Source organism: Pungitius pungitius, chromosome 13 (assembly GCF_949316345.1).
Source record: "Pungitius pungitius chromosome 13, fPunPun2.1, whole genome shotgun sequence".
In the NCBI taxonomy this organism is placed as follows: domain Eukaryota; kingdom Metazoa; phylum Chordata; class Actinopteri; order Perciformes; family Gasterosteidae; genus Pungitius; species Pungitius pungitius.
This window is the reverse complement of record NC_084912.1, coordinates 17349459-17421547: the sequence shown is the minus strand read 5'-3', so window position 1 is coordinate 17421547 and position 72089 is coordinate 17349459.

The following is a 72089-nucleotide window of genomic DNA, read 5'->3' as shown; positions in this document are numbered from 1 at the left end:
GGGCCAGTTCAGTAAACCGTTCATGACTGGAAAGAAACAAAGGTGAGTCTTAAAAAATGACACTGCAGAAATTTGCAAATGAGGCAGATTTGGAGTCTGTTTTGAAGTAAACTCACACATGATCCTGATCATGATTTCATTAAAAGTAATACATGTAGCAGCTAGGAATACACACAACGGACTTCACATTTCATTTTGAGGCTCTATATGAACAGGGCCATCTAGCGACAGTTATTTAGTGTGGAAATGGTTGCAGTGTCGGTTATTCAGAGGGAAAATCAAGTGTGGCCAGATGACTCAAACAGAGATGACCAAAAGCAAAGAGGTGACAAAGGACACAACACAATGTTACCTATATTTTAAAGATGCAAATAGTGTAAGTAAGTAAACAGAGGAAAGAAATATATATTGCAACTGGGTGGAAGTCAATTTGATGTGTCAATGATCGAATACCACAAAGACGGAACGAAGAGCGATGAACCCCAACATATGCAAAACAGTAACGTGTTTCCTCACTTTTTAAATGGTGTGAGCAACACTTTGAATGGAGGCTGCATCCACATTTCCAGCCGCAACTCGACCGGGAGAGTTGGAGAGACAAGAGGGCAAACACCAATCGTAACACTCACAGAGCTGTTCTGACACACCTTGAGCACAGAGGGGTTCATGCCCACAAACGCACATTCACACACACACACACACACACAGTAAGACCTTGACAAATAAAGAGCGTTTTTTCACGTGATCACAAATGGAGTAAGATCATTAGGTGTTGAAAATACAGATACATTAGACCTTCATTGTTAGTGTATACTTTGTTTTTACAGAGTGAGTTACTTGGTTTCTTTCAAACTTCTTTAAATCAGACCTCTTTTAGATATTGTAATGTATAATGTAATACCTAAATGAATTAAGTTAATTTAATAAAGGAATTATGAGAAATCAACAGGGTTCATTAAAAAAAAGAAATTTAGAAACTAACATATCCACATATATGAGGTATCACATACCTACTATACCACTTTTTTAAACAGTTTTTGTAGCTGTTTCACAGTTTTAAAATTATTATGATGATTATGGCTTCTATACTTGTCATCAATTCAACCTGACAAGCTGGTTTGGGGTTCTGTCTTTCTTTGGTGAGAAGATATATTTTAAGGGATTCTTTATTAATGTTGAGTTTAGTAGAAACAATGAATACTACATAGCCTGTCACCAACTTTTTTAAGCCCTTGAACCCTGACCTCTGCTTTGGTAACAGGCAAGATCTAATTATTGAGGGCAGACTGTTTGGACTGTACTTACAACATGAGGCTTTTTATTTGGCCTAATTGAAATAGAATGAGATCAAACACTTGGTCCAGCTTTCAAATTGAGAACAGTGTAAATGACTTAATTTCCGTGCAACATAAAGGGGAAATTATTTGTTAACCGTACACAATATAAAATACACATTTGCAATGAACAGGCTAGATGAACTACCGATATAATCTGTTGTATGTCTGCACCAGCGAGGTTAGGTCTCAGTTTACTCGACCGGGGTTTGCTTTCCGCCTTGAAAGGATTTTATTCAGTCTGAAGTTTTTTTTCCTGTCTCTTGCATGCCCTTATATGGAGCTGGCGGGGTCTTTCTGTATGCAAATCCAGGTGCATGAGAACGCAGGTTCAGGGAGTGCAGCTGACGGCTGTGTAAACCAATTTTCAGCCGTTCATAATTTTATGTTTACGTTCTCGTATGTTCGTATGTTTATCGGCTCTTTTAGAAAAGCAGGTTGTCTTTTAAATGGTGGTTTAATCCCAGAATGCTTTGGTCTGCTTGAATGCAGAATTGAAGTTAATAGGTTTAAAACTTGATTTTAATCATCACACACTGGTGAAATAGGTAGTAATTATAGTCAGTTTTATTACTTTTGAAAACATTACGAGGGACTGGATTTTAAGAAAATGGTTGAAAATTCTGAAACATTGGGGTAAATGGTTCATTTCAAGTCTGATCTGTCAGTATTGTAAGTTAAGTTGCTCCTTAATTTTCTTCTTTTCCATCTATATATTTCTATCTACTTGGTTAATTTCAGTATACTTGTGGAGTTTGCTTAGTTTATTATCACTATCAGATCTAAAAGTGAACTGGATGGCTAAAAAAGCAGGTGTGTTGAGCATGATTGTAGTTGGATCTAAACTAACAGAATGCAAATTACTTCTGGTCCTTGAATTATTTATATGTTTATTGTATAAATCTATTATACTGTATATATTGATATATAGAGCTCCCTTGCTCTCCGCGACACAACCATATCAGCACCTTAAATAGTCTCACCAATTGGCAATGTGCCTTTTCTCTGTAGTACTTTCTTTTAAAAAAGGCAGTATAACGCTGAATAGCAATATGTGAGAGAAAGTGACATGATTTGAGATTGAAATGAGACGAAGAAGATGTGCAAAAATCACTCGTTTCCTTCACTGGCAGATGAGCTTGAGGGGATCTTTGATGAGAGGGTCTATTTCAATTCTACAATGGGACAAATGCAGGCTTGTACCTATTGTGTGAAGCACGAGTAGCGCCATCAACCCCCAAACCTCACCGCCCCCCCCCCAAAAAAGAGAGGTTTTCTTTTTTGTATCTAGGTGTGACTGTCCCTCTTCTTATTTTGGAGAGGATGATGCTGCGGCCTTCCCTCTCGTCTCTTTCACGGGTCCCCAGACGGACTCATGTAAATCTATCAAGTCATCTGAGAGAAGCACAGGCTTTGGGTGTGATAATGACATACAGAAGACTACCGACGGGGAGAGGACGTGGCGGAAACACACACACACACACACACAAAATGCACATGAACACGCACAACAATGTCCCATCCACACCTTTCCTACTCTGAAGCTAGCTGAGCAATCTCCACACTCATCTCGTCCCCACATACTGTGCCAGCTGCAGATTGAGGTGGCAGCACCCGTCATAATGGTAAGGGGGGGGGGGGGGGGGCTGTCGGAGGGCATTGCCAGTCTTGCCGGAAACCCGGGTACCCAGCCTGAGCTCCAGGTCTCCGTGGGTAGCCACAGGGAATGGGCCAGCCGCAGTGGTAATAGAGTAAATAACTCAAATGAGGCAGAGTGTGAATTACTTCTCTGATGGACTGGACGGGTCCCCGCTGTGAATCCGACCGGGGGGTCCAGCTAGGAAGAACCTTTGAAAATGGGTCGGGATGTGATGAGGTAGCGAGGGGGGTGCGGGGGGTGGGGGTGGGTGTGAGAGTGTTTAATACAGGTGATGATGGAAGGAAAGACACTGAACAAACCGCAGCAGACAGAGGGATGGACAGAAAAAAAGGAGAGGGACCCACGCAGTGTCTCCTGTCCTAAATATCCACTTGTTGGAGTCAGCCTGGCTTGTTTCTGACTGGTCTTCTGTATGTCCAGGTATTGAAATTCCTTCAAATCTCAGTCTTCTGTGACATACATTGCAATTCAAAAAGGCAAAAAGCAGAATCTCCTGGGCCATGCGTTGTATGTAGATCGGATGAACAGGCCCTGTATACCTTGTGAAGTCCAGATTCCAAGCACAAAACACACTTCAATGCCAAGGGATGATTGAAAACCACATCAAAAATGAACCTGCAACCTTGGGCTTCAAAGGGAAGCATATTGCGCAAACTAATACAACCAGGGAAAAATATATGAATACATTTTCCTTCATTAGGTGACCTCGAAGTAGGCTCCATGGTCATTTCTATTCTGTGCCGACCCTCCAGTTCACAGGCGCCTCTGAGCCACCGATGGGCAAACAAAGACTTCAATGATGGTCCCTCCAGTGCAGGAAGATTCTGCTTATCATTTCAAAGGGACAGCCCCCTTCACCCTACCGACTCTTTACCGAGGGACAAGGTGCACTTGCAGAAAAAAGAAGTCAGTCAAAAACTTGTGTCTTGCAATGGAAGATATCCGCCGCCGTATGTAGAGGTCGGGGGCGGTGACACGGTTTATTTTGGGCACTGTTTTTTGTGCTTGTGATGTTGTCCCGACCTTCGGGATCATACATTATGTATCGCAGCAGGTTTGTAAAAAAGGTATGAAAGTGGCTGTTGGCTCGTCAGGCGCTGGCAGTGCACATTTGACAAGGCAAATCTTTAATCTGTGTTTAGGAGGAGGGGGCCCGATGTCAGTTTAGGGCCAACAACCAGACAGCGTTTCGGGGAAAATAAAACATCAGCTCTGATCTTTGCGTAAAGCCGGCAACTTGCCAGACATTGCAAGAGTTTGTGAGCATTCAACTGACCTTATTTCCCCCCTGCTCTTCTTCCAGAGCCTTCACCTTTCATCTTCCAGTTCCACTTGTTCACCTCACTAACTCTCCATAGAGGTTCTTAACATTTAACTTTGTAGCCGCACAGCATACTCCTCTACCTCACCGAAGAGCTGTCCTCTGGTGGCAAAGCACAGCTGGACAAGACGGCAAAGAATCCAGGGGGGGGAAACAAATAAAACTCAAAAAACAGAATCCACAGACAGCCGCCCAGGTAAACCACAACATAAAGTTCTACCAGCGACGGCTTCCTCTGCCTAAGGTTGTTAAATCCATTTTCTCTGGGTCACAAATTGAACGCAGGCTCCAACATTGGAAGTTTGCTTTAATGGAGCTCAGCTGGTTGCTTGCAAAGCCTCTAGTAAGAGGGAGTTCTACAGAGGGAATATATATCTTTGTTTGGATGGATTTCAGGTGGATAGGCAGTAAGCCAGGTGGTACGGAGGTATATCCAGAAGATATGAAATTCATAAACTCCCAGTTGCTGTAGGTTGCGGTCTGTAGGTATCCTATTTATTGGTGTGTGTGTGTGTGTGTGTGTGTGTGTGTGTGTGTGTGTAAAAATGCCCAATGGAGCGGGCAGGGAGAATAATGCTAATTTTCTCTCACACACAACAAGAAGATGGAGATGTTCAAGCAAGGTGTAAATTGTGGGTGTGTAGGGCTGAGGAGGAGAGAGGTGAAATGGAAATTGCTTTGTTGGAAAAAATGCATTTATTTCATCTTTTTGAAATTTTTTGAGCAGGAATGCATGTTCACGGGGGACCTGAAGGATAACAATGGTTCTTTGTAAAAACATTGAGGCATTGATCTTTGTCATGGAGGCTGCAGGAGAATTCAGGGTGAAAAAGGCATTACATTGATGTTGACAATGTCACCATTGAAATTTACAATTACCCATTTACAAAAGTTGAAGAAGCTGGAACCATCCAAAATGTTGCCTCTTTTTGTTGTTTTATATAAATATATTTTATGTATAAATCTAAATCTATGCGTATGTGTTGTGTGTTTAAATAACAAAAATGTATCCTGTTGAAGCGAATCACCGCTCACACTTATTTAATCTCTTCAGTTTAGTGATCCAACAGGGGAACCCGTGGAGGTCATTTCAAACGATATCTCAAGACAAGCGTTTACTGTTTATTGTGAACGAGCCATTTATTACATTTCCAAAAATGAAAAAATTGCCGTCTCCCTCTGATATGAAGATTATAATTCTGCTCATTCAGATAAAAAATTGTATTTTGGGTTTCTACATGAAATCTTTAATATGCTTTAATTTTAAAAACATATTTCTCATAGGGTCTGGCTGAATATTTCAATAGAAATCTTCTCCTTTAGTGCGAGTCCCTGGTGCCCCCCCTCTGGCCCCCGCCCATCACACACACTCTCACACTCTGATTTGCCAGCGCTGTCACTCGTCTCCACAGCGTCCCTGCGGCCGGGCACTCACTTGATTTGTCTGATACTTTAACAGTAATTATGTAACACTTGCACCTAAAAGACTCTGGGAATCTCGTTTTCGGCTATTCTGGATTTTATAATTATTGTGAGAAGTAACTAAATCAAATACTACTATATGTATAGGTTGGCATTTTTCATCTTTGGTCTTTGGAGGCTTCATGCTCTGATGAAGACCCTGTTAAGTATTAAATCAATTGATCAATGAACTGAAATGAATAAATATGTAGTGTTTGTAGTCGATATGTTCTGTTTTCCTGCAGTGGAGTTGGTGTCAAAGTAAAAAGTGTTGATGAAAGGGTTACGACTGTAAGGGTAGTCGACGAGGACACCTGCAAACAATCCGTTGTGCACAATCTTTACCTTTCCAAACCCATCTTTAATGTAACTACAGTTGTTCGTCCGCTGATGCATTTGTGAAGGTCTTGTTTGTTACTGCCGCTTCTTTTCAATGCAAACTAACGGCAAACACCCCCTACTAAATGGTGATTGAAATATGGTTGCCGGCTGTCTCGGAAACCACTTAATGTCAACATGTCAAAGGTATCAGGGGGGAACTAAGTCCAAAACTACTGGACTGTCAAATCATAAACGCCACGGGGGAAGAGATTTCTCAGGGATCTGCAGGCGATGAAAAGAATCAGCAGAGGTTTTGACAGGGATTTCATTTGGCATCGCTCATGTCTCCAAATTAATCCCACCGCAAAATTATGGTTTCCTTTCATCCCTAAAGTCCCATTTCCATGGTTATAGTGTATGGGAATGTCGGGTAGGGAGGATTGTTCGTAAAGAAAAAAAAACAGAGACACGTTGTTCTTTGATTTGATTTAACGTTTCAACTGAGACAAGAATAAAAAAGGTAGAGTCTAATCTCAACAAAGAGAAAATTCCAAAAATCCAGCCGAGGTTTTATTGTTTTATGCAAATGGGGGAAGCAAGAGAAAGGAGTTGCACTGACAAAGAGATTCAGCGCCTGCCTCGTAATTAAGCTGCAAGTTAAGACATTTTAATTACTCCTGTTTCTTTCTATCTCAGTTGAAGATGGCGCTGCAGGGAAACAGAAAACTATCTGCAAAGCACAGGGAGATTTAGTGGAGCACATTGTGACTCCTGAGCAGCGGACTTTGGCATGAATCCTTCCCGGGATAATGTCGAGGCACTTTTGAAAGCATCAAGTCTGATTTCTCGTCAATTTGTATGGCTCCTGATTCATGTAAACCTGCTTTGCATGTTTGAGTCAGAGCCTTTATGTAAGAAGTTGGCTTTACCCGTTGGTTTGTCAACTTCCGTTTTGGAGCCCCGAGTTCAACGATTTTGTATTACAGCCTTCAGCATGTTGTTTTTTCAAAGATGAATGTAAAAGAAGTTAGCATATTCTGTATGTAGAGCAGTGACATACACTCACCGGCCACTTTATTAGGTACACCTGTCCAACTGCTCGTTAACACTTAATTTCTAAGCAGCCAATCACATGGCGGCAACTCAGTGCATTTAGGCATGTAGACATTGTCAAGACAATCTCCTGCAGTTCAAACCGAGCATCAGTATGGGGAAGAAAGGTGATTTGAGTGACTTTGAACGTGGCATGATTGTTGGTGCCAGAAGGGCTGGTCTGAGTATTTCAGAAACTGCTAATCTACTGGGATTTTCACGCACAACCATCTCTAGGGTTTACAGAGAATGGTCCGAAAAAGAAAAAACATCCAGTGAGCGGCAGTTCTGTGGGCGGAAATGCCTTGTTGATGCCAGAGGTCAGAGGAGAATGGCCAGACTGGTTCGAGCTGATAGAAGGGCAACAGTGACTCAAATAACCACCCGTTACAACCAAGGTGGGCATAAGAGCATCTCTGAACGCACAGTACGTCGAACTTTGAGGCAGATGGGCTACAGCAGCAGAAGACCACACCGGGTGCCACTCCTTTCAGCTAAGAACAGGAAACTGAGGCTACAATTTGCACAAGCTCATCGAAATTGGACAATAGAAGATTGGAAAAACGTTGCCTGGTCTGATGAGTCTCGAATTCTGCTGCGACATTCGGATGGTAGGGTCAGAATTTGGCGTCTACAACATGAAAGCATGGATCCATCCTGCCTTGTATCAACGGTTCAGGCTGGTGGTGGTGGTGTCATGGTGTGGGGAATATTGGCACTCTTTGGGCCCCTTGGTACCAATTGAGCATCGTTGCAACGCCACAGCCTACCTGAGTATTGTTGCCGACCATGTCCATCCCTTTATGACCACAATGTACCCAACTTCTGATGGCTACTTTCAGCAGGATAAAGCGCCATGTCATAAAGCTGGAATCATCTCAGACTGGTTTCTTGAACATGACAATGAGTTCGCTGTACTTAAATGGCCTCCACAATCACCAGATCTCAATCCAATAGAGCATCTTTGGGATGTGGTGGAACGGGAGATTCGCATCATGGATGTGCAGCCGACAAATCTGCGGCAACTGTGTGATGCCATCATGTCAATATGGACCAAACTCCCTGAGGAATGCTTCCAGCACCTTGTTGAATCTATGCCACGAAGAATTGAGGCAGTTCTGAAGGCAAAAGGGGGTCCAACCCGTTACTAGCATGGGGTACCTAATAAAGTGGCCGGTGAGTGTACACTTTATATGACCTGTCAATCACATGGTAAACTTGCCCTTAAGCATCCCCTGCTTTATGGTCTGTTTGCCTCTAAATGGACCATCATTCACTAAAAGAACATCCTGCTGTATTGAAGAAGACTTGAAACTAGAGACTGAGACCATAAATGTTTACAATGTTTACTGAGGGAATAAATCAAGAGAGAAGACTTCTATACAGGAGGATGTCTTTTTGAACAAGAGGGTATCGACGAGCTGGTGTGGTTTGACCCGTGTAGGATTCCACTGGTTTTATCACACACTGAAGTAGTATTAAAGTATTTTAAAAACCTTTCAGTATTCAGATCCTCAAACTGAAACTTACTTGTCAATTTACTTGTCAATTTGTTCTCGTAAGTATCAAGTACTTCTTTCTAAAGGTACGATATTAAAAAGGATAATTTTTCGAATGGATACAAATGTATGACTAGACCAACCTTGAGGACAAGATGGGTTTCGCCTGGCTTTGGGGTGATCCCCACCGTTCCACAATGACCTGAAACATTGATTTTTTCCCCCTAATTTAGGATGTTTATGGAATTGTTGATTATTGATTGTTGAAAATAATTCTCTATACGTTAGTCAAAAAGCTTGTTACGCCATTCGAGCTGAATTTGATATTCATAGAGACACAATTCCAACTACTCATCAGGAATGAATACAGTTTTTAATCAAAGTTGTAATCAGAATCAGAAGAAGTTTGTAAAGTGTAAAATTACACATTTTTGTTGCAAAGTTTTGTTGCAAAGTTTTGTTATTTGTGCGTCCGGATCTCACCACGTCACTGACATGGGATTTGCTGAAATGCATTTGGTCCAAGTCCTGCTGTACTGCTCAGCCCATAACACACACATACACACACACACACACCAACACAAACTTCCTGCATGCAGTCTCCTTCTCTGAGAGACTACGAGAAAGGCAGGGAGGAAGTGGAGGGCAAGAAGATATCGAATGACAAATGGAAAAGGATAGAAAAAGGGAGGGACAAGTGTTTGTGTGTGTGTGAGACAAAGAGGCCGTGATGCATACCAATGATATCATTACACCCCCCCAAACCATGTTTACTGCCCTGCTAGTTTACCCTGGCCTCCGATGCCTCACCCCGACCTCTGCCATTCATCCATTTGCTTTGATCCCTTTGTTTCCACCATCTCTCCCTTTTATCCCTTTTTTCTCCTCTCCTCTGCTGAAATGCAAACAGCACAATGAGGCTAATTTTGGTGTATTTACCCAAAGTCCCAAGCTCTGCTGTGGGTAATTCTACTCTCGCCGTGCTAGCTGTACGGGAGAGTGTGTGTGGGTGAGTGGGTGGCGCTCCCCCCCCTCAGTGGAGCCGCTCTTTTTTTCCGTGGCATTGAACTTGACCCCCCGCGACCCCTCTATAATGAATGAATTGAAAACATCTCCCTTTGGAATGCTGTGTGTGTGTGTGGAGAGAAGAGGCCGCAGCCCACTATTGCCGCCTTAGCGTGTGTGTGTGTGTGTGTGTGTGTGTGTGTGTGTGCGTGTGCTCTCCCCGGAAAAATAAAGGCCCAGTGTCCCTCTTCTACTGTACAGCTTACCTGTAAATACACTCAACACACAAACACACACAGGAAAGGTGTACACACAATGGGTTTATAAACAAAGTTGTGGGTATAGTGTCAGAGGTGAAGAAACAGAATAGCAAATAAGACATTTTGACAAAAATAGTCGGCATGCTCCATTTAAAGTACACTAGTTCTTAAGGGATGTAGGATGTAGGATTTGATGCCGTCTGGTGCAAACCGATTAGTCTAAAGCATACTCTGCGCTCTGATTTTTTGAGTACAAGTGAACATCATGCTGCATTGAAGAAGACTTGAAACTAGAGATTGAGACTGAACTTATGTTTACAATGTTTACTGAGGGAATAAAAGAGAAAGAGAGTCATTTCCAGACTTTTTTGGAACCACAGGGTATTGTTTCTTCTTCTTAAAAAAAAGACAGCTTAAGGCCCTCTTACTGTGGTATATACTGTATATACATGTGTGTGTGTGTGTGTGTGTGTGTGTACCACGTGTGGCCAAATACGTCCAGTGAACCTGACACAGCGTGACGCTGAGCTGTGTTTGATCTTAATCCTGCTCTTCCATCCGTTGATGCTGTCACCATCCATCACACACACACACACACAGGGGGAGGGGCTAGTTACAGCGCTCTCGTGAATAATAAACAGGACTAGAAAGCAGTACAGGTATCTCACATCCCCCATATAACCTCGCCCCCATGCAGCCCTCGCCCTCCTCCTGCAAATACCCCCCCCACCCCCACATGTTTATGCATGGCACCCTGTTTCATATGTATTGGCCGCATCCTTCTCCCTGTTGTCACGGGAACTGATGACACAGGCTGCATTAAGAATGATGACCCACCTACAGATTACTGTGCTGTTTGTACTCACACACACACACATTCTCTCAGTGACTGATGTTGAAACATCTCCCTGTGGGACCTGATAACACCAGCAAGGGAAAAGAACTGAGAGACCACGGCTAGTCAAAACAAGCCAACTCCACTCTAAGCTTAGCTAGTAAACCTGAGCCACAGATGCTGCATGGCGCATTAAGGCACAACCACAAAAACATGGTATTACTGCAGAATGTGTAGATGTCCAAAGCAGTTAGGAGCAGGGATGTTTAAGCTCTCACCTCGTAGCATTTGTATCACCATTGTTATTATTATTCATAGTGGTAGTGGTTTTTGTAACAAGAAAATATTTAGACCCTTTTAGAGTATAAATAGGTGTATGTATAATAAAGTTCATTTCAGTGACAAAGGAAGCATTCAAATTCGTATTAGTAAAGTAGAAATTCTTTTAAAGTCAACATAATAACGTTGACACTTGTCAGCTTTATATGTGTACTTATAAGTATACTTTCTATACTGCCCGGAGACCCAGGAACCGCTGCCGGAGACCCAGAACCCGCTGCCAGAGACCCAGGACCCGCTGCCAGAGACCAAGGACTTGCTGCCGGGGGTTGAGGACCCGCTGCCAGAGACCGAGGACCCGCTTCCGGTGACCCAGGAACCGCTGCCAGAGACACAGGACCTGCTGCCGGAGACCGAGGACTCGCTGCCAGAGACTGAGGACCCTCTGCCAGAGACCCAGGACCCGCTGCCAGAGACATGGGACCCGCTGCCAGAGACCCAGGACCCGCTGCCAGAGACCAAGGACTTGCTGCCGGGGGTTGAGGACCCGCTGCCAGAGACCGAGGACCTGCTTCCGGTGACCCAGGAACCGCTGCCAGAGACACAGGACCTGCTGCCGGAGACCGAGGACTCGCTGCCAGAGACTGAGGACCCTCTGCCAGAGACCCAGGACCCGCTGCCAGAGACATGGGACCCGCTGCCAGAGACCCAGGACCCGCTTCCGGTGACCCAGGAACGGATGCCAGAGACACAGGACCTGCTGCCGGAGACCGATGACTCGCTGCCAGAGACTGAGGACCCGCTGCCAGAGACCGAGGACCCGCTTCCGGTGACCCAGGACCCGCTGCCAGAGACCTGGGACCTGCTGCCAGAGACACAGGACCCGTTGCCAGAGACCCAGGACCCTCTGCCAGAGACCCAGGACCCGTTGCCAGAGACCCAGGACCCTCTGCCAGAGACCCAGGACCCGCTGCCAGAGACCCAGGACCCGTTGCCAGAGACCCAGGACCCGCTTCCGGAGACCTAGGAGGCATTACATGATGGGAATCTGGTGACCAACACAAATAATAACTTGGGTTATTGTAAACAAAGTAATAAAGGTTGAAACATTGAGAGAGCGACTCAGACATTAACTTCCTGTTTTTTGCTTCCAGCAGTGGCAGCAGAATGATGGCGGTGGGCTACGCTGTGAGTAAGATGCTGAATAAAATTGACAGTTGATGGTTGGTAGCATTGTTTATGAGATCCGGGGGCGTGTGTGCGTGTGTGTCAGTGTCTGTGTGCTGTGGATAGAGCGGTCCACAGAGATGCCTTCTTTGTTTTTCAGCGACACAGACATGAAACAGAGGTGGGCAGAGAGGGAAAAAAAGCGCCCCTCGTTCCGTGTGTCTCTCTGTCGTCGTGCTCCACACTTTCTGTCACTCGCCGTATGATGAAGTTTTTCCTCCTTCACTCTTTTGTAGTCAAAGTGAGAGACACCACTGATCCATCCTTTTTTCCCGTTACCTCTTTCTTCTTCCCATTTCAAAGATGCGCCTGTCGGAATAAGAGAATACATAATGTATATCACAGACGAGTGAGGGGAAAAAACAAGACAATATGAATAATTAATAAGCCTCAATGCATATGTATAAACATTTCCATATCAAATAAATATCATATCTAGTTGTGTGACTGTTTTTTTATTTCATGCTTTGAATATTCAATTAGACATAGGTACGTGTGATCATTTGCTGAGGAGCAGTCTCTTATGGTGTCCTGATCAAATGACAGTGAGTTTAAATTCTAATCAGAATTTAACAAAGTTCAAAGCATATCTGATGTTTACTGGTTCAAGAGGAGGTCGTGGCATAGAACTCCCTGCTAAAAATATAAAAAATACCTTGAGTCAAGTGGCAACATCTTGAAACAAGTTTCACCTGGATTTCTTGAATCTAGAAAAACTGCAATGACACAAAATTTTCTAAAGTTAGAATCCATGTTGTAATTGCTTTCTAGCAAAGAAATCTCATGTAAAAGGTCCACAACAGCACAGTACACCACATACAGCCATGCGCTTTAAACCCAATATGTTGTATATTATTTGATTTAGGATTTTGGTTGTTTGGTTCCACCATCAGAATTTGAAAAGATTTAACAACGTATGTTGAAATTAACCCAAAGTTTTATTGGCAAAAGCACCTTTCATTCAATTCCATGATCTTCGTGTCAGCTACTGTAAGACAGATGAAAAGTGATTGTAACAGTGACAACGCGAGCCCATCCCGAATTAGCTCTTGTTTCCTTCACTCCCCCCACCACCTTCCATATCTCTTTCACTTTCACACTCTTCCTCTCACTTTACATCCCTCTCTCTCTTCTAACAGCGTCTCACTTTGACACAGCGTTCACTCTCTTCCTCTGTGTCTCATGCACACACGGATCCCCCTCCCCTCTGCTTACTTATCTCCCTCTTTGCTCTTTAACAGACTCCTTACGTTTCCTTCTCTCCTTTCTCGTCACTCCTGCTCACTTGTCTCTCAGACGCAGACTTTGGTCTTTCTCTTTGTCTTCACTTAATCTTACCCTTGATTGACCCTTTATTCCTATTTTTTCACAGAAATGTAAAGTCTGACTTTCTCGACAACCTTTTTGTACTCTTCCTCTTTCTGAAAGTTTTTCTTCCTCTTTGTTTACGTCTGTGACCTCCATACCTATCCCTCGTTGGCTCTCCATCAAGGCGCCCACAGAAACACACATTGGCCCGATGCCCGTACACACATTTGGACCAGGCTGCATGCTTCTTAGTGTCTGGGGCTGTTTAGCGTGTGTGTGTGTGTGTTGATTTGTGTGTGTGTGAGCGTGTGCCTCTGTTTCTGAGGCCAGATAGTGAGCATGATTTGGCAGGGTAGAAACTTCATGCTCCACTCTGCTCAACCCCCTATACTTGCACAAAGACAAGGTTATCATGTTCCCCCATCACTTACACACACACACACACACACACTTTCATTATGCCCCCCTTCCTTCCTCTTAAACTCATACTTTTAGGGGCCTTGCGGGTTGGAGGTATGTGTGTGTGTGTGTGTATGTGTGTGCGCGCGTGTGTGTGGCCGTTGGGTGTGGGTGTTAGTTACAAAGAGTGCTACAACCCTGCCTTCTGCTGGCCATTGAGAAGAACTAGAGGTCAAACACGCACACACCACACATTGGTGATAGCTATCCTCTAATTGGGATGGACAGATCATCCTGATAGAAAAACTGACATTATTATTACATCACAGTTTAGTCGGCAGCAACGTGCTGTGAAGCCAATGTGGATGGGTCTTAAAAGTTTGTCGAGTGAGAAAATACATGAAACAAGATATGATTTTTGGTATCGAAAACCTGCTATATTTGTATTAGACGATTCAGGTTTATAATCATAGGTCTACTGTATATCACAAGTGTCAAACTGAATCCGTCCGGCAGGGTCCAGCTCAGCCCCAAGGATGACCTCCTATTGTGAAAAAGCACACGCTTGAAGATGACTGCGCCTGCCCTGTTGACTGACCTTTTATAATGAAAAAGTAACTTTAAGAATATAATACTGTATTGGTTGGTTTAGTGTTTTTTTGTGCTTTGTGGCTCTGCAGAGCTAGCTAAAAGTGTACAGGAAGCAGGACATTTCTCAGCCTTTGGTCACAGTGTCCAGAGAGTGAAATATTAGCAGTGGAAACACTGCTTTGTGGGAGTTCCAGTTCCACACAATGGCTCTCTGCTTTCATTCAACCGTTACCTTGCATGCACAACGCATACCTGTTAAAAAGCAAAGTGGATGGATTCTCCAGGAGAACATTTTTCTAGTTTGCATTGAATAAAATAAAGCAGCTTGTTGGAGGGAGCTGAATGGAACCCAGTTCCTTAAGGGTTTTTCAATGGCCTGATTGTGTTCTGATCTTCAGGGTTATCCAACAACTCCATTGTCTAGCTGAGTATCCTTTTGTTATTTTCCTTATCAAATAGAGTCCTGCAAAATGTTTCAGGCATTTAATGCTAAACTTTGTTTTTTTTAAAAAAATCCTTTCTAGTGTTGTGACCATCGAGATTGTTAGGGTTAGGGTTATTATTTTTTAATGTGATGTGTAAAATATTCAAAATAGATTACAGAGTGTTCAGAATGAATACTGACACAACAAAATTCCAAAGTTTACATCTCATATAAGACAGCATGAAGTACCAGTGGACACCTTCATCGGTGCAATGTGAACGATATCCAACCCTGATACCTGGTACCAAAACGCAGCCATGACAAAAAGTTGTGTCTTGTTAGTATTCCTATAAAAGACTGGAATCCTGAGCTGTTTTTATAATGTGAATACTACTGTTTACAGAGCTTGGAGGATGTTAGACGTTTACACTACACAGTGTTTTTAATGCCATCAGACTAATATTCTGAACAATACAGCAACTGATAAATGACTGTTTCTGTCTGAAGCTGCCACTTGCTTAACTCTCATGTTTGAATCATTCTTGGCGTCGAGGAACTCTGCATGACTGTGATGATGCAATCTTCACACATTGTAAAATATTAGCAAAATGCTAATTAACCTGCAGCACTCACACATCAATCAAATACAGTTAAATGCATACATTTTGACTGTCAAATTAGTATTATAACATAATTTTCATAAAAGCTTTTTACAACCTGGTTAACCATCAATGTAATATTTCTTAATTTCCCTGAGGTGTAAAAGACTAGAAAAACTAGATTTATACTACAGCTATTGTGTGAAGCATCATCTGCATCTGTTGATCTATTATCCCTCATAGTATCTTTTCAGAGAAAAAGGGAAAAAGAAATAGTAGTGGTGCACAAGAAAGATGAGGACAATAAAGAAAGTGATTATTTGATGAAAGATGGAGAGGAGAGATAAATATAGCATATGAGGAGAGAAGAGCCCTGACGAGACCTGGCTCAGGAGATGTCATTGTTAATTATATACCCTCTCACCCACCTGCACCACATACACACCCACGCAAACACACACACACACACACACACACACACACACAGATGGTAGACAGTAGCACAGAGTGCACATCAATACTTACACTTTTGTAAGAGCGCACTCACATGGCCCAACACACATATATGGGACCAAAGTAATATGAGGATATGTATGTAAGTATGTAACTGTACCAGGGGAAAAATGGTCATGTTGGGAACTTATTTTTTACACCTAATGAATAGAAAGGCGACAGTATTGTCTGGAATGCATCTACATCGTACACACAACATACGTGCTTTGACCATGATCACTGAGTGAGAAGGGGTTGTATTCTCCTGATGTTGTAGAGCGTGTATCTACAGGATTGTGTTGTCGCTGTGATGTTGGCAGTCAGGGAGAGTTGAGAGTCAAGTGTCACACCGAGGTTCCTAGCAGTCAGAGTGGGCATTAACACGGAGTCGCCTAAGTTAACAGTCAGGTCCTGAGTGAGTGAGAGTTTTTTCCGGGGAAGAAAAGTAGTTCGGTCTTGTCGGGGTTGATCCTCAGGTGATGAGCGGACATCCACTGGGAGATGTTGGTCAGACATGCAGAGATCCGTGCCGCCACCTGAGTGTCCGAGTAGGGGAAGGAGAAATTTAGTTGGGTGTCGTCGGCATAGCTGTGATACGAAAAACCATGGGAGCGAATGACGGAGCCAAGAGAGTTGGTGTAGATTGAGAAGAGGAGGGGACCCAGGACGGAGCCCTGAAGAACTCCAGTAGTAAGAGGACATGGTTCCGACACTGATCCTCTCCAAGTCACCCGATAGGTGCGGCCGTCAAGGTAGGATGAGAGAAGAGAGAGCACGGAACCTGTGACACCTAGTTCCTGAAGAGCGGAGATAAGGATCTGGTGGTTTACTGTGTTGAATGCTGCAGAAAGGTCCGGAAGGATGAGGACGGAGGAGAGAGGCGGCTCTAGCAGTGTGGAGTTACTCCGAGACAGCGAGGAGAGCAGTTTCTGTGGAATGGCCCGCCTTGAAGCCTGACTGATGGGGGTCAAGGAGGTTGTTAAGGTAAAGATAGGAGGAGAGTTGGTTAAAGATGGCTCGTTCAATAGTTTTGGACAGAAAGGGAAGAAGAGATACCGGTCTGTAGTTGTTTTCTTCAGAAGGCTTAAGGGTGGGTTTCAGGAGTGGGTTAACTCCTGCCTCCTTCAGAGAGTTGGGGAAACAGCCAGATAACAGAGCATTGTTAATGAGACAGGTGAGGAACTGAAGAAGATCGGGTGCGATCGACTGTAGAATGTGGAATGGAATGGGGTCGAGGAGACAGGTGGTGGGACGGGCAGAGGTTACCAAGGTAAGAACTTTGTTAGGAGACAGGGGTGTGAAACAGGGAAGCGAGGGCGATAGAGGTGAAGTGTGTGGGATATAGTTGGAAGGAGGTGGGAATGTCAGGTATTTTTTTCGTAAAGTAGGTGACAAAGTCTTCTGGAAGAAGGGTGGACGGGGGAGGAGGACTGGGGGCTTCGAGGAGGTTAGTGAAGATAGAAAATAGTTTTTGGGGGTTGGAAAGATTTTATAAAGTGTTCATCATGTTTCCTCCATTAACCAACTATTACATAAAGGAAATATTTCAATAAAACAACCGAAAAATTACTTTTGGCAGTTTGGTTTTATGAGTTCCTGTCGTAAATGTTTTGTTTTGACGAACTGCTGGCTACTTAGTAACCTTATTTTCAATCATAGCCAAGTATGTTACCCAAGCTACAAAACATTTTTAAACTCTCCCACTTCGTAACTCGGTGACTACTGAAGTGACTGTAGGAAGATTTCTTGACCAATATGAGTCGCAGTCTTACACACCTCCCCAAACATAATAGGCCCTTCAGAGACTGTGTCTGCCCCACGGTCAATTATTTAGACCAGTGGTTCTCAACTGGTCTGGCTCCATGACCCACCACCACCCCTTGATGACAAGCCGTGACCCAAATCGATCTGTCAACGGGGGGGGGGGGGGGGGGGGGCAACTGAAAACATGAATGGACGACACCACCAGTTGAGAACCACTGATTTAGACCAAAGGTAAACAGTCGAGGACTTCAGCAAGATAACTTCAAAGGATTTTAAAACCAACATCGCAACATAAAAGCCATCAAATAGGAGGATTAAAGTTGGACTCTGATGTAAAGCTATTTTAGTAAATTAATTAATATAAGATAATCATAATGAGCTGGCTGTCGAATGGAGAATATGTCAGTTTAAATGAAGCGACTCCTCCAAGTCATGTTAATACTCATATTCCTTGAGGCAGAGGCCGAGGAGGTGGAGTAGCAGCTATTTCTGAATCTAGCCTTTCAATAAGACTTCAATAGAGAAAGCCTGGTTCTCAGTCTTTCTCACCACGCTAAAAGTCGACAGCCTTGGTGCTCATTGTTAGATTTGATTGTTTTTTGTCACAGTGTAGAGAAACCCACTCATTGTTTTAATCACATCGTCGACCTTCTAGTGGTACAATTTCTAAGTCTAACCCTTCCACTCATCTCTTGGATCCGATTCTCACTCGGCTGCTTAAATAAGGTTTACCTTTAGTTAGTACATCATAACTGTATAATATGAATCTGTCTTTGTTTACAGGACATGAACCACAGTCCTTCAAGGTAGCGGTAACTAAACCTCTTCTTAAGAAACCTACTCTTTCTCCAGAGTTTTCTATAACTATACACCCTTCTATAATCTTACATACCTCTTTAAGATCCATGAGAAAGTAGTTGCAAATCAGACTTAATAAAAATGGTTTGTATAAGATTTTGAGTGCATCATAGCACAAAAACAGCACTAGTGAAAACGATGAATGACCTACTTGCATCCGACTAAGGACCGACTAAGGTCTCCTTTCTTGTCTTGCTGGACCTCAGTGCTGTGTTCGACACCGTTGTTCATTGTATCCTGTTAGAGACACTAGAACATTTAACTGGTATGAAAGGAACCGCGCTCAGCTGGTTTAAGTCGTATTTATCGGAATCGATTTTCAGTTTGTTTGCAAACGGTGAAACCTCAAAAAATAGCAATGTTGGTCACAGAGTTCCACAAGGATCCGTGCTTGGAACAATTTTATTTAACCTATGAATGCTTCCTTCACGCAACGTTAACAGAAAACAGCGCATAAACGTTCTTTCTTATGCAGATGATACTCAATTGTGTCTGTCTATCAAGCCAGACGAGACCAGCCATCTCGTTACACTTCAAGCATGTCTTAAGGACATCAAGATCCGGATGATGTTGAACTCAGACAAAACATAGATTATTTGATTAGGCCCAGAGTGTCTTTGAAGTCAGTTGCATGGAGACTTTTCAACAATCTTGCCGTTATTTTTGACCGGGATGTGTTACAAGGTTTCCTCTTTTTTTTCTTTCTTCAAAGAAAGTTCTTATTTTTCTCCCCATTGAAAGGTTTTTCATTTTTGGAAAGTTTTTCCTTTGCCGTTGAAAAGGTTTCAGGGCAGAGGTTGTTGCACATGATAATGATAATGAATGAGCACACACTGCTGTGAGCATTATATGTTGCTGTGAAGAGTTTTGGCATTTGCTGAGTTTTGACATGGATTCATCATTTACTTGCTAGATTTTCAGTCGTGCCTTAAACAACAATTCTTTATTTGTGAGTGACTTTAGTTTCAATCAAAAAGGGCCCTTAAAACAGCCATCATTTTATCATCAGACAAGTTCAAACCATACGCCACATCAATGAATCCCCCTATTTGCTTTCCTTGAGCGCTCCTTTCCTTCCTGCACACAATTCAGAGCCTGTTAGCCACATTAGCTAAGCCCCTGCCCCGTCATTTAAACATCCCTGAAGAAACCCAGCCAAGTCGCAGCCCTTTCTCAAGCTGGGAATGAAATAGCTTTGCAATTTGTCCTGAGATAAAACAGCATTTTGATCTTAACAAAATACAAATGGCTACCATTAGAAGTGAGGGGGATTATTGGGAGGAGGTGGTTTGCGTGTGTGATTGGCATCTCAACAATGGTCTGCTCTAATTTGTTCATTTAAAGGCTCACTGCAGGACCCCTTCATCGGACCTCAAAGAGATGGTCCATGTTTACAGGTACTTTTATTAAATTTGTAGCAAACCAAAACACACAGGTGCCTCAATTATTGATATGACATCAGATGAACTGAATAGCAAACACTAGAAGCCCTCACGTGGGTGACCCCCATCCTTGGCCATGTGTGTGTGTATGTGTATGTGAGTGTATTTGTGTGTGTTTGAAGTTCTGTGTTTGCTGATGACCAGCTTGTAAAGGCAGAATGCAATCTCTTAATGTTCTTCTCGACCAATCACAGTGCAGTATTGAAATGTTCCTTAATTGCATTTAAGGGGGTTTGATGATTGGATGAAACAGAAAACAAAACAAATATATTCACTCACAGCTGGACAGCTAATGGACCTTGTGTATATGTGTGTTTGTGAACTCTTTGAGGCAAACCACGTATAGTTTTTAGCGCCTGTCCCTGTTGTTAGGAACCCGATCTGCATATCTGTTGTTTTTTGCCCTGTCTGTTTTTTTCCATATAGTTTCCACCTCTGGGCCCCACCTTCAGCCCTGCGCCTCTCTTGGGAGCTCAGCTGTGGCTCATTGCAGTGATCACCTGTGGCGGGTATAAGGCCTTCAGTGTTCCCAGGCGCGTCGTCAGTTCGTCCCAGTTCCCAGGTTGGTCTCAGGTGCGTCTACAGAGCTCTCGGAGTTTGTTCACTGTTTTGCATTTTTTGTTCTTTGGGTCCTGCAGAGCCACGTAGTACCACGGAGTACACGGCGGTACGAGACTCGTGATTGTGGTGTCGGACCGCGGGCTTCCACACCAGAACCCTGCCCCAGCTCGGACTACAAGAAGTCGGTGGAGTTGCCCTCCCGACCCCTGTTGAGCCTGAGGAGCATTTTGCTTTACCTTTTGAAAGATCTGCTTTGTTTTTGATTCACCTTCTTGGCACAGCGCAAAATAAAAGAATCGGCTGGACATAGTGCTGTTGTGTGCGTGCTTTTGGGTCCACCGACTACACACCCCTAACACCTGTGTCCTAAATGTTCTGTCCATGACATCATCTACTTCCACAATCACAGGATCGATGTTTCTTTTTCAATTTTTTCATGCAGTAAAATAAATATATTTAATTTTTATGTATTTTTATCAATATCACTACAGTTTTCAGAAGACAATTACTAGAATAATATGTAGAATTATTTGAATTTGCTTTTAATAGTTTAGAAGAATAAAAAATCTAATCTTACTTCCAATACGTAACTATCTGATAAGCTGCTGCATTTTAATAGAGGAAGTTTGTCGATATCTCAATATTGTTGTCGGGGGGACGCGGTCGAGGGCAAGGAGGGAGGACTCAGATGCGGAGTTGAAAAATAAAAGACTTTAATTGTCAAAAAACTCACTCAAAATCACTCCAACCAAAAAAGGGGAGGAAGGAGGCAAAAACAAAACAACATGGACCTGGACTTGAAAACATAGACTTGACTTACTTACACAAGAACGTCGACATGTAATGACGCCACACCAGACAAGGGACTCACAGGGCTTAAATACACAGGTGCAGGTGATTGAACACAGGTGGAAACGATCAGGCACGGCAGACAATTACAGGGGAAGACAGGACAAGGCAGGAAGTGAAGTTACCCAGGAACACCAGAGACATGAAAACTACAAAATAAGACAGAGCAGACCCAAACCGTGACAGAACCCCCCCCCCCCCCCCCCCTCAAGGACCGAATTCCAGACGGTCCTAAAGGGGGGCAGAACCATGAAAATCAGACACGGGGCGGGAGGGTGGGGACCCGACAGCTATGGTCCGGCGGCCTGCCGGGGCGGCGGCCGCGCGTGGGGTGCTCTGGGGGTCTGCCGGGTCGGCGGCCGGGCCTCAGGGTCTCGGGGGGTCTGCCGGGTCGGCGGCCGGGCCTCAGGGTCTCGGGGGGTCTGCCGGGTCGGCGGCCGGGCCTCAGGGTCTCGGGGGGTCTGCCGGGTCGGCGGCCGGGCCTCAGGGTCTCGGGGGGCGCCGGGCGGTGCGGCTCCGGCGTCGTCGTGGCGTGGGGCGCCGAGCTGTGCGGCTCCGGCGTTGTCGTGGCGTGGGGCGCCGAGCTGTGCGGCTCCGGCGTTGTCGTGGCGGGGGGCGCCGAGCTGTGCGGCGCCGAGCTGTGCGGCGCCGAGCTGTGCGGCGCCGAGCTGTGCGGCGCCGAGCTGTGCGGCTCCGGCGTCGTCGTGGCGGGGTGCGCCGAGCTGTGCGGCTCCGGCGTCGTCGTGGCGGGGGGCGCCGAGCTGTGCGGCTCCGGCGTTGTCGTGGCGTGGGGCGCCGAGCTGTGCGGCTCCGGCGTCGTCGTGGCGGGGGGCGCCGAGCTGTGCGGCGCCGAGCTGTGCGGCGCCGAGCTGTGCGGCGCCGAGCTGTGCGGCTCCGGCGTCGTAGTGGCGGGGTGCGCCGAGCTGTGCGGCTCCGGCGTCGTCGTGGCGTGGGGCGCCGAGCTGTGCGGCTCCGGCGTCGTCGTGGCGTGGGGCGCCGAGCTGTGCGGCTCCGGCGTCGTCGTGGCGGGGGGCGCCGAGCTGTGCGGCGCCGAGCTGTGCGGCGCCGAGCTGTGCGGCTCCGGCGTCGTCGTGGCGGGGTGCGCCGAGCTGTGCGGCTCCGGCGTCGTCGTGGCGTGGGGCGCCGAGCTGTGCGGCTCCGGCGTCGTCGTGGCGTGGGGCGCCGAGCTGTGCGGCTCCGGCGTCGTCGTGGCGGGGGGCGCCGAGCTGTGCGGCGCCGAGCTGTGCGGCGCCGAGCTGTGCGGCGCCGAGCTGTGCGGCTCCGGCGTCGTCGTGGCGGGGTGCGCCGAGCTGTGCGGCTCCGGCGTCGTCGTGGCGGGGGGCGCCGACCCAACCCCTGACCCCACCCCCCGACCCCACCCCCCCTTCAAGGACCGACTTCCAGGCGGTCCCAAGAGGGTGGGAGGGAGGGGTCATGGTCGGGGGCCGTGGGGACGGGCCTGGAGGGGTCATGGTCGGGGGGACGGGCCTGGATGGGTCATGGTCGGGGGCCGTGGGGACGGGCCTGGAGGGGTCATGGTCGGGGGCCGTGGGGACGGGCCTGGAGGGGTCATGGTCGGGGGCCGTGGGGACGGGCCTGGAGGGGTCATGGTCGGGGGCCGTGGGGACGGGGCTGGAGGGGTCATGGTCGGGGGCCGTGGGGACGGGGCTGGAGACTGGAGTCTTGGGGCCGGAACGGGCGGAGACTGGAGTCTGGGGGCCGGAACGGGCGGAGACTGGAGTCTGGGGGCCGGAACGGGCGGAGACTGGAGTCTGGGGGCCGGAACGGGCGGAGGAGAGACTCTGGGGGCCGGAACGGGCGGAGGAGAGACTCTGGGGGCCGGAACGGGCGGGAGTCTTGGAGGTGGGGGCGTGGGTCTTGGAGCTTGGGGCGTGGGTCTTGGAGCTGGGGGTGTGGATCTTGGAGCTGGGGGCGTGGGTCTTGGAGCTGGGGGCGTGGGTCTTGGAGCTGGGGGCGTGGGTCTTGGAGCTGGGGGCGTGGGTCTTGGAGCTGGGGGCGTGGGTCTTTTAGCCGGTTCGGGCGGAGACGGGCGTCGTTGGCGCCGCCGAATGCGGAGGTCCAGGGCGTGGGGGTCGTACCTGACCTGGAGGCGGGCGGCCAGCTCCAGCACCTGTTCCCAGCGTGCGCTGAGGACTGGGGGCTGGACGCTGGCCTCCATCGGCGAGGCCCAACCTGGGTCTGGAGAGCGGCAAGGGCGGTGACCGGGGCGCTGCCTGGAGCCTGCTTTCGAGCCGGGGTTGGCGTTGCGCCGGGCAGCCAGCTGCGTGGCGTGTGGGTCCCCAAACGCCAGGCGAGTTCCCAAAAACGGGTTTCTCAGGCCAAACCCTGCTGAGTCCTTAGGTGGTGGCGTCATTCTGTCAGGGGGGGACGCGGTCGAGGGCAAGGAGGGAGGACTCAGATGCGGAGTTGAAAAATAAAAGACTTTTATTGTCAAAAAACTCAAACTCACTCCAACCAAAAAAGGGGAGGAAGGAGGCAAAAACAAAACAGACAAAAAAAACAGGGACCTGGACTTGAAAACATAGACTTGACTTACTTGACGGGACACAAGAACGTCGACATGTAATGACGCCACACCAGACAAGGGACTCACAGGGCTTAAATACACAAGGGAGGTGCAGGTGATTGAACACAGGTGGAAACGATCAGGCACGGCAGACAATTACAGGGGAAGACAGGACAAGGCAGGAAGTGAAGTTACCCAGGAACACCAGAGACATGAAAACTACAAAATAAGACAGAGCAGACCCAAACCGTGACAATTGTGGTCAGAACTCTCAGAAATGGTTGCACAGTTTGTACATACGCAATACCCTCTTTAGGAGTGTCAGTTTCAGTAATGCTTCGGAATCGTATTTTATGTGGTCAAGACTCTCAAAGAAAACACTTGAATGATGCATTCTTCCCATTTACCAACTTATTGTAACGAAGGGAAAATGAACTATCAAAGGCACAACCAACCCCACCACGGGGATGGTTGTCACACAATGAGGGGTTGATTATCACAATGGGAAAGTCTTAAAAAGAAGCCAAGGAAGGAGAAATATATTTGAAAGTTAAATTGCAAATGCATAACTTAATGCATCTTAACACAAAATGAGAAGGGAACTTGAACAGGAAACACATAAATAGCAGCCAGCATAAATAGAAACATTAATGTTTTTTTTCAGTGTAAAATGAGCGTTGATAAAAGGCGGCCATTTTGTTACATTAGAGTGTGTTGTCCTTTTCAGAAACTCAGTCATGGCTGGAAGCAGCATTCATTTGTTATTTCTCAACCCTTTGTCTTTGCTCTCTCTCCTTGTCATCTTCCACAAAATGGACTGACTGTTATTTCTGTTGTGCAGAGAAGAATAAGAGTCTACTAACGTTCACCAGTGGAGAATAAAATAGGGGCATCTATGTTAATTACAATCGTAACAAAAAACAGCCACGTGTACATATATAATAATATGAATAATATATTCCATTCATATATAATAATATGACACACAGAGGGAAAAGTGCTGACTCGAGTTTCCAGTGTCACTGTCCACCCATTCCCTCGTTGATCTCACGGCAGAAATGTTCAACCTGAGGAACAAGACATTAGTCTTGTATGTTAGTATTAATCTTCATCATTAAAAAAAAGTATTGGAACATACAATAAATACATTACAATGACCACAAACTTGAAATAGAGTATTGTAGAGCACCCTAAGCCTTCTTGACAATGTGAGTATTTGCCAGTATATGACAGTTTGCCATGGAAGGGAAGTCTTCTTATTCACCAAGACATTGACACTGGCACTCAAAAGCCGGGGATGGAACCACCAACCCACATGTGAAGGGACAATCTCGCATTTTCCTCCAAAACCTCAAAGTTAGGAAAAACTAAAAAGTGGTTCATGGTTCATTAAATGTATTCTCCACTTTTTGTCTAAAATCTAAAATGCAGAGATGTTTACGTTCACAAACGAAAAGTGAACACATGAGAATAAAAGGAGTAATCACCTTTTTGGGCTGGATTGCAAAACCGAACGACACAACGTTTTTCTGAAACCCCAAAATGCAAAAACGAATCCTTATTAAAAAAGGAATTGCAATTTGGTGCCATCTGCTGTTTGAAAGACAGACAGAACTAATGGAAGAATCAACTTTCTAATATTTAGATCAGACATGCGTACCACGGGGATCGATGCAAGACAAAGACCAGAATGACCTCACACACGATTTGCCAGCTACATAAAATGACAGCGATTGCTGATGTCTAGAGCTGCTGGTTTAGGGCGGTCTCATGTTGTAACTCATGTTATAACTCATGTTTTGCTCCGTGGAAACAGAACAATGTCTGATTGGTAGTGGGCAGCGATCCCCTCTTCACAAGGACAGGGGACAGAGGCAGTGGTGTTTGCGGGGCGGGGGGTGGTGTGGTTGGGGGAGACATCCTGGGCTCCGGCCGGGAGATCCAAGGGGAAATTAGCCGGCACTTAGCTGCACACATGCACACCAGGCCCAGCTGGGAGACGGAGCCTCACATCCAAGCATGGTGGACATGAAAGAGACACAAGCGCTGCTGCCGAAGGGAGGAGAGGCTCTCTCTCGCTCTCTCTCTCTCTCGTATTCATTCCAGCTCTCGTTCTTTCTCTCTCTCCCTCCTAATCTCGTATTTGCTCTTCGTCCTCATCTTTCATTCTCTCTTCCTCCCCTGCCTTCCCCCAGCTATCTTCCTTTCGCTCCTCTCTGAGGAGCTTTTTCAAGAATGCATGTGTGTGTCCACAAAAAGGCTCGTCCTATTTCTCTGTTTTTCAAAAGCGTCTGTGTACTGTTGTCTTTATATTTATTAATATATATTTTTTAACAAAATGTCCAAGGAACATCAAACAAGGGGTGAAGCGGGAGATGTTTGGAAGAAGAAAAGTACACTGCATGGTGAACACACTCTTCAAAGGGGCCACATCGTAGCCCTTGGACTAACGTCCTGGGGACATAGCTTCACTCTGACACAAACACACATACACACTCATGGGTCCCCTATGAGTCAGGGGTCACAGCATTTACAAGGCACTCTGGGTACAGTAGCATCACAACACTCCCCCAGCAAAGAAAAAGCAAAGTGCAGGGAGAGCTGAGAGAGGCATGTGATTAGAAAGAGTTTGATTTCCACACCAATAATAGGGTGGATTTATTCATTTTGATTAAAGCTTCTAATATTTTGTACTGTCTATGTCTACTTTAGATATGTAAAGACACTATTTCGAAAGGAGATAAAAATACATTTTCCCCCCAGAAATGAGTGTTTTGTCATGGATAAAAGATAAGCCATTTGAAGCATGGTATATACCTAATAAATAACAAACTGAGCCCTATCAAAGCATGCATAAACCTTTGTGAGGAATCGAGCAGAAAACGCTTAAGAAGCAGGACTATTCATTTCCAAAAGCCACATTAGACTTCATACTGGTATTCAGGGTTTCTGCTAAAATATGCTTACATGCTTTTATGTTCAAAAATCCTGATGTTGTTTGAAAGGCTTGGTTGATTCGCGGGTCGCTTTAAGCTCTGATTCCTAAAAAACCCAGTCTGCACCTGCTCAGCTCGAGGCCCACCTCTGCCAAAGGTAGCTCTCAAGCTGTGTGTGGAGATACTCAGATGGGGGCTGTATATCCTCATGAGCCTGCATGTGCTGTACGAAAGGGAGCAAAATCTGCTGGACATTGCTGAATCATGTGTGATCTGATCAAGACAGCACAAAAACTGACTCATTGGTTCTATAATTTAATTGCGCCTATTACTGATAGCATTACTAAATTGTAATCAGGCCAACCGCTCCACTCTGTATTGGAGTAGGACCACAGGCTATTTTTATATAAAAGCCGATATTGCCAAACAATGACAAATGAATGTGAGCAGCAAACCTGGTACCAACAGTTCTGCTGCTCAGTCTGGGGGCTTTGAGTCATGAGCCCTGCATGGCATGTTTTGATTATGGTAATAATTGCAAAATAATCTTTTAAAATAGCAACTTTAAAATAAATTCAGTTGCATTTTGGACATCGCCATGGGTTAAGAGCGGGTTGTCTTTCAATTAAGGACATGTGATGTTTTGATCCATGTTACATGTTGATGTATCTTTGGGCAACCATCTTAACCCAATGTGAAGTGAGTGTAACCTTGCATGATAATCTCCGCCATCACTGAATGGGTAAATGATGACTTGAAGTTATAAAGGGCTTCGACAAGGACAGAAGACAAGAAAAGTGATTCAAATTCTACCTTCAGGAGTCATTGAGGAGGGTTTGGGTTAGAATATTATCCTCCTTTCCAATTCATTTCCAAATGGTCTTAATCATTCATTTGGAGGCGTTTCTGGGGCGGCTGTGGGTGAGTGGGGAGCAGGTCGTCTTCCAATCAGAGGGTTGTTGGTTTGATCCCAGGCTAACCTGCATGTGTCCTTGGGAAAGACACTTAACCCCAGCATTGCTCTTCTAGCTGTAACTACAGTGTGTAAATGTTAGTTACTGATGGGCAGGTGCCACTGTGTATGGTAGGTCCTGTCATCAGTGTATGAATGGGTGAATGATGTTATGTAGTGTTAAGGCGCTTTGAGAGGTTGAGAGCGCTGTACAAGTCCATTTACCATTTAAATAAGTAAACTGGTTACTATCAACACATTACCTATAACACCACATTCGAAGCCGCTTCCTTTATATTCTTTCGATCGGCCTATTAGGTGTGTACGTGTGTGTGTGTGTGGTTTTCTTTACTCCCCTCCCCTCTCTCTCCCTGCGTGCCGACGGCCCAGCAGTAATTCTGTGTTTATCAACTCTTTATTATGGCCCCTCGCATCATCATTTACAATGGTAGCATCTGCTCATTGCCTAGCCCGAGCATGGGGCAAATTGCTTTTATAGGGAAACAGCCAGCATGGACACACACACAGATACAAACACACACACACACACACACACACACACAGCAGCCACTGTGCACAAATCAAGACGCTGAGCCCCAGCCCATTTACAGCGGTTGTTAACTTTCCTGGATGATTCGCACAAAAACACGCAAACAATTCACTTCTTCAGGATCAAATGATTAGCATGGCCACCGTTGGCAAATCAGAAGAACTAGTCCCAAATCCAGAGAGGGAGACATTTTTGATTTTCCTTTTTCATTTCCTCATAACATCTCCTTGATACCGCAGTGTGAAAAACAAAGATCACATGTGGCCTCTCGTGTCTGATTTCTGTCATCTGTCGTCGGCCTAATTTAGCCGCGGCTGCAAAGTGGGAGAAGCAGTGGGAAAGCAGAAAGATGGCAAGACGTCCTCTCTTTGTTGTTTGCATTTAACACGTTAGCGCTCCCTAAGTGACGGCAACGAAGAGATGGAGAAGGGGAACATGTGGGGAGGAAGAAGAAATGAACGGAGCGCTTGTTATGTGCCATCCGTCCAATTATGAAAAGCTCCTCATCCCTGTCCTGTTGTGATGTGGAATTGGAGGGCAGATGTTTTTGTGTAATCGGCGCCACAACAGAAAGTAGAACTGGATTGGAAGAAATCAGGTATCAGTTAATGAAAAGCTATTTCAATAAAAAAGGTCCTCTGCTGTTTGAAGGAATCCTGTTGTAAGCGTAAGGTGCCAGATGCACTTTGGTAATTATTATTATTTCTTGGAATGTTTGCCATTCTTAAATGAGATACCATTCAAGACAATTGGCCGCCACTATCAAATACCAGCAGCATTACTAGTTCTGGTGTTACTTATAGTTAAAACCATATTGCACCCTCCCCTCGATGTCCGTTTATTGGACAGTATTTTTCATTCCTCCATCGTCTGCGTTGCCAATCATTTTCTCCACAAGGCACAAGAATCAGCTTTACGTTGGCTTTGATTGCACACGGAAAAAATACATACCCATATCTGTTTAAATTGTAACTTACTGACCATTTGGCTCATCAAGTCAAGTGTTGGAGGGTGAGGGTGTAGTGTGTTGGAGACTTCAGCCACCAGCAGTAATCTAGTTAACTGTTGATTTTAAATAAAATTTGAATTGTGAAGAGGTAGAGACCCGCAGCCTCGTTGCTCATTTTGAAAAATAAAACGTCTGTTTGAGTTTATAGTTGAAGATATTAAGTATCAAGCGTGACCTTTCAGTATTGAAGACTGCTCTGTTGTAGGCCATACAGAAATCACTTTTAACACAGGAGGCAATGACGTCTTTTAGAAATGATGGACTTTCTCTAAGAGAAACACATTTCCCCTGTTGATCCCCTAAAATGACACCAAAACATACAACATAGTTTCACTGTGCTAGTTGGGAAAACTCCCCATTAATCCTCATTAAGTGCATGCAATGTAAAGCTTTATATGCGTGTGTTGGTCTCCTGTAGTGATGTAAGCTCGAGCTGCCTAAACGGATTGTGTGCTCCTCGCTGTCACTTAGTGTGACACCTTGACATTCTTCCTTTGCTGGTGTTTAAGTGAGTGCACGTGTGTGTAGTGTCAGCTGTTGGAGGGAGGGGGAGCGAGGGGTCGGGTGAAAGATCTTTGACATTCATGGTTGCACACGTGCGCGCACACATGCCTGCCGGCTACGCTGCGATTGTGAATGGTGCCGTCATGACCCATCAGTCTTTAGTGTACACACAATCACGCACACACACACACACACACACACAGAGTGGTCACCACTAAGAGTTCTGTATATGATGATAACATACAGCATGTTAAAGGCTGCATGGGCCCAAATTCACAAAGTGGCATTCCAGCGGTCCCCTTCTCCCCTGTATGACATGTTATCAGCGCCCCACATCTGAGCTGTGGTAGTTTACACTGTAACAATAACGTGCTGTCCATATCCTTAGGATATAGAGCTTGTTTAACTAATGGTGACTGTGTCATATTCATAAAAGTCATGATTGAAGAGTGTGTATTTTCACATATGGGATCTGGTAGTCCCCCCCTGTTGTAAGAACCCGGCTTGATCTCTCTACTGGAACCAGGCTCATTCTACACAGGTCACTATAAAGTGAGAGATAAAAACAAGCAACAATGATGAACAGTAGTCACAGGAAAAATAATGAATTATCTGAAGTCATAATATCAAGACTTCAATTTTATGATCAGACATCGTGAACTCGCTTGATGTTCATCTGTAGCTCATTTTGGACAGCAGTGAGGCGCAATTAAAGTTCTTAATGATTGTACAGGAGCGAGCCATGAAAACTGCTCAGTGATTACTTGGTTCTTTTTATTTTAGCACATGGACAGATTGTGACAACAACAAGTGAAATGTGCAAGAGAGTCCATTGTGCCAACAAGCTCAAAATAGCATAGTACAATATGGCCAATTCATGGGAGGTGGGGACAATTTACAATTTCAACTTTTCTGGAAATCTTTATCACAACTGAAACATATAAATAGGACTTTATGCATGAAACAGGTAAACAAGGATTTAATACAATTATTTATACCAGTTGCAATGCTTTACATAAGTTAACATTGCAAGTATAGATTATTGTCCCCTGTTTGCCTACGATGTAATAAATGTAGATACCAGGTTTAATTTTGTTTTCAGAATTTACCAAATTAACATGTATTGAAGAAGACTTGAAACTACAGATTGAGACCATAATCTTATGTTTATGATGTTTTTTTAAGTATTAAATTAATTAATCTTCTGACAGACATCTATAGAATCGTCTAACTTCTCTTACTGTACTGCAAGTGGTAAAGAGACCAAGGTCACAGATGACAAATAGCACAGATATTTTGATGATCATAAAATTATCTTAAATCTTAGATACAACTAGAGAAGTAGAACAAAGACTCCCTTTGAATGGCTGCTCTCTCTCTCTCTTTCTTTCTCCTACTGCATGTGTGTGTGTTTGTCCTATCAGTCATGTGGTGCCAGTCAGTATCACGTCCGGGTTTGTATCTGTCTCAGCTCAGAATGTCCTCCAGGTCCCATCACGCTTTTCTCTGAGACAACCTACACACACACATACATACACACTAAAAGGTGGGAATGTCCACACGTCATCACACGCCCAGACACAGACCTTCTTTGAAAATGTGTGTGTGTGTGTGTGTGTGTGTGTGTGTGTGTGTGTGATTGTAAAGCTGTCATCTTTTGTCTTGTGGGGTGCAGACAACAAACAAGGTCCCTGGGGGAGAGTACAACACACACACACAACTCTTAGATGTCGTAGCTGCATCATGCCAGCCACGGCCATCTGCTTTATGTAACCAACTCTGACGTTATATGTTTGACCTGTCTGCATACGTGGGTGTGAGTGTGTGTGTGTGTGTGTTTGTGCGTGCAATGCAGGGGATCTTTGTGTTCATTTGACCTCCAGATCCCTTGTGTCGACACCAAGGCCATGCTGCCCTCTTCCAGGGAGTCCTCGCTCGTCTTCACCCCCGACAGACCGCGAGAAGAAGAGAGTTCCACAGAAAATCACAACGGCTGTGTACTTGAAACTACCAAAAGAAGTCTACATTTTAGCAGAGAAAATGAATAACCAGAGAGGACCCCTCTGAGCTCAGTGTTTTAATTGACATAGCGTCCTCCAATTAAATCACCCATCCAAAAACTTTCCACCAGTCACAAGTGTGTGTGTGTGTGAGAGGGAGGGTTGTCTTGCACATGGAAATTCTGATAGCACTGAAAGAGCTATGGGTGTTGTGACAAAGACTCAATCACCAATCCATCACAGTGGTTTGAGTGCGATGAGCTTGGAGAGTTATTTCTCTTCCTGGGTACCTTTTACATTTTGCTCCAGCGAAAAACGTTCCCCTCGCGAGATTAGGTCAAAATTTATCCATTTTTTCTTCTGTATTGAAAGGACTTTGATTATGAGTGGCTTTACTCTTGTATGCGTGCACACAGAGAATATTGGCCTCGTCTTTGGTTCATTTCAAATTCACCAATAGCACACTTTAAGTATGGATACTCAATCTTCTTTGATGAAAATCAGTCCCTTTAGTGTAAAGTTCTTCTTAATAAAATATTTGTATATTTGGACAATCCATCTCTCGTACTCTGTCCCCGGTTGGGGGTCAATTCTTGATTCTTCACACATGTAGAAACAGGCCTGACCTGTACTGTAATGTGACCAACTCTTTTTCCCACTTCATATCATCTGGGTAAACAAAGCTTGACATTTCCCTGTTCCTTGTGAAGCAGCTTTTGACGTAGATGCTACCGAAGTTTGTCTCAGGGATTAATCACAAAATGTGGCCTCCTTACGTGGCAGTAGAAAAAGGGATATATCCATCCAGGCATTAGCATTAAAAAGGGAGAAAGGGTGGAAATGAGAAGAGAGGAGAGATTGTTTGAATGCCATCTTAACTGAGTGTGCCTAGCCAAGCCCGGCCTGGAGAAAATATAAACCCCCCCCGAGAATAAGGCTTATTTTGACTAGTGGCCAGTTAAGGGATAAGAAGCTGCAGGGGTGTTTGTGCGTGAATCATCGAGCATGCAGGCCATAAAAGTAGCCAGCCGGTTTACGTCTGCCAGTCTCAGGTGTATATGCAGGTCCAAATCTCCATCTAAAGCCTTCTCCTCCTCCTCCATTTCCATACGGATAAATGTCATTAGCCAGGCAGCTAGTGGCAAGACGCTACTTATAGTCAGCGCGAGTGTGAGGGGTGACTTTGTCCCTGAGAGGGAGAGTGAGAGAGAGAGGTCTGATACATGGACCAGACACAAATCCTCTTAGGCAAAAGAAGAAAAAAAACTGGCTTTTGGGTGGCGGCTTAAATCGGCCATTGTGGCTCCAATTTAAGACTTCCTCTGATGCCTCTCGGGCCGGCGCTAATGTAAATAAATGAGCCCCAGTATGAAACTGGGGAGGAAGTGAGAGCGGGAGGTAAAAGCACGAGGGGGGGGTCATTGTTCTGACATTGCAGCACACACACAGCTGGCCTGACTGGCCATATGCACCTTTGATTGTGGGCGGGTACCCGCGGGATGAGGGACATTTCGTGGATATGAAAAGCTGTCTGTCTGTCTGTGTCATATGGAAAAGGAATACTCGATAGACTCCCTACAGTGTGCTGGTCACCCAGTGCTTTCGATATCCATTAAACAAACGCTCATACACTAGTAACCTCTTTGTCTTAATCATGGGCTCGTTAGAGGGCAGACACCTACAGAATAGCAATGTCCAGAGTCTTACTTTTACAGACACAGCTCTGAGATTCTTTGACTCACTCTCTTTCTGAAAAAACCTTTGATGGAGCGTGCTGGAGGCGCTGCAGCCGGGTAGCCGGTTTGTTGTTTCGTCATTAAACACCGTCTCTTATGTATTTCATGAATTGGTTTGTGGATTGCGGCAAAACTCCACTGTTTCTCCGGTTAGACTATTTCATTGACACCATCTTATTAATTACATGTTTTCCTTTTGTTTTCTTGAGTGTTTTGCACCAGCTGGATGAAAATGTCCTCAACATGCCCAATCGCTGCTGGTAAATTATCTGGACAATGAGCCAATTACCACATGGGCTCCATCGAGCATGGCACTGACTTTGCATTTCGGGAGCTGGCAGTATCAGATCTGCTAAAGATAAGATAGTCCTTTAGTAGTCTTGCAGCGTTCAGCTTGTTCAAGTAATGTCTCGGTAAGTTCAGGCTTATCATACATGTGTGAAGAAGGTTCATGACTACCACAAACATTGGATTATTAAGATTTATTAGACATCAAAAAGACAAAGTTTTATTAAGATTTCAGCCTTATATTTTTAGTAGAAACGTACTGTATAGCATGGAGGGTTACTTAAGTTCTTGTGAAAAGCTCAAACATCAGACGTCATGTCACATATATACACTATGCAAAGACATTGGTTTGATGGATATAACACGGTATGCTTGCATCAACGAAATACATGTGGAAGGCTGTCCTTTGCGGTGATTCAATTTAATTCATTTTATTTAGTATAGCCCAAAATCGCAAATTAAAATTTTGCCTCAAGAGGGCTTAACAGTCTGTACAAAAAAGGGAAGAAACCTTAATGAGAATGTCAGAGGAGGGATCCCTCTAGGATGGACAGACTGCAATGGATGTCATGATCCGACGACATCATATAATTTCCTAAATGAGACTACTCAGCTCTTCCTTTATTGCAACCTACGTAAACACCATAATCAATGGCGCAGTCAGCCAAAGCGTAGCTTGAGGGCGTGAATTGGCAAACATGCGTGTGGACACCACCATGTGCTGTAATCATACTATTGTTACGTGTTTATATTACAGGCACATACACTGATCAACCATGCGGACCGGAAAGGAGGATCAATGAGCTTAATACGAAGTGACATGAAGCAATACCAGATGGCCAATCAGCACTCAGAGGTTGGATGTTACCGTAACAGTGCTGTCTTCATCACCCCTTTATTGTACAGTAGTTCACATTGTATTGTATTTTGCCTTTGTACTATGTGCCCCATTTAACAGGCAAAGACGTGTTAGTGGACAAATTTTCATTTGATTAATGCCATCCTTTTTTTGTCCCACTCAGATGCATCTCTCCCGTGGTGACAGGAGGCCAGTGCCCCTCTAAAGATCAGACACTAAAAGGTGTCAAGATTAGATGCCCAATGCTACTGACCAAAACCAACTCAAGGTATGTGATTAGTCGGGCACGGGAACAGCCAGTTAAAGGTGACCATTGGACGGTTGAAAACTCTTCACAGCTTTTGAGAATGGTCATACTAAAGGTAGAGCAGAAGGCTGGCTGCCATCGCCTCTATGGGCTGCAATCCCACCGCCTCCATGGGTTCTCTTTGAGAACTCTGTGGATTCTTGGTTTCTTGAAGGCATTAAATGTTGTTCTGCAGTTGAAAGGTAGGTATTTCTATTAACACGGAACAAAAAGAAGTTCCAGCATTTATTTGTGCACCAACCCATTTTACTACCATGAGTGTGTGGAAAAAAAGCTGTTTCAGTTGTGTTTGATGATTCAACAAGAAAAAGTCTTTTAATCTTTAAGGAATCTTTAACAAGCTCAAGTTAAAATTGTAATGCACTGTTGCATCTAACCATCTTTGCATCTACAAAAGGAGCTTATATTAGCTGCTGTTGATATTACTTGGCAGAAAATACTGTACATGTTTCATGCATATTGAATTGTTACTGTTAAAAAATGTAGGAATTTTTGAACCCTTGAATTGTTTTTGCTCAAAGTTTAGTAAAGCAATCGCCCCGCAGCTTCTCTGCTTAACAAAGCCCCTTCACTCTTGTAAAGTCACTGCAGGAGACGCCATGTGATAAGGGCTGTAAGACATGTTTGAGCTAGCAGCATTGATGTTTACTCCCCTCCCCCCTCCTTGGCCCAAAATTTGGGGTAAAGATGTTTTCTAAATGCTCGCTGGAAGATCCCTGCTTCCAACTGTCGGCCTTGTCAGCGTTGTCAGCGTTGCTTTTGTTCTCTGCAAATGTTCTTTTGTTCCCTTCATGCACTGGCAGCACACCACTGGAAATGAGCAGGGATTCATTGCCCTTGTAGAAATTCTGACAAACAACTACTCAACCTTACAAGGGCGGCCGGCTATATGGGCTGTTGAGTAGAGCAACTTCATTGCTACTGTAATGTGCGGTGCCATTGGTTTCAGAGTTAGTTTCTCTCTGTCAGTCGCTCTTTGCGCCTCCCTCGCTAGCCCCCTCAAGTCAGCGAGGTTCACATCATCCTCGTTAAGCGTTTGTCTCCAGTCTAACCCACAGATGATTATTCATTTAGCTGCTTTAGACAGCTCCCGTCAGCCACAAGGACTCTGCTCATCCACCAAGGGACAAATCAACACAGGCTTTTCCTCCTCCTCTTACTCCACAGTTCTTCCTCCACTTCCTGTCTCTCTCCTGGGCTATTACGCTGAGTGTTATGTTTACTATAACCTGCATGCTTGTTAATTATAAATCATCGGGTCCTCTTATGTTCTATTAATCGGTACCTCCTCCTCTTTGCCTATGCAGAAGCGCAGTGTAAATAAACTCAATTATGCCTTCATTAACTGACACATGCTACAAAAACAATAAAACAAGGGACCTGTTGGGAAAAGAGTCATAGATTCATAAATCTGTTGACCATACCAACGGTTTTGATTTGGTCAATTGATATCTGGTATCAGTCAATTCATCATCTATGGTAGTAGCTTATGAAGTTGATGTTATATATCAGTTACATATGGTAGAACATAAGATTCATATAGAAATATGAGGAGAGACAGGTACAGAGCAGAGCACAAAGGGAAAGAAAGAAATGATCCAGCTGCTGAGGGCCTGCTCATGGACTTGAAATGACTGGTTACGGCATCACACCACAGCGCTGCATTAGAGATAATTGGATGGATTTCACATTAATTTATGCTCTGTCATTTAGCATTGCACACAGGCTTAACCCCTGCGCGGGATGTCATCCCCTGTCAACTTTAGCAACGATACACTTCACCCTCATCACAATCATTGGAATACTTTAGAGCGGGTGAAAAAAGACGAGAAAAACTCTGTGCTTCTTCCTTGTTTAATTTTATTAGTTTCTAATATGCATCGCATTTATGACTGAAAGTGATAACAGTACGTAACAGTTGTTTTGTTAGTTGCCTATTACTGTCATCATGAACCAACCCCACAGAACTTTCTGTGGACAGTGGTTCTATCTGATTGGTTTTATCTGGTGGTGGTTCTACCTGATGGAGGTTCTCACTTCGGGTTTTCATTTTTTGGGGAGTTTTTCCTGTGCCGGTTTCGGGTCAGAGGATGTTCCATGTGTACAGACTGTAACGCCCTGAGGCTGATTTGTAATTTGCGATTTTTGGCTATACAAAATGAAATGAATTGAATTTAATTGAATTCAGGAGTGCCTCAATGTTCCCTAAATCCTATGTTCCCTCGATTGGATGTCACTCCTAACAGAACTAAATAAATGCCCATGATGTGAAAGTTGCTTTGTATCATTTAAATCGACCATGCTGACATTTGATGATGATATTTGATACACACATGTATTTATTGGGGGCGCTTTCTCAGAGTTAATGGTTCAAAGAACCCTCCTTTAATCAAGACATGAGTGTCAAGATGGTGCAGGATGGACTAACAGTCACCAGACTGCTGGCCCTTTTGACTCGTCGTCTCACCAAATGCTACTTGACCTGCCATTTCAACCCGGTCCCACACCACAGAATGTCAACACAGGGAAGTCAGCAGCAAGTCTCCGTAAATTGGCGGGAGCACGAGAGGGCACAAGAGTAATGGGAAGACCCACTTCAAAAATACCCCCCTCACCTCCTCACTTTTTCCATCTGCCTTCCTCCTCCTCCTCCTCTCGGTTTGCTCATGAGAGAGAAATCTCTTTCAACTAGCTGAGGAGGTTTAGGACAACCGTGGAGTCTGACATAATTATCAGTGGCTTGGCTTTAATCACACTCTCCTCGGACTCCTCAGTGCACATTATCTGACATGCAACACAAGGCGCTCCCTCGCTTGAAAACAGGCCAATTTAGTCTCCCGAAGCTGCTCAGAGAGGCAGCCGTCGCACACGAGTGGAGATGGACGGCAGAAAGGCGGCAGAATGTGAGAGCGAACGAGAGGGTAGTCATAATTATGCACCGTATTTTGGCTTTGTTGTTTGCTTTTTTTCACTCACCTTATCCTTTTTACTTTGTGCACTTTTTAATACGTCGGAGAATGTGTCAGTTTGATTCAAGTCCAACAAAGCCATGGATGATTTATGTCAAATGGTTTGGGCGAGAAAAGAGAGATTTGAGAGACGGTTTCAAGGTAGCGATGCTTTAATTAACCTATGTTACCTGTATAGGATATCATTTGAATGACGGCTGAGTTAATAAGCGCTTTTTGGAAAATCTCTTGAAATTTGTTCTGGCGATACATCAAACGCAATCAAAGGAAATTCAATTATTATACCTGACTTTGAATTTTTCAGGTCGAAATTGTAACTTATCAAACCCAAGACACAAACGTGTGCTGAGGGATATATTGTGATGGATTTTGAACTTGTTTTTCCAATCTAATGTCTTTTTGACAACACCTCATTAATTGACTGAATGTAATTATACTTTATACTTGTCTCCTCAAGTATAAATTAGCAGAAACAATTCATCCCATCACTTTAACACTTTCAACACAAATTCCCAATAAAACTGGGCTTTGCAACGATTAGAGACAAAGCACAGATTATAATAGTTCTGCATCTGCAGGCTAAAATGGGTCAGGGAATAGAAGGAGTGGGTTGCGGTCGGTGGAGTGAAAGGAGAAAACTTCAAAGTGATGAAAACAGAGAAAGACCGTGAACAGTAGCACTCGCTAATGTGTTCCCTGGATGCTGCCATTCCAACCAGACCCTGGACCTTTGATGCCGTCTCTGACACACCATCGTGAAGGAAAAAACTGAGGAGCCATCACTGTCTATTAGCAGGAGGGTGCAATCTGTGTGGGGTAATAAGGGATGAGCCCGGACAGGGTCGCACACTCTGTTTCAACCTCTGAGAGACTCTTTGGAGGCTTGTGCTTGGCTGGCAGTTCTTAGCAAACTGCATGTTGATGAAAGACAATGGGGTTGTCCTCAAAAAGACACAGAGCTGAATAAAAGGGTGCTCCTCAATGCATTGATGAGCAGTGCTGTACGGTCCTCGGTTAATAACTGGGAGAAAATAATCCACCCCAGAATCAGTTGGTTTGTGAAATGCAACCTTTTGAGTTCTCTTTCAATTTCGATATTGTTTATGATCAAAATGGTGTCAATGCAAAGTCAATTAGGAGCCTTATTTGTGGTGGACACACAAATTAAACACAGGGGACAAGTGTGAGCAAGGAGTGTACTTCATGATATCAAAAATTAAAAGAATTGGTGGTAAAGGTAAAGGTTTTTTCCCTAAACGTATTCACCAGGTTTTGTTGCCTAAACCCTAACTTGTTTTTATGAAGTGTTTTAACCCCTGGGAAGAAGTCGTTTTTTTACGTACCATGAGGAGGTAGAAAGATTCCACAAGCTGCACATAAGTAGCTCAGGAATGCGAGTAAGTACCATGTTGAATGTAAAAATGCTGGGATGTGCAGCTCCTGGGTACAAGGTAAGCGGCACCACTAGAAGACAAGAAATGGTCCTGGTTGCAGTCATATTTTGAACCGGCCCTGGTAAGAAATAAGTCAGCGAGCAAGTGAGAAATACCCAGAAACCTTTTTTTTCCCTCCAAAAGTCTGTGGCAGCCGTGCGGGTGACCGCTCTGCCAGCTTGTGCCACATCAGTTTGAGGAGGTCGAGTCAGCGCATGGTAGGCTGTGTCTGGCACCATCTCGCTACAGTAGCGGCACCGGTCCTGGGGCCAAACCTCCAGGCCGGCAGCCCCGCTCCCCCAGAAGAGCAACCCGCACTTCACTGGCTCCTCGCCAGGGGCAAGTCAGAGAGCCACTGGGGCGTGGGGCTTCCAGCTCCAGAGCTGCACAGTTCAAACCCCTGGGAAAGCGAGGGAGCCGACCCCGACTGGCTCCGACTGTCAACTAGCCGGGGAGAGGAGAGGAAAAAGAGGTGACAGAGGCCAGGAGGAGAGAGGGGAGGAGAGGGGAGGAGAGGGGAGGCATGACAAGGGGTTAGGTGTGAGCTATCCAGGGAGACGTTTGTCCGGCAGCTTTGTGGTGTGAAGCAGCACTGCTGAAAGGGAAGCTAGTTGTTGTCACGTCACAGCCATCTGCACTGCTTAGCTAAGAGCTATTTCAGCTGTTTTACACCTTCAATCCATCATTGTGGATATTCATAAAAATGTCCCTAAAAGCAATCTACACATTATAAAGAAAAGTAGAAAAGTACACATACATGGCCAAAGGTTGGTCTGGGATCGCTTTGATTCATCATTTTGTACCAGGCTCCACACATGGTTATTTCTGCTCTAATGTTAGACATTTTAACATTGGGGTTTTTGGGGATCAACTCAAGTGGCCTTTTGAGCAACTGCACGACTCCCACGAATAATGAGTTTGACGATTATTTGTGTCACACTTGTGCTTGAATAACAGCCGGTCTTACTACTCATAACAGAGCACTGTTAATGTTAATGTTGTGACAATCAGTTGGTGAGATTATTGTTTCATGTGACATTGCGTGCATCATTATCAACTGAAAGTTTTTTCTTTTCCCTGTTAAAGTTTTTCCATATATAGGTTTCACATTTTGTAAACATTGTAAAGCCAGTTGAGGCAGATTTGTCAATACGTTTTTAATAAAATGACTTGACCTGAATGCTAGTAAAGCAACTCAAGATTTCTTTAGGTGTTACTTTTCATTTTTACTTCAACGTCCTTATTTTCAAAATGTGCAACGTTGTGTATCTGCAAATAGTTGAGATGTGTTTCTTCTGCCAGACCTTTGAGAATGTGAATACAAAGATTCCCAATAAAACAGTGGAGAGTATTTTGAATGGATTTCCCACAGTGAGGTAGATACCAGTGTTTCGATAACTGCTGCAGCTATAAAAGCAACACGTTATTAATGTGACTGACTGTTTAACACCAGTGGGAAATGAGAATGAGACAATAGTAAAAAAGTGGGGACTTTTTCTGCTTGAATAAACAAAAAAGCAGCGTTTGGTTTTGAAAAATTAGAAAAACAGATGTGCAACAAATCAAGTACCTCCTTTTTTGCCAAAACTCTCAGCCAACTGTTTCTACACAAAGCAGCCCAAAAGGTGCAGGCGTACTTCACTCGCTGCAAGTTTCATCTTTGTCCCCGTACGACCTAAGACCTGTTTTTATTATGCTGTGCATTAATACAAATGATCCCACCTCATCCCTCACATTGGCTGGGAGCTTTGCAAGTTTGCAAATCAAAGTTTCAGCCAGATTGAAGGAAATGTGTCTCATCCCATCTTTTGAGTCTAAATAAAGCTATTTTTTTTTTTTAAACAACTGGTAACACATGAGGAATAGATGCACGTTATCACATACTGGAATGGGTAGTTCTTTTTTTATAAATGTCTGTAACACTGAGGGACACCTTCCTTTTGCTCCCCTTTAGGTCATGCTTTCTATCGGCCCCTTAAGATGACAGCCATTACTTTCCCATATACAATAATTTGTCGATATTTTTAACAAAAAGCAAAGGGAGAAAGAAGATTGAATCTGAATGAATTAAACGACTTCACACACCTGATTCCCCGTGGTCCTGACCCCACATTACTGTAATGCACCTGCACAGCGGCGTTCCTGTGTGTTTGAATGCACTTTAACAGAAGAGGAAATGATTGTTATTTATTCCGAGAGGAATTATTGTAAAAGGACAATCAGTGTTGTTTCAAGATTTTAATGGATGTAAACGTATTTCATTGATTACTCATAACATGAAGTGAGGTGTATATTATTCATATTTTGAGTTTGAGCACACTCTCCAAATAAATATGTTACAAATTAAAATAGTGGCTTAAATTATGAAACTCAAAAATCAGTCACACACGTTTTACATCAGGTCATTTGGGAGAGTGTGTGTGTGTGTACGCAAGAAAGAACGTGTGAATGTCTGCATGCTGAATTTACAATATGAATGAGTGTGTTTGTTTGTACGCCGCCTGCACAGATGTCCGTGAGACTGACTTGTCTGTGTGTGTGTGTGTGTGTGTGTGTGTATGTGTGAGAGAGAGAGAGACAGCATGCACCCGGCGGTGGTGGCCCGTTATTGAGCCTGTGAGAGGCAAAGCGGCTAATAAATTCAAACTCTTTGTGTAATTGTCTTTTGCATCTGAATACAAATCCCCACTGTTTATGATTCATCATATTTATTTTTTTATTTCCTCCGGCGGCGTCTTTTATTAGTTGTGCACTCAGCGGCAAGATTTAATTTCTGCAGGAGGGGACAACAGAGTCGGCCTGATTATTATTATTAAGAATGCGATGCTACATAGGCTGAAATAAAATCTATAGTGCATTAAAGTGACAGATTAGGAGGGGCGGAGGGTTCATTTCCAAGTGTTAAGACATCAGCCACTAATGCCCTGCAACGCCAAACAGCAATCCACCCAGTGCCTGTTCTGTGGGAAGTGTGTGCAGAGTGGGACTGTGTCCGTGTGGCCGTGTGCATGTATGTGTGTTTGTTACTCAACACGGAGCCTTGTCCATATCCGTGGTTATCAAAACCTGGTCCTTGCATTGCATCAGAGGAAATTTGCATTAAGTTGAGCCATTCTCCATCTTCCCCGGTAGTCCCTCCTGGAGGCCTTTTTAAATCTCTGTAGCACAGTGGGTGGCTGCAAGGACCCCCTCCATAAGTATGTGTGTGTGCGGCGAAAAAAATCCCAAAGACATTAATAGACACCTTAATGTCCACGTACAAGTCACAACAGAGAATATTCACGGCGGGTTACGCGTCAATGATTAGGTTTTATAAAGAACATCTTTCTCTATAGTGGTGAGGCGTGGCTTGATCTAATTTGATTGACAGCGACCATGAGACTTTAGCAGACAAACCCATACCTTTTGTCACATTGAACTGATGCATGGAAATAAGAGACATCACCTTTTCTCTCTGAGCCCCACAAAAAAACATTCAGAAAATTAAATTTCAACAATCTTTGAACAATGAGGTCCAAAACAGAAAAAATATGTTTCTGGACTTTTTAAGCTCAATCAACAATGGTTAGCTCCTCTCTCTGAGTTCTTTGTGCTGAGAGACTTCTCAGCCATCTGTCAGAGTTATTCATCAAACCGCAATTTCCTTTTCACACCCCCACTTTGACTGAGAGTTCATGAAGTGTGTATTAAAGAATCATATAGTGTAGAAGTTTTCAACTAACGGGCACCAAACCCCATCAGGTCTTTTTCACTCAGGCGACTTTTAGCACCATGCAGGGGCACGACTTTTGGTTAGTCCCACCGCGACGCTAATTGTACTTTCAAGTTTATAATAGTAAGTAACTGTGGGAGGTTTGAATTTTACCTTCACTTATAAGTGGAAATTATAACCAATTTACACACACACAAAATCCCTTTCGGCATTGAAAGCTTCCGACGTTGGCGTGTGAGGATTGTTAAAAAATGATGACAATGGACAGTCATGAGTCATCTACATGTTCATTCTCACTTAATGACTGACACAAGTAAGGGAAGATAAAACCAGTTGTAATGATATAATGGCTGGCCTCTAAAGAACTGGCACGTTGAGTCGCACTGCGACCGCTGGAGTCGCATCAATTTTCATCAGGATGTAGAAACCAGATCCACGCTTGCTCCTCTTTAACCAACTCGTCTCACTCTCTCGCTCTCAGGCGCCTCCAGATATTTATGTCTTCTGTCTGATTCTGCCGAGCGAGGACGGTGGGGGGGGCTCTTAATCAAATCCCGAGTGAGCTCCATCAGTATTCCAGCCAAACAGGGACTGGGACACAATGCACCCGATCCCGAACATGCTAGCACCAACCAGCGGTCTACGTGATACGCAGGTATACGCCATATTTAGTTCCCTCTTTCATTCTGTCCCAGCAGCATTACAACAGCTGTACGAGAGGACATTTTTCTTCCCTTCTCTCTGTCCAGAAACAAAGATCAGAATCCGGAAAAAAAGGTGCACACTTAAGCTCCAATAAAGATCCGTGCCAACAATTCCTCCACAATATGATATCTGTCCTCGCAAAGAGAATGAATCACTTTTAACATGTTGCATGATCTTTTCTCTATGCCCCCCCCAGCCCCTCCTCTCCTTCTCCGTGACTGCAGTCGACCAAAGGGTAACTATGCGATCTGATCGTGATTTCTGTACCATCTTCCTCCCCGCTCTGCTCTCCTGATGAAGCCTCGCTGATCCGAATCAAGGTCAGCGGTCCGTTTGGCACTGAATCGCTATGCTTCACAAATGTGCTCAATGTCCGTGTTCAGTTGATTCAGTGCACACAGCATATGATCACAGGTTTGGAAAGGGACCAGGCGATGAGAAACATTACTAAATAGCTCCAACTTCCATCAGCGCATATTGGGACTGTAAATATTAACATGCTGCATGTCTAATTTCACACCTTTCTTTTTCTTTTCTCCAGTTGCCACTGCATTCATGGTCCCTGCAGAGCAGAGTAGGAGTATTGACAGTGGGATGCCGCTATTATGCAGAGCCCGCGGTGCATTAACAACAGCAGCGGGTGTCTGCTCTCACATCTGATCACACTAAATCAGACAAATGTGGACGAGGGGTGAAAGGAGAGTGTGGGGGGGGGGGGGGGGGGGGGTGGTCTAAAGGGAGCCGGGAGGGATGAGCTGACTGCCAATGCCCAGGCGTGACAGGTGCACGAGTTGTCTCAGGAACTAAAAAGAAAGTACCATACGTTTGCAAAATACATACATGCAATTACGCTTCATACAAGTCCTTTGTGTTCACCAGACATCGACGCCAAGGTCACATGTTGCTCACCGGGGTCATCTGTTTTGCATATTGCAGTCCACACCTCTTCTCCTTTGCTTCAAGCACAGGGTAAATATATAAATAAAGAGAGCGCCAACATAATCAGGAATCAGTATGTGAGCCCCCGACGTCCCTGAACAAGCCCGAGCTCTCAGATCTTCTTTGTCATTTTCTTGGGGCCGTGGAAGCCACAGGGCCCCATGGAGGTCACAGAGCTCAGGCCTCATCAGCAGGGCTAATTTGATCATGACGGAACAATGGTTGGTGTAGCCAAGCCTGGCGCTGGCCTGATGACGGGCTGCATGTTAATGGCTGGCGGCCACTGTAAAACTGGCTTTGCCCTGCAGAAGGAAGAGCACGCCGAGGGTAGTGAACGCTCACAACCTTCTTTTGCCATTTTTCAGAAATAATCTTTTGTGTCTCTCTGTTGGTGGGAAAATCAGTTGAACATGTATTTTGACGGGATGAAATGATTTGAATCACAACTTGTTTCTCAGCATTTATGGGTTGGTAGACATGGCAGACAGCCACATTGGTGGGTAGTAGACCTCGTGGAATATGTCCTCTTAAAGCCTGAGTTATTACATTCCAATATTACATGCTGATGCTTTTATCCAAAGCGACTTACAATAAGCCATAAGGAAACTAACCCAAAAAGAAGAACAAGAAACAACAAGTGCAATTTCATCAAATAAGCCGATTTACAACTTGTAATACATTAGAGCCTTTATAAGTACAATTTAAGTGCTACAATTTGTTAGTGTCTTTAGTCGAGGTATAGTCTGAAGAGGTGTGTCTTTAGTGTGAAGATGTAAAGGCTATCTGGATGAACTGCAGAGGTGGAATGGAGCAAGGAGACCTGCCAGGAGAGAGTTACAATAGTCGAGGAGATGACAAGAGCTTGAATCAGTACCTGCGCCGCCTTCTGAGTGAGAAGGGGTCGTATTCTCCTGATGTTGTAGAGCGTGGACCTACAGGATCGTGTTGTCGCTGTGATGTCAGGGAGAGTTGGCTGTCAAGTGTCCTAGGTCCTACAGCAGGTCCTAGGTTCCTAGCACGAGCCATGGTTCTGCCCAACAATCATGATTAATGTCATTCAGAAATTAGTCTCCATTAAATACCGGCACAAATAAGTTGTCTAAATGCTAAAAGCTCCAATCTATACATGAGCTAGTTGCTTAATGTGTCATTTTGCAGTTTTGTGGGGGTTTATAAGTACAGTGGGGTTTACAGGAGTTTTTCACTTATAACAACATTCTGCTGTTGCTTGAAAACATGGTTAAAAAAAGAGAGACTACACCAAAAACATGCAGGTCATAACAGCAACACAATGACCTGACAGGCAATATATTTCTCCATAAAACTGTGGTGAACTGAAGAGTCACATGACATTGCTTTGTCATCATGACTTTAGTGTGGCACCATTCTCATTTTTTTTCGCCTCTAACAAGCAGACGTTGAGCGCTTAAAAGCCTAAATGATGCAATCCGAAATTCCTTTTCTCCAGTTGAATGCTGGTGATTGTGCTAAGCACGCAAAACATGCTCCAAGCTAACTCTTCCCTCATTTAACTCAACTAAACCAATAACTGCTGAGTTTATGGTCTCACATTTCTAGTTTCTAATCTTCTTCAAAACAGCATGATGTCCAGCATGGTGACTTCTGTTGAATGCCGTCGGCTGTAATCCAAGATGGTCCAAGCAGGGCGTTGACTTACATTTTCAATGCAGCATAGATTTCATACCTTACTTTGGCTTTATTTAATAATAGTTTCAAGTGACAAACCTTTTTATTTCTGCCAAATATTTTACCTTAGCTTAACTGATCACTGATGTTCTCAGCATCGTAGTTAGAAGCAAAGTGTTGGGGCTGCAAATGTATTGGAACAAGCGAACCCCCCAAAAAAGGTCGAAACGGCTCTGACTCTGTTATGGTATTATTGAGGGTGTTTGGCTTTTTTCACTGTCCGCAGCCGATCGGGGCAAGCTAATGCACAAAGTCCATAGCACTGCATCTTCTACTGAGAAGTGAGCATACTAATGGCTAGTGCAGCTCAGTCCCACGGCGAAGCTTACTAATGTGGATGAAGCCGAATGCGGCCCGCTGCACCGAAGAGCATACTAATTACCACGGCCGCCCTTTTCTGTGACCTTGGCAGGTCACTTAGCAGTGTGATCAGTCCCTGACTCCTAATAAAGACACTTAAACAGGGTGAGCCACAAGGGCAGAGAGCTTCCCTCTCTTTGAAGGTTTCTCATGATGCGTTTTTCAGTAAAAAAAAGTAGTGCAGCATGTGCTTGTGGAAAAGGTACCGCTTCCAACTGTCAAAGACAAATTCATGTAGCAAAGAAACCAATGTGAATGATATGTATTTATTCATACAGAAAATGTAATGAATTAATTCCGTAGAGAGTCTGATTCTAAGAGAGATGGTCAAGAAATGATACAGACTTCATTAAATTGTTGTTCATCAGCACAAGATATTTGATGCAAGCCGCTTCAGTAAAAAACTTGTATGCAGAAGGAAAGATACATAGTCCCACCCTCAGGCCATGTCTCATTCTCCAGCTGAGGGCCTTCTAGGTGAGAAATGAACATCACTAACAAAAAAGGAAACTCTTCCAATGCAACATTGCACATTCAAAATATTTATACCAACAGCATTGCTGCAACTTCTGCAGCTAAGTTATTGCAGTGCTGCAGTAATGTCAAGTCATGTTCAGAAGGGGGTTTAGACACCGTTTGTACAATAAGTTGTGTGTGACATGTCAGCTGAGATAAGATGATCCGATGTATGTCTCAGGGTAAAGAAGAGTTTGAAGAGTTATGGAGGTTAAGGAGGTCGAGGTCGCAGCCAATCCATGAGCTCAATGTATTAATGACGTATGGACGCACGGACGGCTGACATGTTTGGTGACAGTTTAACAAATAAACATAGCATGACTTATTTAACTGATGGACCTCCTTCCAGATGGGAAATTTCACATGCGACAAAAGACACCTTTAATTTTTTTAATGCATCACAATGTCTTTGTTTTGTCATGAATATCTGCATGTACATTTTGTATTCCCACATGTGCTGTTGTGATGTTACGTTGTTTTTAAATATTTAGTTTCCCCTCCTTCCTCTGCTTAAACCAATAAGTTTCCTTCTCTCGACCCCCCATCCCCCCTCCTCTATTCCTTCCATCTATCTCCCTCCAATGATGCCGGGCACAGCGCTAGTGAAGCAGCAGGCAGTACGCTGGTGGATAATTACTTAGTGTTTGGAGCTCCCTGGGAGTCCATGTTACGTGTTATAATGCACTCCTGCTAATGTTATACTTTATTATTATTTCCAGAGAAAACGCAGACCCAATTAATGAGGACAGACGCATTTTTCATCCAGATTTCCTTTCCTTCTTTCTCTGCCTCTCTTTACCTGCAATTTTCTGCAGACAGTTTTTTGTGAGAGGAGTTTACACAAAAAAACACAGTCTGGAGGCAGCTGTATGGGGTCAAATCGGTGTTAATTTTTGCAGCTATTTACGATTTAGTCTTAGTCTTTTAGACAAAAATGCATGTTAGTTTTAGTCACATTTTGTCATTTTAATCCTTCTTAGTTTTAGTCTAGTTATCGTTGACAAAAACATTTCATTCTAGTTTTAGTGGACGACAACTAACTACATTTTAGTCTAGTTTTAGTCACATTTAATAGCCATATTAAACTCCTTTTCTTTCCTTCTCAGGCCTAGGGACCCCCTATGTTGTATCTACAACTGCATAATAGTCTAACTTACAGTACTTAAGTTGTTCATTAGATATCCCTCCTAAGATAGGTCTATAGCAGGGGTGGGCAAACTTGTTGACGCGCAGGCCACAATGGGTTCTTAAATTTGACAGAGGGGCCAGGAACAAATGGATGAAGCATTTGCGTGAGCTAATATAAATTACATGTGAAAATCATTACATGAAAGGATTTGGCTTTTAACAAGTAGCAAAGCATTTATTTGCAAGGATATTTAACACATTTTGTCTCGTTAACGAAAGTTAGAATAGATTTAGTCTTAGTCGTGGAAAAAAGGTTGTTAACGAATATTTTTCGTCAACGAAATGAACACTGGGTCAGATCAGTCTCAGTGATTGCGAACGCACACAGAACGACTCACAAACGCTAACCGGAAGATTCAGCGCGTCATCACTACCAGACGCCATTGTTCGCTGTCTCATCCCTACGCAAGTTGCGTTGCTGTAACGCTGGAAGGCCCGTGGGGAGGGTAGAGGGGAGATGCGCTCATTTGATTGGTTGAAAGGTTGGGAGGGTGACATCTGATTGGCTACGGATAGGTCAACAACATTTGTGTATCTGTGACGTGAGACAAATCTCAAAACACCCACAAACTAATATGAAGCGATCCGCAAATAAATGCAAAAATAAATTGTAATTTATTGATTTGTGCATTGAAATGTATCTGTAAATAATTCTGTGTGCATTTGTAAATCAAATACATTCGTGAATTGTTCTGTGCATTTGCAATAATTGAGACTGGGATCAAGTTTGTCTGTGAGTCAGAGTGAGTGAGTCTGTTCTCCATAGCAAAGCAGATGAGGTGATGAACACGACACACACACACACACACACGCACACACAGTGAGAATACCTTGCAACCTGACTTTAAGCTTTAAGCCCTCCTCTCCACAATATGAATGGAGGCCTGGATGAGGACGTCCTCCTTTGTTTACCACCGAGTGTTTGTTGCCGATTTACATGTGTATTTTCAATTATTTTCTATTTTGTCGCAATCTATATCTATTATTGGTATTATGATGTAATTCAGATCGTTGACAAATAATATTTGACTAAGTAGTTTTGTACATGACATGGTTAGTAAATAAATGTTAAGCTATTCATGTATTTTACAGACCATGTTTAAGTTACTTTAATGCGCAAATATTGAATGCATGACTGAATGGCTGACTTTAGATGATGAAATCTCTGTTTTCTTTGTGCAGATCCAAAGCAATCATCAGCAATCAACTTAGAATAACTTCCTGGCAAAACAAGAAATCAAATGGAAATTCATTAACAGTGATAATGGAGAGACAAATCCCCCCGAAAAGGTATTTTGTTAGGTGATAACCAGGCAAATGAACATTGGTCCCTTTAACAAAACTCCCTGAAGCCCCTCTGCTCCTGACCCGGCTGAAGGGGAGTGGAGTGGGCCAGCAGGAGCATCCGGTTGGCCCATTCGCCGTGGCTCCATTAGTCTAGGAGAGCCATCAGTGGGGGATTAGGCAGCAGTCCCTTTCAATCCTCATCCAGTGCAACATCCCAGCTCCCCTCCTCCTCCTCCTTACCTCCATCCCTCGCCAGCTCTCTGAGCCCGAGCCAGGCTCTCCTGGCTGGGACCGCTAGCTCGTCCAGAGCCCTTGTGTCTCTGGAGCCTCTGCCGCTCTTCGTTTTAGCCTCAGCTGCTGGAAATGTTGTCCCTAATTAACAAGGGATTAAGCCATCATCTCGTCTTGTAATACAGCCTAGATGGGAATTCTAATATGGATGTTGGGGGGAGAAAAAAAGAAAAAGTGCGAGAGCAGGAGGAGGTGGAGGCTGAGGGGATTGGACTGAGTAGAAAGAGAGAAACTAGTGGCGTTTAGCAGCTCACTAAATTACTCTTGACCCGTAGGACTGAGCCGAGTCTATCGGCACGGCAAGCCGGCGGCCAATTACAACAGCCTAGGCCTGCCAAAAGTTTTATTGGGAGGAGGGCAGGGGAGGTTGGAAGGTGATTGGTCTGCATATGTGTGTGTGTGGATGGGGGAGAGGGGGAAGGGGCACATTTTAATGGCCTTTCACCGTATTGCTTTCTGTAAGGATTGGAAGTGTGGAATATTGACATAATTATGATGAGAATTTGGTGAAGGTTGAAATGAAAATACCTTTTTTCCTGCAGTAGTGTCCCATAAGCCACTGTGTTCATTACACTGTCAGACATATTGTAGTAGGCTTTGTGTCCTCTCCTCTAACTTCTCTTGTACCAGATTTGTATTGTATTTATTATTACCATTATTCATAATTAAAGTGTTGTTTTTAAATAATGTTGTTTTCAATTTTGTTTTTGGTTTACCTAACAGTCTTTGGCTATTTATACAGAAAACAAATATATGTATATATAATATGAATCATTATCATACAAAAATGAAGGGATGCACAATAGTTCTTCGTTGGGTTTGGACCAATAAGTGTCAACTACCAGTTGATGGAGCTGAAACTAATGGGTTTTTTTTCCCACCATTGATGAATGTGCTGATATTTCTGTGTCTTTGAACTATAACAATGGAGTAAATCATCAATTATCAAACACCACCGTGAAGGAATAACACAACACACCATTGAAAATATACAGGATACCGAATACAATAGTGCAGCTGGGAAGGTAGCAGCAAATACCGTAGGTACATAATGACAGATATTTGTTCCTCAATGCAGTCCAATGCCTGTATGGTATAGGGAATAAAAAATATGAAATACAAGGGTGAACATATTCCCAACCGGGCTTTGGGAGCCTACATATAAAAATGTTGTTTATGTGTTTTGGTCTGATCAGCGATGCTCTGCTTTTACCACAAACTGATCCCCTCGTATGCCACCGGTTGCACCTAGCTCTGTTTTCAATACATTCCTTTATAAAGGACTTGTCTGACATTAGAACCAATTGATCAATTCGACATTTAAACTCAACAGATGATGGTGGAGGCTTTTGCTCATGTCCTATACATTGCATAGAAATGATTATATAGTCATTGCTTTATTGTTTGAATTTCGTTGCTTTTGTATGTTATTTTGACTGTAGTGACGTGGCAGCCCCTTGGTTCTCTGCTTTACTGGGTGGACAGGACGAACCTGAAGGCAGCGCTATCTGCAGCGTTGGAGCTCACACAGAGCAACTGCCATTTGTTTTGTTTAGTTTATTTTTAATTGCAGGGACAACACACATTCTACACTTTTATACATGAAAGACTTGACCTACATTTTGGTATGCATGAATAAAATAATTTATTATGTAACAGTTTTGTCTGCTTTTATGTATTTGTTACTTTTTTGTAATACCTCAAACGGTGGTTATTCTTGGTGACAGCAGAAGTTATTATCAATGACAAACTTATGTTATGTAGGGCAATAGCTGTGAAAAATATCTACCCTATTACTGATTAATTACATCAAAGGCACAATCACAATTAAATGCATGGATTGTACAGAAAATGCAACATTGTTTATTTGTCCTCTTATTCTTGTAATATTTTTCGTAAATATTCGTAACTCATCCAAGCTTAATTTTCCCATCCTGATGAAAGTAGATCCAGTATGGATCCTGTTTCTATTATACAACAGACTGACAATTAAGCATTTTTTACCTGTTCTAATATGTCGATATGTTTGCCATATTACATATTGTTTGACAGATTGCATAAACAATCTATGACGTGAATGTAACAAAATCAATTCGAGCAGTTGGAGATAAGTGTGAAGACACAAAATTTGAGGTGGTGTGATTTGATCTGTGGTTCTCTGGCTCTCCTTACATCTGTGCTGCCCTCTTGACTGTTGGAGGGGCGTGTGTGTGTTTGTGTGTGTGTGTGTGTGTGTGTGTGTGTGTGAAGGGGGTTGTGGGGGTTAGGCTGCCACTGTGAGCTGATGTAAAATGATGCAACCTTTATTCAAGACAAAGCAACAACAAAAAAACAAAAAAAAGTGTGATTGTGTGTGATCAGTGTCCACTATGAAAAGCGATCCACACAGAGCCGTTGTGTTGGCGAGTTGCACCGTGGTTTCATAAACCACAACTAATAATTGATGACACCTTTGGATAACGATCAAGCGTGGCGCGTGAGTGAAAGCAAAAGGAGAGAGCGAGGAGGAAGCAGCGACAGTGAGGGAGGAGGTTTGTATCTGAGATAAACACAGCTGAAGTGGAAGAGACAGTGTGTGTGTGTGTGTGTGTTTGTCTGGGATAAGTGTGAGATAGAGTAGGTGAGAAAATTTACAGAAATAGTACAACCAATTGTAGATGAAGTTGTCACTGTTGGAAAGAAACCTTGCCTGTTGCAGCGTTCCTCGAGGAAGGGCAGGGTGGTATGGTCAAGAATTCACATCACGGTATTTTGTAAGATTCTGATGGTATCTTGGTATAGCACGGCATTTGGAGTATTTTGGAGTAAACACGTGAAATCATGGAACCCGGAAAGAACAGGCGGCTATCTGAACAGCTGTTCACCTCTCACTGGCCAGCGTGTTCTTAGCATGTTCGCTTGTTAGCTGTTGTGGCTGCTAGTGTTGCTACCGGAGGCAATACCAGCGGCTCGACAAACTTGGCTATAAATAGTTTTCTGATCTAACTTACGTCGGATCTTCCAAAACCAAAACCCCTCCAAACAGACACGGCTCCTCTCTTGGCCACAAGTTGTGTTGGTGCATCTATGGTCTCTCTTGTTCCTCCTGTATCGCTCTTTTCTGTTTTCATGTAGGAACAGTTTCTTCTTGTTGTGGTAGGCCGAGTTGTACCCAGCACTGAGTTGTCTTACCCTGTTCATTGTTGTTATAACCATGACTTGATGTCAATTCACAAGTTACTCCAACCGCTGCGCCTTCAGCGATGAGGTGTATAAATATATTCTGCTGCCTTTCCTAAAAGCAACGTCAGTATAGAAGTAGAGTTTCTACAAAGGTCAGCAAATGGCCTCACCTTTTATCCAAATCATTTTTATGGATGTTTGGATTTGAATCTCAAATGTGGCTATCCTGCAGTGCTTCCCAGATGGTCGGGTGTAATTCCCATTTCCTGTTAGAGAAATTAAGAATAGCCTACATTACTTGTAAGTAATTTAATCATAAAATGAGCAGACGTTCAGTGCAGTCTTTGTTAAATACCTTACAGGTTATCGTGTTCTTTTCTAAACTTTTACCAGCTGTTTTAGCCAAAACCTAGGACTTCCGGAGTCAAGTCTTAGTTAAACAGTTGTCATATTCAAACAATCTCGTTATGTACTTTGACTATGTGGAGTTTTCCACCAATGTTAATGCATCCGTGATTGTGTGCGTTTGTGCATTTGTGTGTAGCAATTTTTTTCTGTTCAGTGAAGGAATCACTGCTGGATTGATGTGTTCAAAGTGCAATGACAATTAAAAAGAAACTGACCGCCTGTTTCCCCTCATTACCTCCCAGCTCTTTATGCTGTGTGAGTGTATACATGTAAAAATATGACTGTAGAAATACAGTATGTGTGCATGTGTGTTTGTGTGTGTGTGTAATTGTACAGTTATCTCTGTGAGGACCAATTTTACAATCCTCATAGTGAGAGTCAGCATTTCCAGCAACATATACAAACATATGGTATGTGATGCAAAAATATACAAACACATATGAATGTGCATGGTGCACCAACGAGCAAACACACATACACCAAATGACAAAGGTTTACACACTAAACACATACAGCCAGTTGAGTGTAGGCCCACCTGCCTCTATGGTTGATATGGTTCCAGTAAACATACCTTCAAAACAGCCCTTTATCATGGCATCCTCTTTGCATCTTTATGTCCCCTCCCCACCCTCAATTTTAGTTTCTCATCCCCACTCTTTCTTGTTCTTACTGTTTCTATCGCCCACCCCCTCCTCGCTGCTTTCCAGTACACACATGAGGACACAAACGTTGCTTCCCCCACTGCACAAGGCCCACCACATAGACATTTGCATAACAATCTCCACTTGTTTTTCTGCTTAGATGGAACTCACAGCATGGTGCCGGCATAACTGGGAGAGGGGTCATTGCTATGTGTATCAGAGAGGGGGGGTCGTTTATGGTTGTGATAGGGGGGCAGTAGGATAGAGGTTTCAAAAATGCACATCTAGACCAAAGAGCGTCATTGGAATATGCGCGGACTGACAGCAAGTGGTGGAAAAACGACATACATGATGCAGATGAAAGCACCAGAAGGCGCCACCATTTTTATCGTACAGCTAGATTATAGACAAACAGGACATTATTGAGGTAGCAACAGCAGCCAAGACCTTCCTCAGACACATTTCATGTATTTTTCTACAAATCATACCTTTAACGTACCAAAAACACGCAAAAAAACATGCTTATTCATTATTCGCACATTATTATGAACATTTTGTTTCCTTTTGTTGCCTTTGCTGTACCTCTGAAGTCAATTTAGCATAAGTAGGTTAGAAAGCTAAATACTAAATGACAATATTTACAATCTGATCTGATGATCTGAAGTGATTTAGCAAAGGTTTCCCTAAATATATTCATCATAATTATGGTAAATCTCATGAAATTCCATTGTGGGATATCCTTGAGATGATTGGAGAAAAGAAAACGGTATTTAAATGCGGAGGAGTTATGTAGAGACGCTGTATAAAGCTCTGGTAGCTACAGAAACCCGTCCATCACAGTAAGCCCACCCTAAAGCCCACCTCCTTTATGGTGCGTTTGACTCTAAATGGACCACACAACTTTTGAGATATTCCTCCCTTTTCAATTCTGTGAAGACACGTACCTGATTAGGTAATACTCGCTGAATGGCGAGTTCAAAAAACGTTGCAACACTAGCCAAGTTTCCGGGGTTCTAATTCTAATATGTGTCCTATGAAACGACCAGAGAGTGACTCAACGAGGCATTTGTTCATTCTCAGCTGAGATAACGGGATTAAGCTAGAAAAAATGAACTGAATATCAGAGTTCTGTTACTGCCATGTATTCTACTGCTATATGTGTGTTCTAATCCAGAGGGACTAACAAAGAATTGCATGTCAAAATTGAAAATGTAATGCATGGCAAATGAGTGAATACTGAAGTAATGAAATATTGCCCTCCCATCAGCATCCAAAATACATTCACTATAGATCTCTATTATATGTTCCGGAATCAGGAATCAGGAAATGTTTATTGCCATCATATGTCAGACATCATTGGAATTTGACTTGGCGGTTTGTGCATGATGGCTGACAGTACGACAATGACAACAGACAACATAGTGCAGGAATATGATACAAATATAATAAAATATAGTGCACCAGCTAACAGAAAGTGACATGTGAAAGTGTATGTACATGAAGAGAGTGAAGAGTCAGGGGGGGACCCGGGCTCGGTTGATGAGCCTGACTGCCGAAGGGAAGAAACTGTTACTGTGGCGGGACGTCTTAGTCCTGATGGACCTTAGCCTCCTGCCGGATGGAAGGGGCACAAACAGTTCATGTCCAGGGGGGGAGGGGTCGGCTACAATCTTTCTGGCCCGCTTCAAAGTCCTGGAAGCGAACAAGTCCTGGAGAGACGGCAGATTGCAGCCAATCACCCTCTCTGCAGAGCGGATGACCCGCTGCAGCCTGCCCTTGTCCTTGGCAGTGGCTGCAGCGTACCACACGTTGACGGAGAAGCAGAGGATGGACTCCATGATGGCCGTGTAGAAGTGCACCATCATCGTCTTTGGCAGGTTGAATTTCTTCAGCTGCCTCAGGAAGAACAACCTCTGCTGGCAATCTTGGCCAACAGTTTCCTGTTTAATTAGAAAATGATCTAGAAACAACTTCAGTCATCGCGGTCGGTTGTTTGTATTCAGTATGCAAAAGCACATACAGCCAGTCATTAATGTACATGTGTGTGGTGTCATTTTGATGTAAACGGGTCCCTGCTGCAGTGGGTGATGGCTGGAGTCTGTTTCTGTAATGAGACAATAAGGGTAGCAGTAAACATACCAAACACATGCAGGGTTACGAATGCATATACTCTGTAACAATGCACATTAGTGATGACCAAAACACTAACACAAAGAAACTGGCAGGGTGAAAAAGGACAAAGAATGACAGCAGAGAGGAACAACAAACAAGGCAGATGGCGTGGGCGTTCAAGGCGATTTGGAGTCATATTTTATCCTTTGTTTAATCAGGTACTATCACTGAGATCTACATTCATTCTGTTCAGAAAGACCCGAGGAGGCAAAAGCTTACTGAAAACGGAGAAAGAAGATTCATACAGGCAGCTCAGTGTTGTATTCCAGCCTTCACCCAATGACTCAATCCACTGTTTCAGTGTTTGCTTTAAAACCTAGGGCTCTTTTGTTAAAAAAAGCTGTCATTTGGTCCATTTGTATAAGAGGCATAGAGTTAGGGTGAGAGACAATCAGCAATGGAGCATTGTAATATGGCAACATGGGCTCAATCATCTTTAAATTATGAAGATATATTCTTAGATTAGGTCACACATTCTGTCAGGAATAAGTATCCAATAAATCTCTACGAATTTGGAAAAGAATTTCACTAATAATAATTAGTGAACTTGTTGTCCATACATCCTTGCGTACGTTGCAAAAAACAATTGTTAATAGCGATAAGAAATTATTTTGATTCTGCCATTTTCAAAAAAAAACTACATTATCCTGTTTATTATGTTATGTTTCCCTATTTTTTGTAATTTGCCAACATTTCCGGTTTTATTTTGTGTTATTCACTTTTCTTCTTTTTTGGAGTTTTCACTTCTTGCCTTTGTGTATTTCTCCCGCCCTTTACAGTGAATTCACCTGTGTCTCATCACCTACATCTCCTCAGTGTATGTGTTCCCCTGACTCTACACTAGTTTCTCTTAGACATCTGTGTCGAGCGGTTCAGCAGCTTGTTCTTGTTCTTTTGTGGGTTTCAACTCGTTATTCTGAGAAGTAGTAAAAATATGCTAGTATGTGTTTTTGTTGGCCTTCTATTTAATACTTGAGGTAACGTTGAAAAATTGCTTGGAAAACCGTTCATTACAGTATGAAACCGCACTGGAGCAGGAGGTCAGCAGAGAGCCACCCACAGGGCTGCCAATCACCTTGAGCCAAAAGGTCCTGGAAAAAAAACATTTAATTGTATTTTAAATGTACTACAGTGCAGTATTATTTTAGGTCGTGACTCAAAAAGAGGATGCCTTTAAAAGAAGAACCACCATTAAGGAAAAGGTCAATATTTTGAGGCAGATGCTTAGTTGTTCTGCTCTGAACTTGGGGTTGCATGTTACACTCTTTTCTAACTAATATTAGCCCACATTTAGGTTTTCTTCAACACTGGAACTCCGGCTAAGGTACATTTCTTCTCTTATAGCCAGGAGACATTTATGCATTTTCACTAACTAGGAAGGTTCACTTCTATTTTGTTAAGTTCGGACATTTGAAAAAGGGCTTTACAAGAATCGGAAAGAGGAACCTGATGTTCCCGTAGATGGAGTCCTAGAGCAGGAGGAGAGAATATAACGACTGATTCAACTCAATTCTTGCATTTCTATTTTAGAATTTCGTAGTACTTCAACATGCGTCATAAAGGATTAAATCAAAACAAAAAACAACAATTCTGGTGGTTTTGGATACATTTTTATTGTACGTTGTAAGTTAATGAATTATATTAACCGTCTCACTTCTTACGTTTTTTTATTTTATTCTTATATATTCACCCCAATGCATAGCGCTGAAACAAAGAAGTAAAGTACAGCATCCGTGCCATGTGTCCACCATTGAGCAGAGATGCCCCATGTTACTTGGATTAGTCTATTGTGAAGAATTGGGCTATCTAGACTATAGATAAACATATTCATGTCTTTGCCGCTATGTTGATATGTTGATATGTTTTGAAAGGGACTCTGTATCTTTACCTAGTAAAAATATGAATCCCAGTTTTGGGATAACTTGACAAGGGGAAGGGAGATGTTTGTGCACCAAACAGCTTTCTCCTAGTTGCCTTGTTCCATTAAATGGTGTGAAACCAAAACTATTACAAAATCTATCCACGAAACATGGTCTCCTGAAAAACGAGTCTGTGAAATAACCTAACCAAAACTATCACTGAGGGCGCTAACAGCCAGATAAACTATAGATCTGTAATAACTAGAGAGGTAGCCGAGGCCTCCTGTGCATTTTAATCTCTCTAACGGAGCCGTTTGCCTCGGCAGAGAGTGGGAAGGAAAAGGGCCTTTTAATGGAGATACACTCAGAGCTGATTGCAGCTCATTACACCACCACAGGGAAAGACCAGAGGAAGGAGCTTAATGGTCGGGGGAGAAGATCGCTCGTAAACCACCGACACACACACGCACACGCACTATCAATGGATGCTTCCACACACTCCACAACCCAGATCTCACCTCTTGACACTCATGCAGAGGCAGTGATCCACAGAAAGACACACTTTTTTTCTCCTGATTAATCTGTCATGGTAAAGTTTGTTTAAGATGCCATTAGAATCAAAAGGGAGACAATCTTCCTAATCAAGCTTAATTTATTAGAACATCAGCCACCGCTATTAACATTAACAGGATGAAGGAGGAACGCAGATGGCGGGAAGCTGTGTCCAAGCAAGTCCAATTTAATGTATTTAGGTAACTTGGTTGTGAATTTATTGGATATAAAATTGACAGTCAATATTTTTCTTAACGTCATAACAATTTACATAAAGCTCAAAGTCTCTGAGCCTACTTTTGTTTTATGGCATACTTTTAAAGTGTAGTTAAAAAGAAATCGGCATAAGGTCATGGATTTAACCTTGATCATACATTTTTCTTTACCAGCCGAACGACACTCAGACGTAGTATGAGAATTTGAACCAGCTTTGGTTACTAAAAAGGATAACGCAAATTTGATGAAGACAATTTTTGAATAAAAGGCATAAAGGCAACATGAAAAATATTCCAAATTAAATTTAATGATTTTTGTCTCGATGCTTGAAATTCTGGAGCACATGGGTCAAATTTGAATGGACCACAGCTCAACATTTGCTGGTTGCATGATGTGTTTATATGTTGGGGTTTATAAGTTTGATTTCTGCAGGTCGTATTCGTATATTAACACCACCAACTTCTTTGTCTGTAACTAAGATTAATCAGTAATACAAAACATATCACCAGAAAGAATTAAGATATATTTGAATCACTCAATTCTTGCACCCCAAACAGATTGCCATGAAGCTTGAAAATTCAATTTGGAATAATCTTCACTGCACTTTCACAGGAATTTTTTATGTACACTAACACTGAAACCTTTTAACACTCGTCCCACTAATTACTAATGCTCCTTATGTGTATTGACGTACGCCATTGACAAGTCAATTCAATTTACCTTAGGAAAATGGTTAGTGTTTTTATTAGGTTAATTAGCCTGCCCCCCTGCGGGAGTTGTAGGATGAGCGAGATAAGAGATGAATACGCGGCTCTTCTGTAATGGCTAATAGGGCAGAGATGCTGGGAGAATGGTAATTTGTTATAATAGAAAGTATCACACGCAGACACACTATGCTAACTTCTAAAGACCACGCAAAAATTTCCCCAAACTATTTCATTACATTACATGTCATTTTTCTTTTTCATGGGAAATACTACTGTAAAAAAAGTTATATTATGACCTGGCCCTCTAGAAGCTTTGTCAAGTCTGAGAACATAAGCACTGATAACTGATAACGTTTCTTAAATTGAACTGTTAGCCACCAGTCCGGCTCGATGGTCAGCAATGCTAGGTTCATCTCCCACCTTAACCAACAGCTATAGAGCTTTCTGATTTTTACTTTTACTTTACTTCAAGCACCACTGCAAATATTTAAAATTAAAAATATTGGTTCGATAGCCATTACATGTTTTTTTCTCTCTGGCGTCCTCTGTTCTATCAGCTGTCCCCCCTCTGACTCTTTCTCCCTCATCCGAACACTGCTACAAAGGCTCTCTCGTCCTGGGTCCCTTCCTCTTCTCAACCTATCCACACCAACTCCCTCGGCTGTGTCATTCGCTCGCATGGTTTCTCCTACCACAGTTATGCAGACGACACACAACTATTTCTCTTTTTCCCTCACTAGGACACTCAGGTGGCAGCACGGATCTCTGCCTGTCTGACTGACATTTCTCAGTGGATGTCCGCTCACCACCTGAAGATCAACTCCAACAAGACTGAACAACTTCTCTTTCCAGGGAATACTCTCCTACCCAGGACTTGATGGTTAACTTCGGTAACTCCGTGTTAATGCCCACTTTGACTGCTATGAACCTCGGTTTAACACTTGACAGCCAACTCCCCTGACTCCCAACATCACAGCGACAACACGATCCTGTAGGTCCACGCTCTACAACATCAGGAGAATACGACCCCTTCTCACTCAGAAGGCAGCGCAGGTACTGATTCAAGCTCTTGTCATCTCCTTGACAATTATAACTCTCTCCTGGCAGGTCTCCCTGCCGCTATTCCACCTCTGCAGCTCATCCAGAATTCAGCAACTCGACTGGTCTGGTTCTACCACACTACTCCACTCCTCCACTTTACTGGCTACACGTGGCTGCCTGCATCCAGTTCAAAACATTGGTGCTCACATACCATGCTGTGAATGGATGGGGTCGAGTCTACATCCAGGACATGTTGAAACCCTCCATCCCAACCCGCACACTTCGCTCTGCATCAAGCTGCTTGTTCCTCCCTCACTGAGAGCAAAACACTCGACAAGATCACGACTTTTTGCTGTCCTTCTCCTAAATGGTGGAGCAAGGTCTCTGATGACATTAGGACCACAGATAGCCTTTACATCTTCAGACTAAAGACACACCTCTTCAGACTATACCTTGCTTAAAAACACCCTAACAAATTGTAGCACTTCAATTGTATTTATAATGGCTCTTATCTATAACAAGTTGTAAATTCGCTTGTTTGATGAAATTTTACTTCCTTATGGTTAAATTGTACTAAATGACATGTATTGTAAGACGGGGGGGACCGAGTACTACATTTGTGTACACCTTGAGGGACTGGTGCTGTGACAGTTTGGGATTTATTGTAACAACAAAGGTGAGGAGGAAGTGCTTGGTGACTTTAATTAGGTCCGCTTCTGTGCTGTGATAAAACTGAATCCTGATTGAAATGGTTCATAGAGTTGGTTGGAGTCCAGGTGGGTCTTTAGTTGATTGGCAAGAGTGCATTCCAGTATTTTGGACCGAAAAGGGGGATTGGTCTAATGACCGGGGCACACATTTAAATTGAATTATTAAGAAAATGAAAAAGAAGGTGTAAGAGTAAAGGAGACAGTAGTAGAGAGTTTGACCAGATAACTAGCTAACACTCTGTCTATGAACGAATTTCATTTAGTATATTTGTTTAGTTTCACACTGAAGCACTTTCGATCCGGTCATGCCTCCAGCAGAACAAAAACACCAGAAAACACTTCAACCGTGAAACCCAAGCACACTTGAACTTGAAGTGACACACTCAAAATGCATACAGACATAAAGACTAAATAAAACCCTCCCTTATTAGTGTAGCGCCTTCAACGAACACATTGCATCTGAAATGTACAATGCACACACACAAACCATTCCCTACAGTTGAGCGCACACACAATGGCGCGGCCGTTCACTAAGCGCTGGGGACCGTGAACAGGCAGTTCAGAGGTTCCCTCGCCAATAGCCGTATTGATTGGGATAAAGGTCTTTTGATAAGGCAGATTGCTCATCAGGCTGGAACGACATGCTCCTAAGATGCGACACCTTTTTTAGACCTGCCCAGGGGCTCATCGACCAAAGCATGGCCATCATATTGGTGTGTCTGCCTGTCTTTAGTGATCACACAAGCCAGTATTGATTGGACTTAGGCCCATCTGGGTCACTCTGGCCCCACCCTTACATGTCTCCTAGTGGTGGAAGGACACTGCTGCTGCTGGGCAGTGAACTTTATGCTCAAGTCACAACGCACATCAAACAAAATGTCAAAATGCAATTCACAAAGCTTTCAGAAACAATATTCCATTTTGGGCTAAGATACAATATTGGTTTCTACAGCTGTTGCTGTTGTTATTTGAAAGAAAGGGTCGGATAAAGGATCTCAAATATTTGCACACAAATACCAAATCCGCACACAAGGGCAGCAAGTGGAGTCTGAGTGTACTCTGTCCATCCACTCAACCCACTGGCTTCCTTTTTTTGCACAAAAATCCAAGCTGTTAATAATTGATTAGCATTGATTCAACCTATGCATGACCCACGCCAGAGTGGACAGGTAATGTGTAAGAATCTGTGTGTGCGTTTAACATACCTTTATGCCTGCCTGGTTGGTGTTTTCACATGCCTGGGATTGGTGCATTTAAAGCGAAAACCCCAAAAAATGCAGTGCATGTATTTGTGTCCAGGAGAAAAGATGGCAGTGTGCTTAGCTTTAAAAGCTCCAGACGTGTTTTCAGAATAAAATATTTAGGCAGACGAAGCCTTGACCTCTGTGTGCTTGCAGAGGCTCCTGGTTCCCATTGATTTCTGACAAGACAACTGGGACGCTGTTACAACAAAATGCACTATAACCAACCGCACGTGTCCTCTGACACTCACCAGTATTGGTCAGTTTTTGTGTGTGTCCACTGAGATAGACACAGCTCGAGGCCTTCCTTCTTAAGTTCTCTTCCGGCAGGAAGTTCACCTTTTAGGACTGTTGATCAGTAAAACGTGTAAGTGCTGACAAGATATCAGCTATCAAGCCTTTTCCCGAACACACAGTCCATTATATATGTGTGAGCTCCAATCCCATAACCGCCAAGAAGCAGATCAGAGACAGGCATCGACAGACACATCAGTATTCTTTAACCTGAGACAGAGACAAAGACAGATTAAGAGCCAGTTGCTGAAAGGGATCAAGTTTATATTATAGTTAATCCTTTGCATTTAAAAGAGCTTAATACATCAGTAATTCAAATAAAATGACATATAGCATCCTAGCAATGATTCCACCTTCTGTTAAACACGTATTGTTATCGCTTGGTAATTCTTTGTCTAGAAAAATGTCTTTACTTGTCAGAGTGCTATCTGGAAAGTTTGGTTTGAGCAAAAATTGTTTCTTTTCTTGCTTTTGGTTAAAAACTGAGAATCACAATTTGGTTTGGAGATGAAACATTAACCAGATGAATATTTAAATGTCAGGTGATCCTTTTAGTCATTTTCAAGTCAACACACTCTTAAACCTACAGTTGCAGCAGTTTTACAGAAGCACTCCAGTGTATGATAATTTCTTCTCAGCAGGGCATTCTTGTTGAAAGGTTCCACATTACTTTAAATGTATTATTTCTTCTTGCCTCTGTTTTTTAACATTGTTTTCCGGTTCTCCGGTGAGAACATTTTTATAATAACTGAACTGTTGGCCAGAGGTACAAAGATTGAAGCCAGGTTGATGATGTGTTTTGGATGGAATATTGTGGATGTGGCTGGACAGTGAATACTTTTTTGTTATCAAATGAAGTACAATAGTAATAAAGACTTATTTTTATCATTTATTTCAGGTCCATTTTGGGACGGGAAAATAGGCCAAAAACACAACATGAAATATCATTGCCCGATAAAGGTCAACAGTAAAACATGCGCATTATTTGTGTTTTTTTATGAAGATTATAAATTAAATATTCTGTCTTTTTTTAGCTCTATTGTGGGCACCATATAAAAAATCTCTTTACTTGCTAAATACGCCACATGCTACGTCAGCTAAAAGCCATCTTGCCATATCTTAAGGGGCTGGAGAACTGAAATGTGGCAAGTTTAACCACCAAAGATCCCATGCAAATGTCCTACAGCCCATTATTCTAAACCTCCAAAAGTCTGAGAAATGTCCCATAGAACTGATATTATTTTCCTACCATGTTGACGATATAATAGAACCCTACCTAGGTTCACTCCTCAATGTTACCAACCTCATCAAGAATCGGGCATCGGTTAATTTTTCCAGTAGAAAAAAAAGAGAAGCCACCAACCACACTCAATTTAAATTGGCCGTCACTTACTGGTTAAGGTAAATTGGAGTAGAGTACATTACCGTAAAAGTTGCATTCAATTAAGGGTAACTTACTGGCAGCAGATGACAGTAACTTCCTGTTTAATTTATGGTACACTGCCGAAGAGTACAGTATGTTCCCATATAACGGAGTTACCGTAAACTTGAACCATTTCTACTGTGAATTAACTGCAAGTTACTGTCAACATTTTGGGTTGTAATTAAACCCAATATGTTTGCATTTAATTCCCCACAAATAAAAGAAAGAGAGGCAAACTCATTTCGGTCATAGTGTTTGGAGACAACAATATTAGACATTTGTAACCAAAAACAAAAGATAAAATATGCCGTTTACAATAATAAAAAAAATATTAGCGCCGAGTGCGGAAAGTGGTAAAGTGTTCGGTAAAAAGGAAACATTTTCAGAACGGCACAAGCCGAACTCAGTTGGGTATTAAGTTGCATGCAAAGTCCATGTAACGTTAAATGAGTATTTTCATGACCATGGGTAAACTGTATTGAGGATCTGGCACAACACTGGTCTGCCTACGCATGCGTGTTTGTGTTCTAACAGCGGCAGATGTTGTCTTGTGTCGTCACACATTCGCAAACATATTGCTGAAAATGTTCAAAATGCATCCCATATATCCATTGCAGCGATTAAAATTGGGGTTGAATTATTTGCGGTTGAATTTTTTGCGGTTGAATATTTGAATGTTGAATTATTTGCGGTTGAATTTTTTGCAGTATTTTACTGTTAAAAAACATTAAGATACATTATTTCAATGCATAAATATTCAGTGCTAGAAATTCACCTTTTTCTTTCAAAACCCGATGACACAGATTTATTTCCATACGAAACCCTCACATCGGCACAGGAAAAACTCGCCCAAAAAATTAAAAAACCCTTTGATGGGGAAAAACGGGAAGAAACCTTAGGGAGAACATAGAAGAGAAGGAGGGATCCTTCTCCCGGGATGGACAGACTGCAATGGATGTCATGTGTACAGAATAAACAATAAACCACTTGTCATAAACATACCAGTTTCTGCTCAGATTCGAGATGAAGATTTTCTTCAGCGTTCTCTTCCTGAATTTCCCTCGCGGCATGAGTGCGTGTGAAAACATGCGCTTGTGAAAACGTGTCACACGACAAAACCGTGAGAGTTGGCAGCTTTGTTAAAATAAGCATTTGGTATGCAACTGTGGGCTCGCAAGTGCCTCACATACATTAACAGGTCAGTGTAAGTCTTTGCACACATACCACTGGATGTCATCTTGCTTCATTCAACGTTGAACAACGTCCTTTCTTACGCCCGTTTCAATAATTGCATTACCTCAAATGGCTATGCTGTCAGCTAACCTTATCTAACTAATGTCACAGAGCTAAATTAACTCCGCCAAGATTAATGATGTGAAAATGCCAAAATCGGTTCCAAAAGTTTCCATTGTCCTAAACTGAGTAGCGTTAAGACTTAAGGTTTCCGGTGTTATTTTTCGCCGACTGCCACTGTAACTTAAGTAACGTTAATGTTAATTCTTACATGTTAAAGAATCTAAGTGAGAAAGTAAACATTTACATGACTAATTACTACAGGGAAGTTACTTTGATGAGAGTAATGAGAGCGCTCAGGCTATTTGGAGGTGTTGACGTTGTTATTGTGAAAGCCAGGAATAGGGGTCCCGGGTATGTTGACAGCCTGGAGTTTTTCATTAAACTAACGGAACGGAACCAAATGAGACATCATCTGATATTTTAAAAGTTCAATAGTCATGAAGAAAAATAATACCAACGTCACTTAGAGAGACGAGTCAATGAGAAACTTCTCCGATGTTGAACGGCACTGACAGGTGTTCTGGATGAACTAAGACGTCACGTCAGATGGATTGTGATTCGCTGCACTTGTATAAAGATGTGTATTTCCACCACTTCATAAAATATATGTATCATGCTGTGGAAATACAGTAGTCTGCTATTATGGTAAATTGACAGCTATTACTGTTTTACTTATGGGTTGTTAATTTACAAGCAAGGAATGGATATTTAACTGTATGTTACACTTATTATGACATACCGTTAGAAATACACCTTAAATTTACAGAACAATCTACAAAATGTGGATCTACAACATTACAATAAATTGAAAATCACATTTCTGAATCTCACTAGATTCTTTAAGATACAAATATGTTCATAAAATAATAAAATATACTTTAAATCAAATGTTAACTGAGTGTGCGCTACTGTACTGATCCAATTTTACAGCACCAAAGACAAAACATTGTTAAAGTGCAGCAGAGTGTGTATTGAGTACAGTGTTTGGGTCTGTGTAGGCACACTACCGTTATGCCATAATCTGTGCCCTGCACGAAAGGTTAATCACTGTGGATTGGAAAGACAGTTGATGCACTATAGGACAGAGTGTTCTGTCTGACAATGACAGTGACAAAAATAACGGCAGGAGCACTTTAATCCTGCTTTACCGCACATCCTGCACTGCTCTGTTCTGAGATTTAACCCAACTCGGCCATGCCATGAACATTCCTAAATAGCTCCACTTTGTTACTTACAATGTTTGTCCAGTGATGCTTTCTGTCAAACTTTTTCATTCTGTTAATCTTAACAGCATCATTAGATAATAAATATCAACGGCTAAAAGCTGCCCGTAAAACAGGATACAATATTCCGTAAAACAGTATAAAACATTGCAGTTTAGAAACTGTTACCAGATCTTCCTCTCCCTCTGCTGTCATGCACTAACCGCTGAGTCAAATTCCTTGTATGTCTGACATAATTTGGTAATAAATGTTTCCTGATTCCTGATTCCTGGTTAAAGGATAGGGTGTCTCTCTGTTTGCAGCCCTTCCGTCGGGAAGCATTAATGTCTGGGTACCCAAAAGGCCGATTGGGATCGACCGATCGACCGCCAAGGCAATGCTGGTAGATTGCAAAAGCAACCCTGGCTGACTCCAATCACTGCAAGTCATCCGAGTAAGGTAATGACCAAGAATGAAATCTCGGTTGAAGTTATGTAAAGCTGACGCTTCGGTTGCTTCTTAAGTTTGGTTACCGCTATTACTACAACTTCCCGTTTACTAACACCCACCTCACACCCAGGTCTGGCCGAAAGGGAGGTAGATTGCCATGACTTGGTTGATTGTAAAGTAGCTCGCTAAACCATGCTCACTCACAACAGGAGTTCCACAAGACTTCTTCCTGAGCCCTCTCCTCTTCTACTTAACATAAGGTTCCTTGATGCTGTCAGTCATTTCCATATCTTATACCTTATTCTTTCCACCCACTACATATGCCAGGATTTGCCAGGTTGACATCTCGGAGTGGATTTCCAAGAGCAACCTGAACGAGACTGGGCTTGTTTCTCTATCAGAGGGGAATACCTCAGAGAGATCTGTCCATCACCATTGACCAAGCATCTGCCTCAGTCTAATGCTGCATTCACACCAAAAGCGAAGGAAATTTTGCTACGCTTTACTCACATGAGTTTACTGGCCCGACTAGATGTAGTTATTTCACTTCATTTGTGCCTGAAAGGGGGCTTATCCTCGTTAAGATAGTTATCGTTTCCACTATCCACCATGGAAATAAATAACCACGATTTTTGCCCTTTATTTGTTGTGTGAATTACACAAACTTCGGGTGGATTGGGTTCATGACGTCATCTGTCGCCGCACACAACTTGAATTTCACCGACTCCGTCTGGATGACGCCGCTTCCAGCGCTGGTTTGATGTCCTGTTGTGTCGCTCGGTGCCAGCGTCTCTCGGTTAGTCACAAACTAACTTACAGGCGTTCAGTCTCAGCTGTGTGTGTGTCTCCGGTGAGCGCCTGTTTCATAAAGTGTCTTCACACCATGGCAGCAGGGCGGCGGTGATGACGAGCGGAGCATCTCAACGCTGATTGGCTTTCGCGTCAGCGTCGAGCGAAAAAGTGCTTTATCCGCTTTGCTCCTTTCGGGTACAACGCGCAGCCCGTTTAAAATTTGTCTAATTTGCATCTGTGCATTGACTTTGCATGGAATCTACTTGCATGAATAATTTGCTTCGCTTTTGGTGTGAACGCGGCATAAGCCCTCAATATCACCCTCTCTTATGGGTGATACTTCCTCTCTCCTCACCAGGGACGTGGCCTATATACTTGTGTATTCCTGGTAAATTCAGTTTAAAACACTGGTGGAATCAATAGACTGTGTTAATAAGAAGTGGAAGTAATCACCCATTGGTTTACAGACTGGTGTTTTTAAGCCTTTAGATAGCCATCTTATTTCTTTGTAACCAGATTGAAGTGGGTGAAGAACAATATTTCACTAAACAATAGGTTTTCAGCTGATTAAAAAGTGTTGTAAAGGACCTGAAAACACCTTGTTTGCAACCTCTCAATCACAAGATATTAAATGTTGGCTGAGGTTTTAAATTAACCGAGGGGTACACTGTAAAAAAATCAAGGCAGATCAACATAAAACTTAAGTTTAATGGCTTCCTTACACTTTTGAAGTAGAGCCAATTTGGTACAACTCATCATTTTTTGGATTGCTCTCTGAAAGGTCACATGACTGTATAGTACTTGTTTATTCAACTTCGCAACGTAAGAGCTAGTCTAACTAATTGTTTCAACTCTCTTATTTGATTTAGAAGGAAATGTTCAATTTTACTTAAAAGTATGCATTGTTTCAAATGACAACTTATAGTTATAAGAAACACCTTGTCTTATTGACAAAATCACCCAATACACAGTTAACAAAGGGGAAAAACGTTTTTTTAGTGCATTTTCTATTAGCAATTTAACACGGGGTCCAATGTTTTAAGAACTGCAAATATTAGAACTTTATTTTGACTCTTGGACTTAACTGTAATTAAAACTCAGTATTCAGATCATGAAACTGAACTAAGGCTTAAAAACCTGAATTGGAGTATTGAAAGCAAATACAATTGAAATTGGTTGAAATTGTATAAATCATCATGAGTAAGTAAGTAACAGAAAGACGTTACTATGACAAATCCTTCTTACAGTGTAATGTCATTTTCTCATAGACTTTTAGGAGACATCCCGTGATGAGAGACAAAGTAGTTTAAGGCTTCTCCTTTGGCTTCACTTTTCAGAACTGGAGGTTCTCGCCTTGGGCTGGCCTAGAGGAACCTTCAGGGAACTGCTCCTTCCTACCTCCAAGCCTCGCTCAAACCTTACACCCCCGGCTAGACAATTGCGCTTCTGAAGGGAAATGCACAAGCAACTGAAGTCATCACCACCTTTTGTCCACAGGGCAAAAAAACACCTCCTCACATTACGTCTTACTTGTATCTCATTCTATTGCATGAATAAAGCTCCTACTTGTTTTGAATGCACTTATTTCAGGTGGCTTTGAATAAAATGTACTATTTACATTACATTAACTTTGTTAGAATCTTGTGCAGATATGTATTCAAAAAGGTATCACTACACTAGTTACCGAGGCAGTTGTGCTGGTAGCAAAGAGCTATGAGAGGACCAATTTTGGAATAATAGCCAGTGCTTCTATCACATTAATTTTCATGACCGAAACAGTTTTTTTCAGCTCGACCAAGTAACTTTTATTTCATCTCTTTCTCATCTCTTGCCATCAATTCCTCAATCCTCCCTCTCTAACACTCCGGCCCTTCTGCAGCCCACATTCCCTGGACTAATCTCCGCTGGTTCAATGTTGTTCAATTAGATTCCAGTTGACATGCATTGGAAGTAGACACTCCTCCTCGTAATTCAGCCCTCTTCATAGCCAATCTATTTTTTAATAAAGGTTCAGAGGAAAACATTAAAGTATTGATCTTTATTTATCGACTGCGGCCTAAAGCATAGTTAAAGCTGACACAAATCAATCAAAATGAATTTAAAATGATGATAACACATAGGAGGAGCCTACCCGTCTGTTTTGGGGAGTAATTAGGGTGCTAGGCAGAGGGAACCCGAGGCAATGAGAGGAACACTAAGACACACACACACACACACACACCCAGGGCCACGGAGCGACCGGCAGAACTGTTTAGCAGGCTGCAGATTAGAAATTTGTTTGGTATTAAATGAGAGGTCTAAGAGGCAAGGTTAATGAAAGGGCACAGCACTTTGGGGCCGTAGTAATCCACTGAAACCCTCTCTTCACTCAATCGAATATGCAGCCCATACACGCACACACTAACACGCACAACCCTGTGAGGCAGCCTCCAGGACATAGAGGATGTCCTGGGGGCTGCCTCAGCAAAAACAATGGGTATTAATTTGAAAAAATGAATGAGAAACGGCTGGTTTATGGTGTGTGTGTGTGTGTGTGTGTGTGTTTGTATTTTAGAGTGAAACAGAAAGTCAACTAGCCCCAAGTGCATTAAGGTATTTTAATCTGCCTGATGATGTCCACTGAGTGTGTGTGTGTGAGGGAGAGAGGAAAATAAGGAAAAGTGTGTGTTTAGTGTTCACAAGTGATGGTTAAAGAGATGTTTACATATCTTAAGGACAAGGACAACACACAACACACATCAAGGCAATTTAAGAACTGCAACCAAAACTTTTATTCAAATATTCACTGATTGAACAAATACAAATATAAGGCCATTTAATCGGATGTTGAGATTGTTTGGAAATCCAGTCTTACACTTTCCTTGAAAACATTGCTGAGTGTATGGAAGTAAACCTGTGTCATCGTCTTTTGAAAGAAAAAGGTGATTGCATTTCTAGCACTGAATACACCGGCCACTTTATTAGGTACACCTGTCCAACTGCTCGTTAACACTTAATTTCTAAGCAGCCAATCACATGGCGGCAACTCAGTGCATTTAGGCATGTAGACATTGTCAAGACAATCTCCTGCAGTTCAAACCGAGCATCAGTATGGGGAAGAAAGGTGATTTGAGTGACTTTGAACGTGGCATGATTGTTGGTGCCAGAAGGGCTGGTCTGAGTATTTCAGAAACTGCTAATCTACTGGGATTTTCACGCACAACCATCTCTAGGGTTTACAGAGAATGGTCCGAAAAAGAAAAAACATCCAGTGAGCGGCAGTTCTGTGGGCGGAAATGCCTTGTTGATGCCAGAGGTCAGAGGAGAATGGCCAGACTGGTTCGTGCTGATAGAAGGACAACAGTGACTCAAATAACCACCCGTTACAACCAAGGTGGGCATAAGAGCATCTCTGAACGCACAGTACGTCGAACTTTGAGGCAGATGGGCTACAGCAGCAGAAGACCACACCGGGTGCCACTCCTTTCAGCTAAGAACAGGAAACTGAGGCTACAATTTGCACAAGCTCATCGAAATTGGACAATAGAAGATTGGAAAAACGTTGCCTGGTCTGATGAGTCTCGATTT